Source organism: Schistocerca americana, chromosome 9 (genome assembly GCF_021461395.2).
Source record: "Schistocerca americana isolate TAMUIC-IGC-003095 chromosome 9, iqSchAmer2.1, whole genome shotgun sequence".
Classification (NCBI taxonomy): Eukaryota; Metazoa; Arthropoda; class Insecta; order Orthoptera; family Acrididae; genus Schistocerca; species Schistocerca americana.
This window is the reverse complement of record NC_060127.1, coordinates 23,895,918-23,968,006: the sequence shown is the minus strand read 5'-3', so window position 1 is coordinate 23,968,006 and position 72,089 is coordinate 23,895,918. Positions and strand designations below refer to the sequence as shown.

Genomic DNA, 72,089 nt, shown 5'->3' with positions numbered 1-72,089 from the left:
ATCCGTACCAGGTCGGGTTGACAGAGGAGATAGAAGAGATCCAAAGAAGAGCGGCGCGTTTCGTCACAGGGTTATTTGGTAACCGTGATAGCGTTACGGAGATGTTTAGCAAACTCAAGTGGCAGACTCTGCAAGAGAGGCGCTCTGCATCGCGGTGTAGCTTGCTGCCCAGGTTTCGAGAGGGTGCGTTTCTGGATGAGGTATCGAATATATTGCTTCCCCCTACTTATACCTCCCGAGGACATCACGAATGTAAAGTTTGAGAGATTCGAGCGCGCACGGAGGCTTTCCGGCAGTCGTTCTTCCCGCAAACCATACGCGACTGGAACAGGAAAGGGAGGTAATGACAGTGGCACGTAAAGTGCCCTCCGCCACACACCGTTGTGTGGCTTATGGAGCATAAATGTAGATGTAGATGTAGATGAACAGGCAAGAGGACTAGTGTTCCAATACTTTAAGAGACAATCTTCCGCTGAATCCACGCCAGCACAAGGCGCGGGTCGTTCCGTTGCCAAATGCCAGGAGTAGACAGCTGAAGCCTCTGGTGTTGGTTTGAGGACCGTTCTGAGAATATCCAGCGAAGCTAAGATGGCTATACAAGCCTGCGGCTCAGCTGTTTTCAAATCACCAGGGAAGCAACACAACCGCAAAAAGAAGTGGGCGAGCTAGACGATTTTGCGTAAAACGTTTTGCGGCGCATAGTGTTCAGTATGTATGCAGAAGGCGAGTATCAAACAGCAGAAAAACTATTTTCGCGTATGAAAGGAGCTGAAAATTTTAACGAAAGCAAATGGACCGTGTTGAGGACACTGAAGGACATGGAATTCAGGCATCAGAAAACGAACGATGGTAGGAAATTATTAATGGAACGAAGCGATATTGTAACTGCAAGGACTGTGCTTTTTAGAACAATGCAGGAGATCAGTGAAGCTGGCACATCTCGAATTTATTACTTAGATGAGACTTCCGTTAATCAGAACCATGCAAGGGCTATTTGCTGGAAAATGAGCGATGGGTATGGTGGATTAACAGTTCCTGTTGGTAATGGTAACAGAATTATAATGCTTCATGTCGGATCAGCGGATACTGGCTTTATTCCCCAGCGTAAACTCATTTTTAAGGCTTCTAAAGCTAAGATTCTGCTCTGAAGTAACGTACAGCGTCTTCAAAAGGTACTTAACACAGCAATTATTGCCACATATTCCTGCGTCTTCGGTTTGTCATGGACAATGCGAGCATCCAGTCAGTGCAAGTGAACAAAGCTCCAAATACGAACTCCAAAAGGGCAGACATTATTGCATAGCCGTCATCCAGCGGAATACCTCGTAACTCGTCGCATACCAGAGTAGAATCGCTGGTTCTTCCCAATCAACACAAGCCTGCTTACAAATTTTATGAGATAGACGAAACTGCAAAGCAGTATGGACACCATATCGTTAGGTTACCCCCATACCATTGCCTTTACAATCCATTCGAGCTGGTATGTGCTCAGATGAAAGCATTTATTGCAGAAAAGAACAATACATTCAAAACTGCAGATGTTGATGAACTTGCACATGGGGCAATAGACAGTATCTCTACATCTGCATGAGCAGCATGCGTGAGACGCGCAGAAACACTGCGAGTAGCGAGTCCTACATTTCCCCAAGAAACTGGGAATCTATTGTGCATTCACACTTCAGATTACAACAGGGAAATTAAAAGGCACACTGTTTTGGAACTATTACTCATAAATCTTTCTGAGTCTGATTCATCTTCGTCTGCCAGCCAAGACAATGGAGTGAATTTCTTGCTGTGAAGTACATAAGTACCAATTACTTCGATTTATGGCTTCGTGTGATTGTGCCTGCAGCAGTATAAAAAATTATTAGTAGCTCAAATTTCATCTTTTATCTCGTAACGATGCCGCTTTCTTCATAAAAACTATTGCGTTCAATTAAATACACATACTATAACGCCGTAGCACGTTGCACAATGAAAGAAAATTAGCTTTTAGTAACACATTAAACGATCTCTTTCTGATATCCTTATGGTCACAAATTATTAAAACTTGAAAATGCTTTAAATGTATTAGATCACTGTTGGTGCCTTATGTAATCAATGCAAAAATTCGTTTGATTAACGAAACAAATCCTTATCGTTCAAAAGACGAAACATGAGACATTGACAGTATTTAAAGAAAGAATGAAGCTACATCATGATTACTGACAAAATAATATATCGCCTTGAGATTGAAGCCCTTCCGTCTGTGTTCGCTTTACAGATAAACTGTACTTTTGGAAAGGATCCGCCTTGAGCAAAACATAATTGTTTCTTTTCGTGCTATCACTCAGAGATGTTTCGTTGAGGTTTCAGCATCATCGCTGGGCTTTCATTTGCTTAGTTATACAATAGGAAAAAGATTCGTTAGTGGCATCTTCTCTACACTTTTGCTTGAAGTAAACTTCATTCTTTTGCGACTTCATAAACTGTATAATTCCTTGAACATGCTCAAACAGATCAAAGGAGACTTGAAAGCAGCGATGTTCATGTCAGTTGTTATTTTAAGGGCCTCGTCTCTTAGATCTCCATCAGTACTTGTGTGCTGCCTCTCACGAGCAGCTCTGTATGGTCGGTGTCTCAAGAAAAACTGTTCCAAAGAACTGCTGTTCATGTGATTTATATAAGTTTAGGAGTTTATGGAGGATAATGGGACTTTTTATTTATCCTGTACAGAAAGTCTTTGACGTAGTTTTTCTTTCGTAGTTTGGCGAGTTTCATTTTGTCGCAATTTATTACATGGTTTAAGTCGTTCTCCCATTTATGCAATTCACGGTCAGATTTTACAAGGTAAAACTTGGTTTGCGCTCTGCTTAACATTAAGCGTTAAACACAATGAATATTAATACAGTTTTTTCTCCATTGTTAATACTTACACTACTGTAAAAGCAAATGGTTATTATTTTAGATATTAAATGAGTTGCAGATTTGAGTGTACAGTAACAGCAGACAATTGTTCAAGAGAAACCAGTTCATGATGTTAACTCTGAACCGGTCATGTGACGTACAATTAGTGGAAACCTCTGGACCAATGGGAGCACATTAAAATGGCGGAAACACCTTCCCAATCTCACTCTCCCAACAGGAGCACTGTGAAATGGAGGGAAACCTCCATGGAACAATTAGATCCGATCTCCCCTTCTACCTCCTTATCGCCCTTCATAATTAGCTCAACTGTGTAGACCTCTCCAATCCAAGTCCAGGCATCATGGGGACAGGATCAGGGGTGTGACTGATAATAACTATAGGTAATTGTTGTGTACATAGTTCCGCATAGTCAGCACGTACACAACTTTCCCACTAGAGCGCGCCCCGCTAAGCACAACAGCGCAGGCGCAGCGCTTGTCCGTCTCCGTACTACGAGATGGCGCTGTCTTAGAGACGGACCAAATTCAGCTTCCGCCGATCTGCGTATTAATATGTAACGCAGCCAATGAGATTGCTGCTAACATAGAACCTTTTCTCCTCGCGGATCACACTCGCACAGTGATACCTGAACGCTCGATGTATTATAACGAGTGTACAGACCTCCGATTAGTCAGTCTGCATTAGTCTGTAGTCAAGTTTCAGTCTGCGCCTAACAAGATTATCATATTCCTGTACATAGCCATGAAGATAAATGTATAGACACTTTGCCAAGTATCAGAGATATGTGAGAATAAGATTAACATACCAATACCAAAGGAACTTCAGATTGTCAATTGTAAATAGCATCCAGAATCAAGTAATTTTATGTTTTTACTATTTTAATAAATGTGTATGAAAATTAATCAAGTTCTGTTTAAAGTTGGTCACCGTCAATCTGCTACTCTAAGCGTGCAAGTGGCATTTCTATCATCTGGCCTAACGGCAGAAGATAAACACGCCACGATAAGACCACGAGACACATTGCTGACACTCGCCTACTTCGTTAGAGCGACAAGTCAAATAATCTGATGGTGTGTGTACCGAAGGTCTTACTGTACGCACACCACAGTAATGAATCCAGGCGGAAACAAAGATTGAAAGCCAGGTATCTTGCTCACTAGGCAGATGCACTGGCCACTGGCAACTGCTCCACCCTGGCAGTGCAGTTAATACAACTGCATGTATTTCCCTAGTACACCTCCCTTCGTGATACAATCTCCAGTTCACGCCTCAGGCCATCGTGATGTTAACTTTCGCAACTCGTGTCAGTACTGTCGAGGCTTTCCTACATTGGAACAGCACTTTAGCACTGAATGAAAAGGGGATAATCCTGCCTGTACCACAGTTGCAGGTGATTCATTAATAATACGAAATTATATGTTACAGATAAATATTGTCTCAACTTTATCTATGATAATGAACACTGGCTGAAGCAGTGAATTAAAATTTGTGCTAAGGCCAAGGTCATACAATTTAATATGATTAATATATCACCTACATCTGAGGTACAGGCAGAATTATCCCCATTTCGTTTAATGTTAAGATGCTATTCCAATGTTGTAGATCCTTTGCTATGCTGATAAAATATAGAAGAGGAACATGAAGATGCCCTGAGATGTGAACGGGAGTTTGTATTACAGAGGGGTGATTACAGGATAATCCACGCAGGTGTGTTAGCTGCACTGCCAGGGTGGCACAGTGATTACCGCATCTACTAGTGGGCAGCAGACCTGTGTTCGAGTCCCAGCCTTCATACAGATTTTAAATCATTGCTTCAGCCTGTATTTATCATAGGTAGATTGAGACTTAGTATGATTAATAATTGTAGAGTGGCAAGGTTTGGAAATAATAATAGTACAATTAATAAACTAACCGTTTATTACAAACAATTTCTAATGGCTCTGAGCACTATGCGACTTAACTTCTGAGGTCATCAGTCGCCTAGAACTTAGAACGAATTAAACCTAACTAACCTAAGGACATCACACACATCCATGCCCGAGGCAGGATTCGAACCTGCGACCGTAGCGGTCACGTGGTTCCAGACTGAAGCGCCTTTAACCGCACGGCCACACCGGCCGGCAACAATTTCTCTTTTGCAATGTTCGAGGGTCGTTCAATAAGTAATGCACAACAGTTTTTCCTCAGAACATATTTATTGTTAAAAGTCAGAATTTGGTGACAGTATACATCAACACGTCTTGTCCATATCCTATTTTTCTTTGTAGTCTCCATCACGCTCCATGGCTGTACGCCAATGTTGTGGAAGAGCATGTATTCCCTGCTGGTAAAACCTCCTGTTGGTGTAGCCACCTTTCCACTGCATGACTGACACACTCGTCATCTTCAAAGTGTGTTCCCTGTGGCCTCTCTATCGGTCTCAAAACGCTCCAGCAATTCAGATGAAATGGGCTTTCTTTGAATCTTGTGAAACCCATCGTAAGCACCTCTTTGACTATCCGAGAGTCGCGATCACTGCAGATGCACTTCCAATGCTGACCGACAACTGTAACGCCAATTGTCGTGATGCGAATAATGGCATCCAAACGATTCAGCATGCCTGGAGCAGTGGCTGCGACAGAACGTCCCGAGTGCGCTATATCATGAAGCCCCGTTTCCGCATTTCCTGAGGCAGTAACTTTCTTTTCCCATAGCCCAAGTGTACTCCTATCAACTGCAGCATCGTCATACACTGCACACAAAAGTTTATGGATTTTCACCACGGTTTCTTTTTCTGCACACAAGAATTAAATAACAACACGCTGCCTTTTACGTGATTCGTATGTAGACGCCATTTTGACGCTGTACTACGGCTCTGCCATCTGCCAGAACTGTTCGAAACTTCACCTGCGCACAGAACAAACATCAAATGTGAAGCACCAACAAGGACGTTTGTCAATGTGTATTAACGGCTTTTAAAAAGATGTGTGGCATTACACATTGAGCGACCCTCATATTATTTTCAGTTGATTTTCTTTTTCCAAAGTTATTAGTTATAAACAATGTTTATTACTTATTTACTCATTTCTTATTAACACAGATTTTTTACCAAGCTATTTTCGTATATACAATAAATTTTAGTGTGCGTGCGCACACACACACACACACACACACACACACACACACACACACACACATTATATATATATATATATATATATATATATATATATATATATATATATATATATTACTCCTGGAAATGGAAAAAAGAACACATTGACACCAGTGTGTCAGACCCACCATACTTGCTCCGGACACTGCGAGAGGGCTGTACAAGCAATGATCACACGCACGGCACAGCGGACACACCAGGAACCGCGGTGTTGGCCGTCGAATGGCGCTAGCTGCGCAGCATTTGTGCACCGCCGCCGTCAATGTCAGCCAGTTTGCCGTGGCATACGGAGCTCCATCGGAGTCTTTAACACTGGTAGCATGCCGCGACAGCGTGGACGTGAACCGTATGTGCAGTTGACGGACTTTGAGCGAGGGCGTATAATGGGCATGCGGGAGGCCGGGTGGACGTACCGCCGAATTGCTCAACACGTGGGGCGTGAGGTCTCCACAGTACATCGATGTTGTCGCCAGTGGTCGGCGGAAGGTGCACGTGCCCGTCAACCTGGGACCGGACCGCAGCGACGCACGGATGGACGCCAAGACCGTAGGATCCTACGCAGTGCCGTAGGGGACCGCACCGCCACTTCCCAGCAAATTAGGGACACTGTTGCTCCTGGGGTATTGGCGAGGACCATTCGCAACCGTCTCCATGAAGCTGGGCTACGGTCCCGCACACCGTTAGGCCGTCTTCCGCTCACGCCCCAACATCGTGCAGCCCGCCTCCAGTGGTGTCGCGACAGGCGTGAATGGAGGGACGAATGGAGACGTGTCGTCTTCAGCGATGAGAGTCGCTTCTGCCTTGGTGCCAATGATGGTCGTATGCGTGTTTGGCGCCGTGCAGGTGAGCGCCACAATCAGGACTGCATACGACCGAGGCACACAGGGCCAACATCCGGCATCATGGTGTGGGGAGCGATCTCCTACACTGGCCGTACACCACTGGTGATCGTCGAGGGGACACTGAATAGTGCACGGTACATCCAAACCGTCATCGAACCCATCGTTCTACCATTCCTAGACCGGCAAGGGAACTTGCTGTTCCAACAGGACAATGCACGTCCGCATGTATCCCGTTCCACCCAACGTGCTCTAGAAGGTGTAAGTCAACTACCCTGGCCAGCAAGATCTCCGGATCTGTCCCCCATTGAGCATGTTTGGGACTGGATGAAGCGTCGTCTCACGCGGTCTGCACGTCCAGCACGAACGCTGGTCCAACTGAGGCGCCAGGTGGAAATGGCATGGCAAGCCGTTCCACAGGACTACATCCAGCATCTCTACGATCGTCTCCATGGGAGAATAGCAGCCTGCATTGCTGGGAAAGGTGGATATACACTGTACTAGTGCCGACATTGTGCATGCTCTGTTGCCTGTGTCTATGTGCCTGTGGTTCTGTCAGAGTGATCATGTGATGTATCTGACCCCAGGAATGTGTCAATAAAGTTTCCCCATCCTGGGACAATGAATTCACGGTGTTCTTATTTCAATTTCCAGGAGTGTATATATATATATATATATATATATATATATAGCTTATTTTGAAAGTTTTTTTTCTGAAGTCAATGACTATCAGTTACAAGAACTGTAACACTAAGTTTCCCATGATTTATCTATTTACATTTTTTTTCCTCGTTGATTTCATCACTTTTATATATACAGTATTTACTGTTCCTTCGATATGCACAATATTGACATTTAATGAGTGCTATTCTACACATAATATATACATTGTAAGCAAGGATTAGCACCATGAGATGAAGGTATCTGGCTTCCCCCTCCCCCCCCCCCCCCCCAAACACACACACGCGAAACTATGACAAGTGGTTCAAACAACTACTCCGCATATACTCGCAAATACACACATCCACTATTTACAAATAAACACACGGCCACACATTCAGTCTCTCCAGTGAGTAATGTAAATATATCCCCACAGATGAGCAGTTTGTCATGAGATGTAACAGCTCTCCTTTCATACACAATGCAGTATTTACCTCACGAACACGTGATCAAACGTTTACCTGGTGCACCATACGTGGATCTGCGCAAACACACACGAGGAGGCTCCCCGTGTAATCTCCAAACATGAGAGCCCTTGGTGTCACATGATGCACACCTTAGCCTGCCTCTGCGTGGCACCTGCTTCTGTGCGGTATGTGTAAATCTTTGGCCTGAACCCCACGAAACCCACAGTTTCCGACCAATTTTCCTTGTCTTTCGTCCGGCCAATAACCTTGTTTTGAGGTGTTATTCCAAAAGGATCATCAGCTGCATATCCAGACGTGTCGAATGTTTTGGTATTGTACGTAACTGCTTCATATGCATCGCAGCCTTTCATCCAGCACACAAAACTGTCTGTATCTATATAGAGTAATTTGAGGTCAGTCAAATTTGGCTTCGCAAACTCGTAGTGAAGTACAGATGGAGTTTGGAGATGTCCAGAACACACATACCGATAGAGACAATCTTCGTGAACTGCCCTGAAACCTTGGCAGTCTCCACAGTGAATAGTCCTTTATTGAAGATGGTGGCTCGTTTGAAATTTGCCCTAGCGATGTAATCTCTTTTACCACAATGCCCATCATATTGGTAAATTAATAAACTTAGTGACATTCTTTAACATTTTCCGTCGTTTTTACTAAAACTGAATGGTTCATTAACTTTCAACAGTATTTTTAGAAGTCACATGTTGCGAGAGCCCTCTGTTTGGTGTTTATATCGATGTGCTTCATGAAGCAACAACGTGTGTGCTACCAAGAAGTTCCATTCCCGACGTAGGACATTGCTGGAGGTTCCTGTAGTGGAGGATATAACGCTGCTTATTCGCCAGCATTGTCAAGAACTTCAGGATGGAACCATTTCGCGGGCCAGGACTAGGTGGTGTGACACTGAGCTTGCCCTGCAAATGGGTGGGATATGCCACTTATACCTCCATAAAATATTCCTCATTAGCGTCCTTAGCATCACCATTCATCTTTTCCATCAGTCTGACATTTCCTTCTCAGGCAGCCGTCAGAAACCTTCAAATGTTGCCTGGTGTATCCATAGAGGCTGTGAACATCGAGAGAAAAGGTAAATTTATCATCAGATGGCCTGCACTCCCCCTTACTCATTCGCTGGTTATTCGGCTTGCTGTATCTGTGCATGCACAACCCGAGCCCACCCAAAATCCAGCATTTGAAGATGGGCAGCATGACAACATTAGTCAACAGTTCGATGTTGACACAAGTTTTTCTTAACATTGTGCCCCATGAAAGCTCTAGCATAGTGAAGTAGCAGACAGGGTCCAGAGGGTATATGCTCAGGTATACACTCCAGAAATTCTGATATATAAATGCAGTTATGGCAGTGCCTGTTAGTACACTGCAGAATGCAGTAACGTCTGGTAATGTTACTTCATTGAGTCTTGCATCAATCCACGTATTCGGGTGGAAAGGTCGCTTCTTCATCACAACCTGACACTTTGCATCATTGGGTATGCAGCTCTGGTGATACGCATGCCCTCATAATCCGTCGTCTCAACTAATTTCTGAGGAGATGCGTGTCTCAATCGAAGCGAATCCAGGAAACAGCCAATGAATCTTGGATTGATTTTCCTGAAAAATGAAAGGTACTTCTCAACTGTGTCGGGGATGACACAGACCTTGCCACACTTCAGTCAGAAGTCATCCACATATTGAATGAGAAAGTGGCCATCATACATGCTAAAATTGAGGAAAAAAGACGGGTATGCGCTGTGGCAGTTGGTGCTTCAAGTTGTATTCATTGTGAGCTGTCCTGTGACTTCCCAATTAGATGAAAATGATCACTATGTGCAGTTCCAGCTTCTCCATCGAACGGCAGCCCACAAATATGACAATCAACTGCTTGCTCATACAGGACATAATTCTCTATAGATTTGGTCGTGGGGACATTGTCGCAGTAGGTGCGATCAACTTCCCACAGACGTTTTCCAAGTTCAGGGAGCTTCCATCTTGTGGGATTATTCACAATGTGGTGTTGGAGTCATACAAGCAGACAAGTTGATACACTGCTACATACGTACATGACGTTATGTGAAGATAGTGTCCAAGGCAGTGGAGTCAGCTTCACGGCACACGACAGAAGCTACGAGGCACTTGAAGTCAGCTTAAACTACGATGGGTGGTTGACGTTCTTAAACTTTCAAGAACATTTTATCCTCGAAGGTATCTAAACACATGCCGGTTCCTGGCTAGCGCAATAAATGAGGTGCCTTTCAGGCCAGTCATTCGTGATAAGTGAACTGAGACATCTATAACAAAAATGTCATTTATCTTCGCCTTCACTCATTTGGGCAGAAACTAGGTGTGACATCTTTTTGATCTGCACTTTGTGTTGCTTCTCGCCCACCTGAGAATAGCAACAAATTTACATGAGTGGCACGCTGACTGGCTAACGTTGAAAAATAGAAGGGTCAGTGGTAAGGCAAAGTTCGTTCTAAGACAGTTTATTTGTGCAGTTTCCCTACATCAGAGGCAAGTATGCACTTAGGGCGCACCTATTGTTTTCCTTTGATTGACAGGGAATGACCCCATGGAGATAATCTATTCTTTTGATTGACAGGTCCTTAACCTGTTGTTTTCACTCCCCCTCCCACTCCCCTTCCCATTCCTCCTCCTCCCCAAACCTTCAGGAAACCTTCAACCTAGCCCCTCCCCCTCGCTGATACAGGTACACTTTCAGGTCTGCATTATTCGAATAACCCCTTCTCACTCTTATCAGTTTGATTATATTAATCAATTAATTAACCCCTCCCCTCTGGTAATACACCCCCTCTTCCCCCTCCCCCTTCTCCCCCCTCTCCCACCCCCTCTGCCCCCTCCCTATTTGAAGACTTGAAGATGTGACCACACCTCACTGGCCTGAATAGACACACATTAGTAAAAAATGGCAGCAATATAACCAATCTGTTTTCAGTTAACAGACAAGAGGTAGTACATAAATGGATTCAGGGAATTTATAAACCAAAATGTGATTCCTCTTGATCTGAAACCATTAATGCAAGCTGCGCACAGAGTTCCAGTGTTGACCTCTAAGTGTGATGTAACAAACTCCTTTCATTGGTCCAAACTATTATTATCCTTGTAACTGAAAATGCATACCTTCAATTTGTAATTTTTTGCCCTTGTGTTACCAGCCAACCACAAATAATGTGACAATAGGAAGAATTCACATATGTTAACATTACCCATCTGACACCAAAATGATGTGTGTAAATCCCATACAATCGTTGAGGTGAGCATGTGTCAACTATCGATAACTGTAGTCACAGAGAAGACTCTTTGGTCAGTGGTGAGTGTGCCTGTAGTGAGACTATGTTTGGTTGAGCACTTTGTTCTGAACAGTAGTTGTGTGTGGGCAGGTTTTTCTTCATATTTTGATGCCAGTAATAAAGTGCTTATTATCTGAACTAGCTGCTTTTTTGTTCTGTAATTAGTAGTCCTTCTGAGATGCACCACACTGGTGACCCTGCAGCAAATGTCAGCAGCTGCTGTTAGCAGCTGCTGTTATTAGTCGGTGTACTTTACCTCATCACTCACATTCTGACATTGGAGCTGTCGCCCGACTACAGTCCTAATGAACTGTAGGCACAAGACAGAGATTTCCACTATGCTTTGTTTAGGGTTTCAAACCAGCAGAAACAGTCACCATTTACATGTTAAATACGAAAGTGACGTTTCTATATGTCATGGCATGAATAACAATAACAACTTATGGTCAGGTCCACATGGAATGTTCCTGACACAGCTGCCCAAAGAAATGCAATGGTCATGTCACTGCACTGCACTGCTTGTTGGGACTAGCCAGCTGGGCCACGTCAGAAGATTCTTCAATTCTTCTCCCATCCCATGATTAGCCTTGTGGAGCTTACGTGCCTCAGTTGCCACCACACATCTAAAACATAGTTTCTGTTAATCATTTGTTCAACCAGGGTCTCACAGCCAAACTAATAACAGACCGTTTTGTATGACCAGATGTCAAATGGTAAATCAAGAATTCAACACAAAATTGTACAGCTCATGTACACTGTAAGGTAAGATGACATATAGAGCCACAACGAGATCAATTTTTTACGTCTAAGGCCCACTTTCAACATATTCACCTGGACTTGGATAGGCCCCTCCCAGAATGAAGATGCTTTATGTACATTCTCTCTGCAGTTTACCATATCACCTGCCGGGTTGAAGCCATACCTCATCCTGACATCACAGCAGAAATCGTGGCAAAAGCAAATGAGGAATAATGGATCTCACGTTCTGGCTTCTCTGCCTCCATCACAACTGAGCAAGGTCGTCGATTCAAGTCGTAACTATTTACCAAACTCTGTAAACTCTGGGGTGTCCTTCACTTCAACACTACCTGCATATCACCTCAAAGCGATGGGTTGGTGGAATGCTGACGCCACACACTAAAAACAGTATTCATATGCCATGGTGGAGAGTGGACAAAATCCTTACTGTAGATGCTTTTAGGTACGCTTTCTGTGTGTAAGGAAGCTCTTCACACTTCATTAGCAGAAATTCTATATGATGAACCACTCACCCTACCACTTGACTTCGTCCTGCTGTCAAAAAAATGGTTCAAATGGCTCTGAGCACTATGGGACTCAACTGCTGAGGTCATTAGTCCCCTAGAACTTAGAACTAGTTAAACCTAACTAACCTAAGGACATCACAAACATCCATGCCCGAGGCAGGATTCGAACCTGCGACCGTAGCGGTCTTGCGGTTCCAGACTGCAGCGCCTTTAACCGCACGGCCACTTCGGCCGGCTCCTGCTGTCACAATCGCCAATGAATTCATCTGCAAAGTGAAACAGCTTATCAGAATACGATCTCCACAGGCCCATGACTCAACCAAAATTTTTGTACATCCATTTCTAAAAAACTGTGACTCTCATATTAGAAGATGATACAGTCTGCCTTGCTCTGCAGCCACCAAATTCAGGCCCCCACACAGTGATAAAATGTGGAGCCAACACCTTTGACGTTCTTCTCCAAGGAAAACTCAGCACAGTTACGGTGAATACCTTAAACTTGGATGAGCTCTACAGGATACCAGTGGCACAAACAATAAAGATACAACACAAACTGTAGCAGTTCGCCTACTTTTGTTTTATTCATTTGTTGTCCTCAGCGTTAACTTACTGTGTTGCTACACTGGCTGAAAAATGGGGTTTGTAATTTTGACACTGACTATTGTAAATAATGTAGCCGACATGTGCACAGTTGCGTTTCACAGATGTTTTACTTTCACTTTTCACAAATCCCCCCCCCCCCCCATTATGCATTTTTTTGGCTAGTGCACTATTGTTTAACTTTCCACAAGCCTCATTAATAGTTTTCAGGCGAACATCCACATACTGCTACAACAGTTTTCTGTTGTACATCTACGAACAGTAAAAAGCTAACCACACAGTTCAGTCTTTCAAATAAATAGAACAGTCACTGTCGTTGCTTTAACACTGTCCGTCGACGGGTGTCGTCATCAGATATCATGGGCTGAGAACAAAGCCTACAATATCAAGAAGCGTGCCAGTTTCGTCTTAGTAAAGAAGCACATTCGCTTCACTCGAAGACAACTGGATCTCATATCCAAGGATTTACTTTTCTTGCACTTGGAGTTATCGTCGCTGCTGTCGGCTGCATCCTGGGAATGGGTGGATAGTTCTTGGGCACTATCAGATTGGACGCATAGGAGCGCCGTCATGAAACAGTATTCGAAGTTTCAACGGCTTTATTCTCAACCCGTGATATCTGATGACACCCCTCGACGGACAGTGGTTAACCTCACGAGTAAAGAACTGGACGACGCCACGCTGTCAGTGTTAGAGAAAGGCCTGAATTTTGCCCCTACACCGAGGAATGTGCCTATCGTCGAATTCATCTGCGCCGTTGAACAAGCAGTGTCCATCTTTTCTGAGGACCAAGCTGAAGAGATTAGGAAAGAGGTCTTACATACATTGCACCCCCTGCGGGTCCAGGGTAAGAATAGGCCCGAGGTATTCCTGCCTGTCGTAAGAGGCGACTAAAAGGAGTTTCAACCGTTTCGGCCTTCCATGTGATGGTCCCCCTTGGGGTTTGACCTCCATTTTTCAAAATTCTACAGAAGTACGAGCCTTTTGGGGAAGGACGCCTTACGTGGTGTACGACTGGTCCTCAGTGCACTAAGATCTTGGCACTCAGCATTGTACCGGCGTTGTAACCATACCCACTATTCCTCAAATTGGGCCTAAACGCCTGATGGGTTGTACAAGTTACGCCCTTAGTGCGTCCCCATCTGCACCTACGATCATGAAGGACTTTCTATGGCACCAGAAATCCAGCACGGTAGCCAGCCCGTTGTGGTGGGCTCGTCATGTACCCTCTAGGTTGTAGCCCCCTGACAACACAGGGATCGTACTGCCGATACCTGAGCTGCACCCTCCCCACGTCGGCCAAGGAGTAGATGCCCATCTCCTTGGGGCATCAGGACTCCCGGCAATGGTCATCCTGCCAGGGGACCCTTGCTGAGGCTGGGTGGCGCCCGTGGGGAGAGCCCCTGGTCGGAGTTGGTGGTATCGGGGCGGACGTTTCGCAGATGAAACGTCAACACGTATCAGGTCGCTCTGAGGCCGAGTCTTTCAAAAGGAAAGGTACTGTCTCTGGTTCTGGTTCTCCTGCCCTTTCCCCCTTGGCCACTCCCTGGGAGGAGGGACAGGCCCGCCGGCTTGGGGCGAAGTACTTCCCCCGCTATTTGGTTTGTTCTCGAACCGATGGGGGGACGTTCGCCACCTCCAAGCCCATGTTCTTTGTACAGCACATTGAGGACATCTTCGGGGAAATCGAGGCTCTCAGTAAGATGCGTTCAGGGTCCGTTCTTATCAAGACCACCTCCGCCACACAGTCGGCGGCGCTCCAGGCATGCGACCGCCTAGGGAACATCCCAGTGTCCATTGTCCCGCATCTGGCACTAAATAGGACGCAGGGGGTTATTTTTCATCGGGACCTCCTGCTGCAATCTGATGAGGAGCTCAGGGCCAACCTGGAGCGCCGAGGCGTGCATTTCGTCCGGCGAGTCCAGCGCGGCCCCAAAGACCGTCGCATCGGCACCGGGGCCTTTATCCTCGCCTTCGAGGGGGACGTTCTCCCGGAGAAGGTAAAGGTGATGTGCTACCGGTGCGATGTGCGACCTTACATCCCGCCTCCTATGCACTGTTTTCGGTGTTTGCGCTTTGGGCACATGTCGTCACGGTGTGAGGCTGAGCCCCTTTGTGGTGATTGTGGACGACCTCTTCGTGAGGAACATACATGCACCCCACCACCTCGGTGCGTTAATTGTCCTGGCGTCCACTCGCCTAGATCCTCAGACTGCCCCGCATATCAGATGGAGAAGAAGATACAAGAACTCAAAACTTTGGATCATCTCTCTTATTCTGAGGCCAGGAAGAAGTATGACCGCCTCCATCCTGTGCCATTGACCACTTCGTTTGCCTCAGTTGTGTCCACTCCTTCCGCAGTATCCTCACCCCTATCCTGTCCCCCCTCCGCCTCCTCCCCCCATCCGGGGTCTCTGCCTCCGGCTCCCAAATCCCTCCCTTCCAAATCCTCCTCCCCCGTGGCCCCCGCCCCCTCTGCCCCAGGGGCCACCCTTCCTCCTCCTCCTCCCCCCCCCCCCCGCCGCCTGAGAAGCGATCCTCTTCTCAGGCGTCCATCGGGGAAACGTTCCGGACCCCAGCTTCCGAGGTCCGGCGTTCCAAAACGGACCCCACACGTGAGGACCTACTTCGGGTCCTGCCCACCATCCCTGTGTCTCCTCGGACTTCCAAGAAGGCTTCCAAGAAGGCTTCCAAGAAGAAGTCTCTATCCCCCTCTCCACCCCGGCGCATTTCGTCTGACGCTCCATCCGTGAGTCGCTGCTCCCGGCCGTCCTCAGTTTCGCCGGGACGCTCTGCTGCCAGGCGCTCAGCTGGCCTCTCGTTGGCAAATGATGCTGCCCCTCCTACACAACCAGGGACAGCGGCCACAGCTGGCGATGACTCGATGGAACAGGATCCGCCTCCCGCCAGTTGTAGCGTCGTTCCCTCGAAACCTGGCCCTCCGCGGTTGTCGAGGTGACCAGCTCTTCCCCCGTCTCGTTCCCCCTCTTTTTTGACTAGCGATGGCCTTGTTACATTGGAACATACGAGGTATTTGATCTAATCGGGAGGAATTACAACTGCTCCTCTGCCTGCACTGTCTGCTCGTCCTTGGTCTCCAGGAAACCAAGTTGCGCCCGACTGACCATATTGCCTTTACCCACTATACCTCGGAGCGGTATGACCTCACCCCTGTGAACGGTATCCCAGCTCATGGTGGGGTCATGTTTCTCGTTTGGGACGATGTCTATTAGCATCCCATCCCATTGACCACCCCACTCCAAGCAATAGCTGTCCGTATTACTCTTTCTGCTTTTACTTTTTCAGTTTGTACCATCTACACTCCGTCTTCATCTGCCGTTAGTCAGGCTGACATGATGCACCTGATTGTTCAGCTTCCCCCGCCGTTTTTATTGTTTGGCGGCTTCAATGCCCATCATCCCCTTTGGGGCTCTCCTGCATCCTGTCAAAGGGGCTCACTCTTGGCGGATGTCTTCAACCATCTCAATCTCGTTTGCCTCAATACTGGCGCCTCGACTTTCCTCTCGGACTCTACTCATACCTGCTCCCACTTGGACCTCTCAATCTGTTCTACCACGCTTGCCCATCGGTTCGAGTGGTATGGTCTTTCTGACACCTATTCGAGCGACCACTTCCCCTGTGTCGTTCGTCTCCTGCACCACACCCCATCCCCACGTCCTTCGAGCTGGAACATACCGAAAGCTGACTGGGGACTTTACTCCTCCCTGGCGACCTTTCCGGACCACGATTTCCTCAGTTGTGACAGGTCGAATACCTCACGGCTGTTATCATCAATGCTGCCGAACGTTCCATTCCTCGCACTACCTCTTCTTCACGTCGCGTTTCCGTCCCCTGGTGGAACAAGACTTGTAGAGATGCTATCCTTGCTCGACGACGTGCTTTATGCACCTTTCGCCGCCATCCTACGTTGGCGAATTGTATTGGATACAAACGACTCCGAGCGCAATGCCGTAGAGTCATCAAAGACAGCAAAAAAGCTTGTTGGGCCTCTTTCACCAGCTCCTTTAACATTTTTACTCCCTCTTCTGTCGTATGGGGTGGCCTGCGCCGGCTGTCGGGCATTAAGGCCCACTCCTCGGTACCTGGCCTGACCTCAGGTAATGAGGTCCTCGTTGATCCTGTGGCTGTCTCCAACGCCTTCGGCCGGTTTATCGCGGCGGTTTCAAGCTCCGCCCATTACCACCCTGCCTTCCTTCCCAGGAAAGAGGCAGAAGAGGCTCGGCGACCTTCCCTCCACTCGCTGAATCTGGAAACTTATAATGCCCACTTTACTACGCGGGAACTCGAACGTGCGCTTGCACTGTCCCGGTTTTCTGCTCTGGGGCCAGATGCCATTCACGTTCAGATGCTGGCACACCTTTCTCCGGTGGGCAAAAGCTTCCTTCTTCGTACCTACAATCGCGTCTGGACCGAAGGTCAGGTCCCCATGTGTTGGCGTGACGCCGTCGTTGTTCCTATATCCAAACCCGGGAAGGATAGACACCTTCCTTCTAGTTACCGACCCATTTCTCTTACAAGCTGTCTCTGTAAGGTGATGGAGCGCATGGTTCATGCTCGGTTAGTTTGGATTCTTGAATCTCGACGGCTACTTACAAATGTCCAATGCGGCTTTCGTCGCCGCCGCTCCGCTGTTGACCACCTTGTGACCTTGTCGACATTCATCATGAACAACTTTTTGCGAAGGCGCCAAACGGTAGCCGTGTTCTTCGATTTGGAGAAGGCTTATGATACCTGTTGGAGAGGAGGTATCCTCCTCACTATGCACAGGTGGGGCCTACGCGGTCGCCTGCCCCTTTTTATTGATTCCCTTTTAACGGATCGAAAGTTTAGGGTACGTGTGGGTTCCGTATTGTCCGACGTATTCCTCCAGGAGAACGGAGTGCCTCAGGGCTCCGTCTTGAGCGTAGCCCTTTTTGCCATCGCGATCAATCCAATTATGGATTGCATTCCACCTAATGTCTCAGGCTCTCTCTTTGTCGATGACTTCGCGATCTACTGCAGTGCCCAGAGAACATGCCTCCTGGAGCGCTGCCTTCAGCGTTGTCTAGACAGCCTATACCCATGGAGCGTGGCAAATGGCTTCCGGTTCTCTGAAGAGAAGACGGTTTGTATCAACTTTTGGCGATATAAAGCGTTCCTTCCGCCGCCATCCTTACATCTCGGTCCCGTTGTTCTCCCATTCTTGGAAACAACTAAGCTTCTAGGGCTCACGTTGGACAGGAAAATGTGTTGGTCTCCGCATGTCTCTTATTTGGCGGCCCGTTGTACACGTTCCCTTAATGTCCTCAGAGTTCTTAGTGGTTCATCTTGGGGAGCGGATCGCACTGTCCTGCTTTGCTTGTATCCATCCATAGTCTGATCGAAGCTGGATTATGGGAGCTTCGTCTACTCATCTGCTCGGCCATCTCTCTTACGCTGTCTCAACTCCATCCACCATCGGGGGTTACGTCTTGCGACCGGAGCCTTCTACACTAGTCCTGTAGAGAGTCTTTATGCTGAAGCTGCCGAATTACCGTTGACCTACCGGCGCGACGTACTGCTGTGTCGGTATGCCTGCCGGCTGTTGTCTATGCCCGACCACCCCTCTTACCAGTCCTTCTTCGCCGATTCTCTCGACCGTCAGTACGGGTTGTATGTGTCTGCCCTGCTGCCCCCCGGAGTCCGCTTCCGTCGCCTGCTTCGACAATTGGATTTTGCCCTCCCTACCACCTTCAGAGAGGGTGAGAGCCTGACACCACCTTGGCTCCAGGCTCCGGTTTATGTTTATCTCGACCTCAGCTCACTCCTGAAGGAGGGTACTCCGGCTGCAGTGTATTGCTCATGGTTTGTCGAACTTCGTGCCCGACTTGGCGGTCACACCTTTATTTACACCGATGGCTCCAAAACTGACGATGGTGTCAGCTGTGCCCTTGTCGTCGGGGCCGCCACCTTTAAATATTGGCTCCGCGACCAATGTTCCAGCTTTACGGCCGAGCTTTTTGCTCTCCATCAGGCCGTTCAGTATGCCCGCCGCCACCGTCATTCATCGTATGTACTCTGCTCTGACTCACTCAGTGCTCTTCAGAGCCTTGGAGCTCCCTATCCCGTCTATCCCTTGGTTCAATGGATACAGCAGTCCCTCCATTCTTTCGCTGATAATGGTTCTCCTGTCAGTTTTCTGTGGGTTCCCGGACATGTAGGAGTGCCTGGGAATGAGGCTGCGGATGGTGCAGCGAAGGCTGCAGTCCTCCTGCCTCGGCCAGCCTCCCATTGTGTCCCATCATCTGACGTTCGTGGGGATGTTTGTAAGAGGCTTGTGTCGTTGTGGTGGGATGCTTGGTCATCCCTCCAAGGAAACAAGCTCCGGGCAGTAAAACCGTTCCCAACTGCTTGGACAACCTCCTCCCGACCATCTCGGCGAGAGGAGGTCCTTCTGACCAGGTTGCGGATTGGGCATTGCCGGTTTAGCCACCGCTACCTGCTCTCCGGTGACCCAGCCCCGCAGTGCCCTTGTGGTCAGGCATTAACAGTGCGCCATGTTTTATTGTCGTGTCCCCGCTTTAGTCAATCTCGTGTTGTCCTGTCCCTTCCATCTACTTTACCAGATATTTTAGCTGATGACGCTCGAGCAGCTTCTCGTGTTCTGCGTTTTATAACTTTGACTGGCTTGTCCGAAGACATCTAACTTTTTACTTATTTTATCTGCATCTTTGTCAAGCCTTTCTGGTGTCCCCCCCCCCTCCTCCCCTAGAGTATTACTAGATTCCATGTGCTCTAATAACTGTGACTGGGCGCTTATGACCTCAGTAGTTGAGCGCCCTTAAACCCCACAACAACAAAAAACATACATTGCGGCGGGCGCCACCTCCACGGAGTAAGATCTCCTCTCTCGAAAGGGCAGCAGTCCGGTCAATTAGAGAAGATGAAGATCTGATAATTCTACCAGCGGGCAAAGGCAACGCAATGGTTCTTCTGTCACGGAATGACTATCTGGGAAAGATGGATCACTTACTTGAGGACTCAGCATCCCGAAGATTGCAGGACGACCCAACTGAAAGGATAAAACGGAAAACGCTTTTACCTGACGATGTTTTCAAAAACTTCGTCCTGGTGCTGCTGTTCCTCAGAGATTATACGGTCTGCCCAAGATTCATAAGCAAGGGGTTCCGCTTCGTCCGATCGTGAGTAATTTGGGTGCTCCTACCTACAATCTAGCCAAGTATTTAGCATCTGTTCTTGGCCGTCACGTCGGTAAATGCGAACATCACATTCCCAATTCTATGGCGTTTATTCAGAGATTGAAGTCCTTGTCTCTTAGTCCCTGCGATTTGCTTGTGAGCTTTGATGTCGTGTCGCTTTTTACCCGGGTTCCTCTGGAAGAATCCTTGCAATTAATTGGTGAGAAACTGGATGAGGAAACAACCAGGCTTTGTCGCGACATTCTGACGTCGACGTACTTTTTATTCAATGACAAATATTTTGAACAGACTGACGGAGTGGCTATGGGGAGCCCATTGTCCCCAATAGTCGCCAACCTTTTTATGGAAGATTTGGAGGACATGGCGCTGAAGAAGGCGTCCTTCAAACCAACCTGTTCCTGGAGGTACGTTGACGATACGTTTATGGTGTGGCCTCATGGGAGAGAAGCTCTTGATCGCCTCCTAGACCATTTTAATTCCCTGCATCCTAGCATCAAGTTTACCATGGAGGTGGAAAGTGATGGCAAGCTTCCGTTTCTGGATGTTCTGATGTACAGAATAAATGATGGGACACTGGGACACAGTGTTTATGGAAAGCCTACGCACACGGAGCGTTACCTGCATGCTTCTAGCTGTCATCCATCGTTCCAACGTATGGGGGTCCTGTGGACATTGGTGAGAAGAGCTTATGCCATTTCAGATGGAGAAAGCTTGACACAGGAATTGGACCATCGGAAGTTTGTGTTCAAGCAGAATGGCTATACAGATAAATAGATCCATTGTGCTTTCCAGTTTGGACCTTCGCCTGAACCACCAGAAGATACCTGCAAATCAGTGGCTTTTCTACCTCTTGCTGGGAGCATTTCCTCGAAAATAGGAAGAATTCTAAAAAGATATCATATCAGAAGCATTTTTCGTCCGCCAGCCAAGATTAGAGCGCTTCTTGGCTCAGTTAAGGTTGACTTGGGTTTGAGGAAGTCCGGTGTGTACAAGATCCCTTGCTACTGTGGTCAGACAATCCGGACCATTCAGGACCGATGTGTTGAGCACCAGTGCCACACATAGTTGCGTCAGCCTTAGAAATCTGCAGTGGTGGTGTGGTGTCACCGCCAGACACCACACTAGCTGGGTGGTAGCCTTTAAATCGGCCGCGGTCCATTAGTATACGTCGGACCCGCGTGTCGCCACTGTCAGTGATTGCAGACCGAGCGCCGACACACAGCAGGTCTAGAGAGACGTCCTAGCACTCGCCCCAGTTGTACAGCCGACGTTGCTAGGAATGGTTCACTGACAATTACGCTCTCATTTGCCGAGACGATAGTTAGCATAGCCTTCAGCTACGTCATTTGCTACGACCTAGCAAGGCGCCATTACCAGTTTATATTGAGATTGTAATTATGTACCGTCAAGAGCGATGTACACCAATTATGGATTAAAGTTAAGTATTCCAGCAGCAACGTACCTTATTGGCTATCTTAATTACATTGTCCTGTTCCAGACCTCACGCCAGTTCGCGTGAGCTTTAACGCGTGCCTTTCGGCTTCCTCCAAACCCCGTGAATTGGCACCTGCCAATTCACAACAGGTGGAACACTGTCTTACCGACGGACATAGAATGCTGAATGACGAAACACAAATTGTTGCTCCTGCATCTTGCTATTGGGACTGTGTTTTTAAAAGAATCCATAGAGATTCGATTATCTGGTAATCATATTAATAGAGACAAGGGTTACCTTTTAAGTAAGACTCGGAGCTCGGTGTTATCAGACATTAAAAACAACGGTCTGTTTTTCGATCATTGGAATAATTTTTAATTTTTGATAGCTGTATCTCGATTTCGCATGTTTCCACCACTGGGGCGCTGTATGTTTACTTGCGCTAGAGGGCAGTTACGGCACCTTCTGCGGCCTATATAGGGGCTGCCGCTTGTGCTGAGAAGTCCCCTCTCCCCAGGGCCACCTTTTTCCTCTCCCGTCCTTCTCCCTAAAGCAGATTTTCCTCCTCCCCCCCCCCCCCGCCCCCCCGAGTCCCTGGACCTATCCTTGCCTCTTTGCCTCCCACGTCCCTCCCTAGCTGGCCCTCTCTGGCACACACCCCACCCATCCCCCCTCTCTTCCCCTCCCTCCCTTTTTCCCTTCTCCCTCATCTCCTTGCGCCTGGCAGATCCTCCGTTTTGATCATCATCAGTGTGCCACGCCAGTGTTGTGTTTAGTGCTGTTTCACCTGTGTGTTGAGAGCTGTGATTTTAATTGTGTGCTGGCCGTGTACTTAGTGTTACTGTCGGTGTTTGTTATGTGCTATGCCATCCATTGATACTTTTATGCTCCGGTCATTCTGCGCCTTGTTTCTATTAATTGTCCCAGTGTTTGGTTTTTTTCGTGTGTGCTACTTTTTTATGGTTTTTATCTCAATTTTACAGTCGTCTCCTTTTTGTCTATTGTCTTCCATGATGTTCCTCCTTTTTTGTATCTATGTTCACCATGTTTTCTCCTTTATTATTTTTTAAATTTCTTCTATTGTTTGTTCTCTGCCTTTTGGATGAAGAGCAGTGCATATGCCGCTGCAAGCCCACCCCGATGGGGAATTGAAATACAATAAAGGAAAGAAAAAAAAAACACTGCGAACTCAGTTGTTGCGAGATCGTGTACCAGCACTCTCACCTGAAGATGGTGGCCAGGTGGACTGCTGAAATATTGTGTGAAGATGACGTTATGATCCGGCTGCACACCCGAGAAGAATATTATAATGTAACTCTTTAGAATTGGTTGTGAATAAATAGTTCTATTATTTAAGTTCCAAGCCTCCTCTATTCCTCATGTCAGGGCACCACATGTAGCGGTTCGCCTACTTTTGTGGTGGTGGTGGTGGTGGTTAGTGTTTAACGTCCCGTCGACAACGAGGTCATTAGAGACGGAGCGCAAGCTCGGGTTAGGGAAGGATTGGGAAGGAAATCGGCCGTGCCCTGTCAAAGGATCCATCCCGGCATTTGCCTGAAACGATTTAGGGAAATCACGGAAAACCTAAATCAGGATGGCCGGAGACGGGATTGAACCGTCGTCCTCCCGAATGCGAGTCCAGTGTGCTAACCACTGCGCCACCTCGCTCGGTCTTCCTACTTTTGTTTTTCTTCATTTGTTGTCCTCGGTGTCTATGTACTGTGTTGCTACACTGGCTGAAAAAAACAGGGTTTGTAATTTGGACACTATGTTTTACTTTCACTTTCCACCCCCCCCCCCCCCTCCCTACACACATTTAATATGGCCAATGCAATATTTTTTAACTTTCCACAAGACTCATTAATAGTTTTCAAGTGAACATACACATAATGCTACAATAGTTTACTGTTGTACATCTACGAACAGTAAAAACCTAAGCACACAGTTACAGTTTTTCAAATGAATAGAACAGTCAGTGTCATTGCTTTAACACATGGTCTATTGGTGTAACATTTATTTCACTGTTAAGTTGATGCATTGTTGTCATTCTCACCAACACAGGATTCTTGTCCGCGGACTGACTGTCTTGAGACCAAAAACTGGGCCCATATATATCCTCACAATAATAGGTACTTAAACTTCACATTATTTGAAGTTAAATTTACAGAAATTACAATTAAAACTTAACTCATTAAATTAACTGAATACATAGGAAAATTGGTTCCTTTTAACAGTTTCTTCTGCTACGAGGGTTAAGCCGAATTATTTGTTTAAATCATGAAATTAACATATATATGTAAACAATACTTTTGAGAAAACTGTTAAATATTTTAAGAATACTATTAGTTTTCCCTCCAAATGTTTATAATTAGTACAGAATTTATATTTCTTTATATGCCAACAACAGAATTTAAGTTAAGAAACAATTACTAATTTCACCCTATAATGAAAGATACTAACTAGAAATAGCTGAAATAAATTAGAAAATCATTTGCCTTCATGAAACTAAGCACAAAATTAGATCTGGTGTTATATTCATTGAAAATGATGGTCAACCTTCCTCATTTATGAAAATGCAGATTATATTTGCGTATGCCAATGGTAATTCATTGGAAGTGAAAAAACGAATTGAAGGAAGCAGATGGCAAAACAAGAGGGGAATTAAAAATATCCCAGCACGCTTCACCACAAAATGAAGGCCATTCTCACACCCTTCAAGAGCACACCCGTGCAGTTTCCTCGAACAAAAAACACTTTTGTAGTGAGACACAACATGCAGCAATTTCAGCCAAAAGAGGGAACAATGAATGTTGTTGATGACTCCATTGTCATCAAAGGGCAGCACAGGGAATGGCAGGTAGACTACAGGTTCCTCTCCAGACAATTCACTTGCAGCTACAGACTCCACCACAATGTCAAACGAACCACTATGACGTGACAGTTATCAGCTGGAAGCACCCCTACCATCAGATGCAGCATCTATTTTCACACACACAAATAGAGGTTGAGGCAACAGCAACTGTGACCCTGCAACCTAGACCCTCTCCTGTCCCACCTAACTCCAACCCAGACCAAGAGTTATGCTATGGCTGGCCCCACCAACTCCCTCTACATCTTATACAATAACACCTGTTGTGAAAGAGGGGTGAGGGTAACAACATATACTCTCTTTCATTTTCTCACTGAGAAACATTACAGTCATGCCTCGCATAGTAGCCAGCCACCCATGGCACGGCTAGTCACATGCAGCTGTGCAAAGATTACATCATCCACAGTGACTTCAGTGAACTTGCCCTCTACCCCCCTTCCAGTGCCCTGCACTCCTGGAGGAGAGGAAGGAGCACTGTGGTGACTCCACCATCAACAATCATAGCAAGGGGGAAGGATCTACTTTGGTCAGCAGTGAGTGCACCTGCAGTGATACTATCTCTGGTAGAATCAGTTCTATCTGGACAACAGTTGTGTGTGCACAGCCTCTTCTCTGTGTCACGGTGTTGGTAATTAAGAGTGTATTACCTACACTGGCTTCCTTAGATATTCAGTTAGAAGTATTCCTACTTGGATCTACTAGGTAATAGGTACCTATTATAAAGTGGTAGCGATAGATAGCATATTCTCCAAATTCTTGTTATGCTTAGTATTGAGCAGCAACAAAGAGTTTCATTCTGTGGCTTCAACATCAGTGATATTTCAATGGCTGGTATATTTTTGTTAAAATGTAAAATCTGAATATACGTTCATGTTCCAAACAAATATTTTCAAAATAAAAGATGTTTAAATGACATTGTTTTGTACTAGTCTCATTCTGAAACAATGAATGTCCCATTCAGTAACTTGAAGAAATAATTTTAATATTAAAGCAACAGATGGAATAAAACTAGTTAATTGAGATTGGACTACTGGCTATACCTATCAAAAATAAATAAATAAATAAATAAAATAAAATAAAATAAAATAAAATAAAATAAAGGTCAGAATCTGATTTGGTGTACTTTAATGGCATTTTTATACTATAGTACCACAGATGAATTTTACATCATGTCCATGCTCCATTCCATCACGTGTATCATTTTACTTATTTACACAATACTAAATAACATTTTTATAATTTCATTTTACTGAAATTATGGTTAGGCATATACCATTTTATGATCACATAAAGAGTTTCCTTTTCAGTAAAAACTAAATTTTGGAGTGTGAAAAATCATATGTAAAATGTTACCAATATGTATGTGTCCCATTCTATTACACAGAATGGCCTATGCACTACTTTGAAAACTGTTGTTCTAAGAAATTAACTGTTGGAAACAGATTAAATGCAGCTAAAATCTAGATTAGAAATGAAATCAGGATATCATGGAAAGCTATAAGAAGACCATTTTACATCAATGGAAAAAGATGGTGACAGGGATAATTACATTACAAAATATATTGTAAAATTCTAAGCAGGGTCATCAGAGCACAAAATTTATGTACTTTCAAGATAAAAATAGCTTCTCCCAGCACCTAGATTAAAAACTATTTGAAACATAGTAAACTTTAGACAGGAAAAAGAAATCAAGAAAATGAGGGAATTTCTTTAGAAGTAGATAGTGGACTGATCAAAGGTAGCCCTAAAATCGCTTAACATCCAATAAAAGCATTCCAAAATAAGCTTGACAAAATGACAGGAAACAGTATGTATCAATTCCATGTCAATTGCGTAACAACAGGCACACAGAATTTGAAGCAGTTACTAATAGTGCATAGAAGGTTTGAGTTTTAGTTTTTATGTTTTTGGTATACATAAATAATCTTCCACTTGCAGTTTCAGAAGATATATATTTTAAATTTTTGCAGATGATAAAAGAATAGGGAAAAAAATAGTACCAGTCGCCTTATGGAAAAGGCATCTAATGAAATACTTGAAAACTTCAAGAGATGGTTCATGGCAAATGGATTTTCACTGAATTTTTACAAGACGCAGTAGTACAGTCCTGTACATCTCACAGAACTTGAGAAACTATAGAAATATTTTTGAAATTGTGAAATTCAAGACAAAGTGTTAAGAGTTTTGGACTACAGATAGTTCATATCTTCAACTGCAAAATCAACTGCCTAGAATTAATGAAGTGCCTAGAGCTGACTATGTTTGCATCAAGCATGATTAATACTATAGGCAATTTAAAAAATGACGAAAGTAGTTTGTTCTGTGTATTTCCTCTCACTACTGATTTATGGAGTCATCTGGAAAAACATGATGTACAGAAGGAAAATTTTCAGAATACAGTGCGATGTTGTAAGAATTATGTCTGGTGTTAATTCTAAAACATCCTGCAGAGACTATTTCACAATACATATATTTGTCAATATCCATTGTGATTAACAATATTTCTCTTTTCACAAACAAATAGTGAAAAGCCTGAATATAGCACTAGGGCCAAAAAACCAACTCTACAAATATGTTAAGGGATTAGTATTAGACCAGAAAGGGGGCAGATATGTCGTACTCATGTGAGGAACAGTTTACCAGAGCACATTAAATGTTGTGTAGTGATGTGGTCTGGCTTATGACCAAACTAAAGAACTTCTACTCCACTGGAAGTTATGTGCGCAGAAACTCTTAAATTTAATGTTTCAAGTTAGTTTAGTATTATAAGTAGCACTACAGCACAGTTATGTAATGTCATTTCAATGTATTTCACTTAAATTAGATTAAATACACTTCCCTGACTTCTTTCCACACCCCAGAGACCACTCACTGTGGGATCCATGAAATAGTACTAATGTGATGAAATGGAAAAAAAGTAACAACTCAGATCAGTCAACTCATATAAATACCAGAGTGTAACAGTTTGTGGTGATATCAAATGGAAGAATCACTTAGGCTCACTCATGGGTAAAGCTGGTGGCAGACTCCAAGTTACTGCGAAAATTTAATCTGTCTGCCAAGAAGACTACTCCAAACACTTTCACCCATCTTAGAATATTGCCTAAGTATTTGGGACCCAATTCAAATACTATGAACGGGATATTTAATGCACACAAATATGGGTAGCACAAAGGATCATAGATATGTTTCAGTCATGTGAGACCATAATAGCACTAAAGAAACATGAAGTGGGAGATATTTGAAGATAAAAGCCTACCTACAAAGTTTTGAAAACCAGTGTTAGTGAGGAATCTAAAAACTTGCTAAAACTTTCTATGTGTAAATGTGCACAGAAGCATTTAAAGTCTTTTTTCTAACATTTGATAAATGAGTGGAACAGGGAGGAGTGTTAATATGTGATACAATAGAAAATACCATTTGTCATACGATTCACAGTAATAGGCAGAGTGTGCATGTTGATGTCAATGTAGAAGTTCTTGGGTTATTTAAACTTGCTTCAGTCCATTTAAAATTTTAATATTTGTCCTGTCATACATTCTTCATATTACTCTTACAAAATACTGTAAAAGACCCTCATCGAGAAAGACATGAGAAATAATTTGGTTCTTTTACCTTCAATATGCAATGATTTTTGTCATGCTTACATCCAATCTCAAAAATTGCTGTAGTACGCATACAAAAATATTCACGTGTCTTCCTGACAATAAAATAATATAGGCAAATCTCACACAAAAAGTACTCTGTGTTAAGCACATTGTAACTAGTAGGTAACTATTATAAAATGGTTGCATTAGTACGTTTGGTGTTAATCCCATTTTACAGTATTTGGAAACTGCTGTAGAGATATCATTAAAATTTTTGGCTTTAAAGTGAGATTCAACGCTTCTGCAAATTATCAGTGCAGTGGATTGGGCCTGGCACACACAAATGGTGAGGAGAATGATTGACAACCATTGAAATTGCATTGGACAACAGTATGATGTATATTTTGTTGGATATTCAAAGATGTGTGAACCAAGTACTGCAACTGATTCCTAAAGAACTCTTTAGGAGATTTGCAATAGTTTTATGAATGTTTCTCAAAGTTTATTGCTGCCAATGGAGATTACGTTGAAGGCAAACATGTGCATTTTGATTGTGTCCCCCATTATTTATACATGTGCTGAATATTTCAGCTGGATATTTTTCTAGTTTCATTGCAAGTTGAGTCATCAGACAAACGTGTGTTTCCAAGTCATCATTATAAGTATTTAATGGCAGTTATTTCTTAGATATTTGTACGTTCAACAAATGTGTAGGAAACCATATTACTAGATATTTGTGTGTTAATATTTAAAAATTAATTATAGATGAGCTCTAAAAACTGAATTCCTCAAAGCAAGTGACTCTATTGTTCATTTATTACTTTTTTACAATGTAGATACATGTAAGCATGAATTGCTTATATAAAATAGACGTATTTGATAGAGAATTACATTTTTGGTCTCGTGTAATATTACATCAGCACTTATCAAAATATTTAGACAAAAATTTGCTGTCTTTTAATCTTCATCCAGTCACATTTTCTTTGAAGATTCTTTCTCCATATTTCGGGACACAAAATTTTTCTCTGTCCATGTACTCACTGCATAATAAAGGACACTATCCATCAAGTTTTTGTAATACTTTGTCAATTCTGGCAAATGATTCCTGGAAAAACAACAACAAAATTAAAATGTGCGTAGCACTAATGTTAAATTTAAAGACTTTTGTTTCCTTTCTTTCTCTCTTTATATGACTAAAAGATCAACATATCTGATCACTTTTGTTCATTATTGAACTCAAATTTCATTAGACTTATTTGCTATTATCTTCTATGAATACCTGTATCACCGCTATTCCCTTCTATTGTAGCAAAAAGTATAGTGAATATTATACATTAAGCTTAAAAATATTTCAAGATTTTAAACATGGCTGCAGCAGCAACTGTTAAAATTCTTCACAATAAAGGATGGCAGCCAAAAACAGTTGCAGGATAGAATTTTTTTTTTTTTATTAAATTCTTGACCAAGGTTTCGGTACATATAAATATACCTTCATCAGAAGTACATTTCCTGAATAGAAAGACACATACATTAGAAAAGCCATATCAACGAAAGTGAGAAACAGAAGCTTAAATAACGGTGAAATTGCTAAAGTAATACAGGCACGCAATCTTTAGTACTTACTAAAATTACATCATGCACTGGAGAATAATGAAACAATTATGCCAAAAGGCGTCGTCAGTAATTAAAATATCATCTCCATTTGTACGACATGTGTAATGGGTACAGGATCAAAGCGAACAGTTTAACAATGTTACTTCGCCTATGAACTGTTGAGACACGAGTGTGAAGGCACTAAGGTAGATTGTTTCGCCGAGAGAGGGCACTTGCATGTGCCAGACTCGCGCATATTACAATCCATAAATACATACATAAGCGCATCAAAATTATTAAAGGTTGTGTTAATTCAAACTTTGTCTTAATAAATAAAGCGTATCACGCCAATTAAAGACATTTATGTAAACTATAAATATAGAACCAAATTTATCTGTGTCCTAGTGTCAAACGGATAAAGCTTGCGCTTGGAACATCTAACGAGAGAGGGCACTACTGTAATGCGCGAGAGTCTCACGTAATGTAGGCAGTGAAATACATACTAGCGAAACAACCAAAATGTTCTAATAAAACGAAACCATCTGTCTGTATGAATAAAACATAGTAGTCATTTAACCACACATACACATTGAAATTCATAATTAACAAACATCACAATATGTAGATCCCAACAAGATAGGAAAAGCGCATTTCACCGACATCATCAAGCAAGAAAATAACTCCTAGTCAGCCAGACTATATTACATTAAGGCAATGAGGGGTTTGAAACTGTCTAAAAAATTTTTGTTTCGAAGCTGCACCTGTTCATTAAGAACAAAACCATCTTTTAGAGACAGATGCTTGAAAATCTCTAATTCTTCGAGCAAGTCTAGTTTGTCACCTTTATCAGCTTCATGAAGCAGCTCTATATTAGAGAAAATTATAAAGATTTGTTATCAGAAAAGACCTGACAATTTTTTTTTTTTTTTTTTTTTTTTTTTTTTTTGTGTATTATCCTTGATTCTTTCTTGTTTTCCAGGTCATGAGAGTTTTGTGTTGACCAGATATGAATACTGCATGTGTTGCAATAAAACCATAAAAAACTTGGACTGTGTGCCAGATATTTCCCAGAAAAGCATTATCATCAATAGAAGCTTGTCATACTCATCTCAAAAAGTTCATATAGTTTTCAGAGCCAGCTGGTACATATTTTTCTGATCCATTTTGTGTGGTACATAGGGCATTTTGTTACCTTCAAAAAGGACAAAATAACACAAGCTCAGACCTGCAAGTTCTGATCTGCAGTTGATATATCTTGAATGATTGTCCAGGGATCAGCCCTGCCATACATAACATATCCTCTTTTTTTCTTCATATTACTTTGTTCATAGCATTTTTAATTGCTATGTGGTGTATGACATCAACTCTCCTTTAAACCTTGAAAGCCTACAATTTCAAAACCTTTCTTCATAGATTTGGCTCCTCCTAGCACCTACACTAGATGGTTGCCTGCATTGTCATCATTCAACTACATCTACAAAAAGGAATACATCATGATTCATGGAAAATAAAGGTTAAGTTTTCTGTGCTTGGCACAGTATCTTCCCACAGACTGGCATGTACAATGCTTGTGTAGAAGACAGTAATACAATGCTAGATAAACTTTGATCATCAGGCAGAATTGGCAAAAAGACCAAAGAGTTTTGACATTCTTGCCACTTTCACAGCTGAAATTTGCACTGGATTTTTCATCAAAATTCCTCATTTCAGCAACAGGGCTCTATAAAGCATGTAGAATGAAATAATTAGAAATGTATTTTATAAGATTTAGAAATGATTGTAGTAATTGGGTTGTGTGCAAAAGGGCACATAATTCAGCAATTTCATTTTGTATTATTTCTTTAGATATCATCTCTTCTGTGACTGCTGCAGTGTCTTTATACGAAATCTGTTCAAACAATGATGGAACATTCATAATTTTACGCTAATGGTGAGTTGAAGCAAAATGCAGTTGGCATCCCTGCAATGCCTGTGTTTAATGTGCAGTTGCTAGAAGTTTTATTGGCGTATGTCTGTTATTTTTCAGTGCTGTATTGAGTAGAACATTGTGTTGCACAGCTTGCAAATTTTGAGATGGCAGGGTTAGAGGAGCAATGCATCTACATTAAATTTTGTGTGAAACTCAAGTAAACCTTTACACAGACACACCAAATGATGCAGGAAGCCAATGGTGATGAGTGCTTAAGCCATAATTATTGCTATGAATGGTTCACAAGTTTTAAAAATGGCTAGATGGAAGTTAAAGATGATCCTCAATCAGGACATCCTATGATGACTACCAATGATGTTTCTGTCAGGTATGTCAATGAAATTGTGCATTCCAACTGAAGACTGATTGTCTGAGAGATTGCAGAAGAATGAAACATCTCAGTTGGATCGTGTAATGAAATCCTGATCACCATCTTGGAATGCACCCTCTTACCACCAAGTTTGCCCCAGGGCTCATGAGTCAAAATCAGAATGACCTTCACCTCGCAATCAGTGAAGAGCTTTTGGTTAGCGCAAATGAAAATGAGATGTTCCACTAGAGAATCTTAACCGATAACCTGGTCCTGCAGATTTTTTTTTATTTCCAAAGTTGAAAGCCCCATTGAAAAGATGATTTGCAACAATAGACAAGATAAAAGAAAATTCATAGACGATGCTATGTGCGATCTAGCAAGAGGTGTACCAAGACTGCTTCCAGAAGTGGAAAAGGTATTGCGACTGGTGTATCAATTGTGGAGGAGAGTATTTCAAAGGAGGCCACGTATAATAATTAAAAGGTATGCGCGGAAAAATTTTGTGGACAGAGTTCCAGAGTTTTTTGAACAGACCTCATATATTTACAGAGAACACTGCTTTGTGTAATGTTGTTGCTTTCCTGGCTGTGATATGCAATTACGATTTAACTCCTGCTGTTTCTACCATATCGATTTATTAGTCTGTAGAGAGTTTTTAAGCTGCATAAAGTATTGTCTCCTGTTACATATACATAATATGTTGTATCTGTTTCAATACAGGTCACATAAGCAAGCACATAATTGCATAAACACTGATAGAGGGAACGACACATTTTGTTTGAACATAGATTAAGTTATCAGTGATCACATGATTGGATCATATCTCCTGAGCCACAGGAAGCTTTTGAAAGTCAGGAACAGCAAGGACACTCACTGCACATACGCCTTAAGTTCAAGATAATACATTGTTTCTGTGTATGTACAACTGCTTGTCATTCAAGCACATTCTGCCTTTTGTCATAATGTTAAGGTCTTCTGTAACAATTACTGTGTACGGACATCTGGTTTCCATTTGCCCGAAGTGGGTGTTTTGCATTACAGTACTATCATGGATTAGTAGCATAGACTTCAGCATTCCTGAAAGTAATTGCAGTGTTTGTGATGCATATAGTGCTTTGCAAAATGGAAGTGTTTGCAGAAATGCAAGGCCTCCATTTCATGTATGATGAGAAACTGGTAATACACATGAAGCTTGGCACCTGTACTGCAGTCAGTACAGAAACAGGCATCAACCGCAGCCTTGCATATTTCAATCATTTTACCATATTGGGAGACGGGTCCCTTAGATCCAGTGCATTTTGTGGGCCACCAACAGGGTGCTCAGAGAGTCAGTGTGGAAGAGGAGGCACTTGCACATGTGGAAGAAAAGCCATCAGCAAATATATGTACCACCACTCATCTCATGGATACATCTCAAAATAATGTGTACCATTTGCTATGTGACAACAAGTTACACCCCTATCATGAATAGTGAGTCCAGTGCTTTATGTGTGGAGGATTTATGAGTGAGGTCAGTTTTGTGAATACATTATGAGAAAGAGGCCAATTTTCTATGCAACATGCTGTTCACGTACAGTTCACTAGAGATGGTTTCTTTAATTGTCTTTACTGACCCATCTTTTTCAAGCTTGGGCTGACATTACCTGTAATTGTGTGATCGGACCAGACCACCATGTTTGAATGGAGTGAGGTATAGGGTCTCCACTGAACAAGTTCCTCCACAGCTATTACAGGCTGTACTACTTAATGCGTGTCATCAGGTGTGGATGCAAGTAGAAGGAACATCTGCACTCTTTTCTGTGCAAGTATGTGATAAATTCAATGGCACATACCCTTTGCAGAAGTGGAGATTCAACGGCATGGCAAACTTGCTCTCCTAATATGATGTTTCTCTATTTTCTTTTTACTGGGGGGGGGGGGGGGGGAGGGTTGGCATTTCAAAAGCCTTATTTACAGTAAACCATTCATGGTGAAGAAACACTTCTTGCTACCAGAATGTTTGCAGCATATAATGAGGTATAGCCAAGGTGTAGCATACTTGATAAAGCGTGCCAGAATTTTCTACGAAGATATTATGCTTGTTTCAGTGTGGTGGTTGACATTTTCATTGCCCTCTGTAGTGTACAGCAATGTTGAGCAAACAGTACATTATCTTTACTGAAATAAGGTGTGTGTGCATTGATTCCCCTTGTTTTTCCTACATTGAAAAACCTTTACAGGCTCAGGATTACTTCCGAGATCATGAAATCCTATTACAGAGTTGTTGTCTTTCATTCAACTACTCCATCAGCTCCTCCAGTTTCTATGTAACCTTTTGAATTACCTTGTGTTCTTCATAATTGCTATACACATTCTCTTAGGAAGAATGGAGAAAGAAGTTATTTATTTATAGCTAAATTAATAATAACAAATTTACAAATTCATCAACAGTAAAGAAAGCCAGAATTATATTGCCTTTCTGATTACTAATTTTCAGCTGTCTGATCTGACTTGGTAACATGGACACTGGCAACTGATTGTCAACAAAAGACACTTTCCTGTTTACTGTCAAAATTTTGATGCAACCATAACAAGCATTATTAGGAAGCCAGCCTCTAAGACATATGGTATGGGTTGCAACACAGGCTAGGTGAATATATCACGCTCTTAAAATTTATAAATGGGTAGAGTTTACTTTACTGTGAAATGGAACTTGTATGTGTGTATGTATTCAGATTTTTATTTTTATAAATAGTCCATTTCTCACAGGTGTTGTGCATACTAAGAAAACAGTCAAATCAGTCCTTACCTCATAGCCTTTAGCCATCATACCCTTTATCAAGCAGCCAACAGTCATGGGACCACACTCACAGTAGCCATTGCAGCCAGTAACTGGAACAATGAGAGGTGAGGTGTTACTTAAAATGTCTTTGAACTAAACACGTCTCATGTACAAAATCACACAATGAGAAAAGTACTGAGGAATAAAATGTGTCAAATTGTATGACACAGGATGCGGCAAGCAATTTTCATTGGTCTTTTGATTTGTTTGGCAACTCCCCACATGGGTCTGATACAAGTTAATGCCTTTACTTTTATTTTATTTTTGGACTCCATATTACTTATGGTTTTTTTTTTAAAAAAAAATCCCAGTCAGCCTCTTGCTTGGCCTTTCTTCACAGTTAATGCTCCTTCTAGAATGTTTATAAAGACTTGGTTGTGGTGTAGTATGTATCCAGACCAATCACACCACCATTATTTCATTTTTGTCTTGAATGTTCTTGCCTCATCATATCTTTGAATGACTTGCTGGTTGTTGCTTTCTGTATGCATGTGTTGGTGGTGGTGGTGGTGGTGGTGGTGGTGGTGGTGGGGTTTGGGGGGGGGGGGGAGGGTGGGGGGGGGAGGAATGGGGGTTAAAATTGCTGAGGGAGACCAAGTCAGGTTGAGTGGGATGATATAGGTTGCAGTAGATACGGAAACATGATGAGGCTTGCACAATGTGGATGGGTATGGAGAGCTGCAACAAATTAGCTTTTGGTCAGAGAACAGCAGCAGTGGCAGCAGTGGCGGCAGCAGCAGCAGCAGCAGCAGCAACAACAACAACAACCAAGTATAAAATAAAATTGTACAAACTGGAACTTTGTTAAAGTCATGGCTGTGACTAATGAAAAATCACCTCTGAGTAATAGAATTACAATTTTATGTTACAAGAAATGATGTGTTTGAAACCTTACCTGTTTTGCCACATTCATCTGCCACTGCCAAAGCAGCACTCTTTTCATCAGGCTTGTCCTTAAGGTGTTCACAGTTGTTTATCATTTGTTTGGTGTTAGCAGCATCATACTGTCCATCTGCAGAGAGCTGTTGTGGCAGAGAATGGGTGTGAGTCAAGGAAGACATATGATGCCAGATAGCAATGGTGAGGAAATTTGTTACCATTTATGCAGAAGGGAGAAAACTTGTCAATTTAGTCTTATGTGGTCTAACAGGACGCTGTGGAATGCACATGATGCATCTTCAGCAGTCACACTAGGCATTTCAAATTCAGGGTAATGACATCATGTCTTGTAACACAAACTTATTATCATCTGATCATGGTACACCAAACACACCAAAAATTATATTTTTCCTGAAAATATTCATTTCTTTAACATAAGATTGATGACTAGTGGTGATCTGCTTAAACTATATAGACCATTCTTCATGAACTCTCTCACTGAGTAGTAATATTCCTGTATCAGAGTATCATGTACATTCTCACACAATAGACCTAGCATCATGTTGAGAATGTTTTTATCTTTTAGAATGCTGATACTTCCTATTTCCACATGTAGGGCAGTCTGTGCAAGTAATTTTAATCAACAGACTGGAAGCATAAAGTCATCTTTATTCCTTGTGTTGTGGGAATGTCGAAATATTCTTTTCCATGACCAATAATTCTCATTTACCATATAAAAATATTAGTATCTCACAAGTGAATAGGGAGGGATGTGAAAAGTTCCAGGTTTTTAAATAATTGATGATATGATTAAATTCTGATGTGAAGAACAGATTTCTGACAACTTTTTTCTAGAGTTTCAGTGTAAGCGGTATGTTACTAGGATTTCCCCAACTGATTATTATCTAGAAAAATATGTATAATGTAATTATTAAATATGTCACTCATGCTCATCTTAATTTCTTCTAAATACCAGATAATCTGTTGATATATGCAGACTGAAACCAATACTACACATGAAAAAATGGAAAAAAAGAATAAACTATTTTCATAATTTAGTAGCTTCATAAATCACAATATTGAATAATATTTGTCATAATGAGAGGTCTTCCAGTCCAGTGCAAAAAAATTAAGAAAAGTTACATTGCATTCTATACAGTGTCCCAGGAGAAATGTTCATTTCTGGGAATTCTGTAAATCACCAAATGTAACAATTTTTATGGACTTAAATGAAATACTAAAAGTTTGAAGATGATAAAATATATTTCTCCACAATTCACATTTAAGGTCAGCAACAATGTCTGTACTTACAAATTTCATATCCAGTGTCATACAGCCAATAAAGCACTGAAAGAGAAAATGATGTACATTAGTTACAACAGTTTTCTAAAGTTCATTTCGCAACCATCAGTTACATATCTCTATTGAAGTAAGTGTACAAAATGAAAATTAATGGCCCCAAGGTTTGGAAAGATGACTATGGGTGGGGGTATGGTGTGCTGATCCCATGCCTCCTCCTACCAAATAACTGCTGCTGACAGAGAGTGATATAGTGGCCAGTTAATACCATGTGGTCCTCTTTAAATGTTTCACAATGTTCAGTTTAGTATGAATGGATTACTGATTTGTTTTGTTATTTGTTGCTCTAGCACAAATGGAATGAAACTATAAATGTTCAGAACACATATGTGACAAAAGGGCAACTATTAACTGTAAGCCCATTGTTTTATCACCCGTGCCCTACAAATAGATGAAGACGTTGGCTGCTGTTTTTTCTGTGGTGAAAGATAATGCCTGAAATTTGGTATCCTCGGCACACTCTTGACACTGTCAATCTCGGAATACTGAATTTCCTAAAAATTACTGAGATGAAATGTGTTGTGTGTTACTCCAGCTACTATTCCATGTTCAAAATCTGTTAATTCTCACTGTGTGGCCATAATCACATCAGAAACTGTTTCACATTAATCAACTGAGTAGAAATAACAGCTCAGCCAGTGCACTGCCCTTTTATATCTTATATACATGATACTACTGCCATCTCAAAATGTGCATGCTGCTATCCCATGACATTTGTCACCTTAGCGTACTTACCTTGAATGTTAAAATGTAGTTGAAAATGAAGCAAGTATGGTGCCTTCATATGATAGCATAAGGTCAGTTATTGAATATGACAGAATGAGAACTGTAAACATGATGATGATTTCCAAGTGTAATAAAGGGTAACTGGTACAGCTAAACATAACCTTTCATCATTATATACATTGTAACACAAATCGTTTGGAGAACCCTTTACATCATGCATTTTTTTAATGACCTTCAAAACACATTCAATACAGTAAATGTGAATGAAATCTGTTTACCTTCTCTTCACTGGTGAAGGGTTGTCTGTTAGCCTTGATTCCATCCAAACTATCTGTAACACACAGCAATAATTATTATATTAGTTAATGAACAATTTCTCAATAGTCTATAGTTCATGTTTTATCTTTATTTGATTCAAGTTACCATTGTGCACCGAAAGTTTCAATTCTACAAACAACTGTGAATATAGCAAACTGGAGAAATCAACTGCCTTGTAACACTCCTTACTTAAGTCAGTCTTGCTGAAGCATGCAGATATTTTTTGCATTCAGGCTAATTAAAAATAAAAATATAATTATATCATTTCAAACTCAGTCTTTGCCAAATTAAGTATGGGCGCTTTGTTGTTTAATGTTATTAGGATATAACTGATTTACTCGGATTTTTTTGTTTAGAAGAATTGTGAAATATTCAAAGACAATTTGGTTCTAGGTTCATAAAGATAGTGATTCAACCTTCAAAAAGTGTGCTATGATTCATAATTTTATTTGCTATTTAACATTTTAGAAACTGTTGTCAAAGTAACAAAATATGTTAATGGCTTCACAAATATTCTTGCAGGTCACAAATTATGCTATTCCAAAAGACATGGGCTACATGAGGAAAAAAGAGGTTGTGGAAGGAGCCAGCTAATCATACGTCTTTTGTATAAGCCTGAATTGGAGTCTCATAATTCAGTCTGAACTACATAATATGAGAGTGCTGAGCTTAACTTGAAGAGTGTTAAGTCATTTCTTACTAAGTAGATGTTCAACAACTGTGAAAATATTTTGTTGTTGGCACAGAAGATGTATTCTTGCCCATATCAATTTTAAAATGTGTAGTCACATCAGAAGGATGTGCCTAACAAGTTTCAGTGCAATTCTGCAAATGAGCACATAAATATTTTAAAATTCGAAGTTCAGTTTCTGTCCTTGCCTAGATTTTCTGAAGTTCTAAATCTACAATAGTTTGGAAGAATTACAGGAATCTTCTAATTTTGCACTCCAACATGCAATTGCTCACTATGGAATATGCTTTGCAGTTGTTTTCATTTAATTTTTTCCATAGTAGTGGAGCCACAAACTGAGATGTTTGATCGGCAGCATACAAATGACACAAAAATTATATTCTTAATTAATTGTGCCGCTTCCGCCTTAAAGTGGCCCCGTATCCACCATGATGTGCAAGTCACGGAAGCAGGGCTGTACCGTTGGCATGGCGAGTTAGGTCCCCCCTAGAGCTATTGACAAAGTATCGACATACCGATTTATCGATAGATTTTCCAAACAATACCGAGATATATCGGTGATGTCTATTCCACCGATATATCGATAACGAAGTCGGCAATATGGAGTACGATATTTTTATTTTGTATTATATTTTTTTCGAAAATTCTCTATTTGATGGTACTATTATTTTCATTACATTTTGTAATTTTATTTGCTGTACTACTACATGCTCTTAGCCTATAGTTTTGTAGTACACTTGCCTTGCTTAATCACAACATTCACAGCATTCTTCAGTGAAACAGTTCGGTTTTCTTTTAACCCCACTCATCTCACAAGAGATTTAAGTACAGCTATTTGTCCTAACACCTTGCCGCAGTGGATGCACCAGTTCCCACGAGATCCCCGATGTTAATCGCTGTTGGGCGTGGCCAGCACTTGGATGGATGACCATCCAGCTGCCATGTACTGCTGCCCTTTTTCGGGGTGCACTCAGCCTCGTGATGCCAATTGAGAATAGAATACTATCATAACGGCCGGGAGAGCGGTGTGCTGACTCCACGCCCCTCCTATCCGCATCCTCTTCTGAGGATGACACGGCGGTCGGATGGTCCCAGTAGGCCACTCATGGCCTGAAGACGGAGTGCTTTTTTTTTTATTTGTCCTAACAAATACATTATCATCATCAAGTTCATCAATTAGGTTTGTGTCATTGTTCTATCTTAATTTGGTCCAGGTGGATACTCACAAATATTGAATTGTTGTAACTGATATCAGTGCCTACTCTGTGATATCTGCAAATATCTGCTGCAAGCAACTGAATGTGGTCACATATACATGATATGTCATAGATACTAATGGTACTATCTCACAGCACTGAGGCAACAAAAATGTACACATAATGACTAAACACATAACATGTACCTGATCACTGATTGTTAGCTACGTATGAATAGTGACCTATATTAGCCAAGATATTGTCAATTCTCGCACACATGTGTTTTTTGAGCTAGTTTTTTGGCTACAGAAAGGCAGGGCAACATAAGAATGCACTCAATGTTGCACCAGCATGCAGTCTTTCTGCATTGCATTTCCTAAATCTGTCTTTTGCGTGACCCATCCACCTACCTCTCTCTCTCTCTCTCTCTCTCTCTCTCTCTCTCTCTCTCTCTCTCTCTCTCTCTCTCACACACACACACACACACACACACACACACACACACACACACACACACACACACACTTGGAACTGATGGAACAAATGGAAGATTTCTCAGTTGGCATCATATAAGGGGCTTTCAACAAGTAGCACTATACATTTTTTCTGAAAGCAGCTTGATTTTATTCAGGATTCCAGTGCACCATATTATCTCCTACTCTTTTGGCTACAAAACCCTATTTTTCAATACAACCTCTGTTGAATGCGATGGGACAATGCCACCTTACTGTGAGGACCTGTATGGCCGCATGAGTACCACTCTACTGGCTGACCTCGGAACCAATATCCTGCTACTTCAATAGCCTTCCCATCATCATCCATGTACTGTTTCGCGCAGAGTGCACCCTTCACTGGGCAATTCCACATAGACAGTTCTTAGCTGCTCTATATGGTCTTTTGTAAGGCAGTGAGGAACCAATAGGGAACACACCTTTGAGTACCCCAATTGGTGAACAAGTGTTTCAGCACTACCAACAGAGAGGTACAGCTGAGCAGCAAGGTGTTTGGTTGTGATACATCCAGCACCTTGGCTGAGGATGCCCCTACATTCCAACAACACAGCAGGCATCACAGCTGTGTGCAGCCGGCCAGCACTTGGGAGGCCAGATAGGTACACACAACCTTGTTGAACTGATAACAGATGTTACGCTGAGTGACTCATTGTGCTTTTGTGTACTGACAGGTCTGCATATACAGTCTGCAAGCCCCTACGAATATCTGTGACTAGTTTAGCACCAAAAGAAACTCCATTACAGGCACCATTTTGATGGCTATTTGCAGCACTGACACCTATCGCAACTTCATGAATCTACAGGGTCAGAAGCGGAAATTTTCCATGATGTTCCACAAGAAATTTCACATCTTTTCAATCGAAATTGGCAGAGAAAAAAAATGGATTGCATTACTTACTGAACGCCCCTGTTTAATCACTGACCAGTGTAACTTACCTAGGTTTTCAGATGCCTTGCACTTTTCTACAGCTTGTTTCAGCTTCGCAGGGTCTGCCTGTAACAGAAAATAGAGAGATTATTTGAGCCTTGGCTCAATATTTCAGCAGGGGACCTCAAACGACTTGTTGAGTCCATGCCAAGTTGCTGCAATACGCCGGGCAAAAGGAGGTCCGACATGATATTAGGAGGTGTCCCATGACTTCTGTTACTTCAGTATTTACTAAACACAGTAACATTAAAATTAATCATTTGTGTCTATGTTAACAAATAAAACTGGGCAAGGACATTCTCATTTCTTTCAAGCTTTTTTGCGATTTTGACTCAAGCACACTGGACAATAAATTTGTTACCTGAGGAGAAACCATGTAAATACTGTGTAACATCGCACATCGCCTCTAGGCGTGACAATGGCCTCTTTTCAGTGAGAAAAAGAGCGCACAAATTTCTTCAGGTATGCCACGTTCAGCTGAAACCACACATTGACTGTTAGATCCCAGAAGCTACCAAATTGCATGGTTATCGACTACAATGAATCACCTGCTTGTCCAAATAGTGACAGACTAATACTATGGGATTAACATCAGGTGAGTTAGCGACCAAATCAACGTGCAATAGAGTGTCCACAAAACCAGGAACATATCCGCAAAGTCGTTACAACACAGCTGTTGCCATTTTGGAAACGAATACTCATCATGAGTTTGTAGAGGGAAGGGGGACAGTTGGTGTGGAAAATACCAGCAAAATACCAGTGACCCATCTGAAGCCTGAACTACACCCTCCACAAGTTTAATGTTAAATGCGTCAGTAGGCTGCCAGTGGACTTGATGCACCTCATTTGAAAAGAAAGAATACTGCAACTCATTGAACCGCTCTACACGCCTCCAGCCAGTTGCTGTCCAGTTCCTGTGTTGTTTGGCCAACTGAAGACATGCTGCTGTGGCCAATAGCCTTTTGTTAGATACTCATCTTGAAATGTCCCTTACACTCAGTTCCCTCCGTATTGCTTGGTCTAAAACTGGGTTAGATGGACCTATACCCATTTATAACAGCAATTTCTATCGAGTTTAGAACCGATTATCGTTTACAATGAGTGGTACTCATCTCTGGTCCCTGTCGGTTAGAATCTTTCTACAGTCACTGTTCTCACGCTGTGATACATGGCTACCAGTGGTACACCATTCCTTTTAGTCACGCTGGGCAGTCCACACTGATGCATCAACAAATCAGGCAGCTTCGGTCATGGTATACTGATGGGCACATTCAAACACAATAGCTCATTTCCACCTAGACCCACGTTAACTCCGCTGATCCCATACAATCCACTATCACATACTCATCACTACACCCTCATGCAGGTAGCTTCGTTCATAGTGTAATGGTCGAGCGAGGTGGCACAGTGGTTAGCACACTGGACTCACGTTCAGGAGGACGACGGCCATTCTGATTTAGGTTTTCCGTGATTTCCCTAAATCGCTTCAGGCAAATGCTGGGATGGTTCCTTTGAAAGGGCACGGCCGACTTCCTTCCCCATCCTTCCCTAATCTGATGAGACTGATGACCTCACAGTTTGGTCTCCTCCGCCAAATCAATCCAACCCTCTTAGTGTAGTCATGGGGACATTCAAACACAATAGCTCATTCTATTCTGTCACGTCTCCATCTAGATCCACCTTAACTGACACATACACTTCACTTTCCCACCAGGCAGAACCATACCAAGATAATCTTGCGGCCTTGACAGTATTGGCAAAGTTGCCAATCCTCTCTCCCAACCCCCTCGACCCCATAAGACTAGCTATCAGCAGCTTTCTCTATGCAGCATTAAGAAATCTTACTATTGCTGAAACTGTCTTCACAGGATACTGCAGTCAATGACATTGTCATAAATATCGTTAAAGGTATTCCCATGTTTGGATAGGCATCTCATAGTTCGTATTTTGAGAAATCTTCAAAATATCTAACTCGGGGGACAGTGTCAGTGCCTTTCATCAGATCTTTCACGTGGAACTCGAACATAGCAATTGCGTTCAATTGTTCTGCTGTATCAGTATATCCGCTACATTTGCCACCAAACTCGGCTGCACATTTTAGCATGCCCAATATAGAGCATTCATGTAATATGTTTCCCAAATGGAAATTAAACTCGCGTGAAATGGTATGATTATGTGAGTTCTGTTAGACATTTCAGTTTGGTGACAGAGTAGGCACCACTGTTTATGTTACAACAACTGTAAATGTCACGTTTCGATGGAGGTACCACCATCAGTCACAAATAGGCACGGAAATAATTCAGTGGGGAAAGTTGATAATTTGTATCAGGCCGAGACTCGAACTTGGATTTGCTGCTTTACGCTAGTAGTCACCTTAAGCAGATTCGGCTATGTGAGTACATTTACTGCCTGATCCAAATTCTCAACCTAACACACACTATCAAGCAGTTTCCCTATCCCTTTATCTCATTTTGCTTGCAGTGTTTGCTGCATTCCTGCAAGAGGTTCAGACCCAATTGTGCTTGCACACTGAGAATATCAAAGCAGCCAAGCTTACATATGTCAGAAGGTTGGGCAGAAGGGGGGCAGAATGGACTCCCAGATTTGACGACTGAATTATACGAAAACCAATAAGGATAATTAAAACAGGTTTTTACTTCTGAAAGCTACATTCAATACCATTTTATTTTCATTAGGTTTTGAAAATAATATCATCGAGGTGACGATCTTGGCGAATTATGCACATATTGAGTCTTTCAAAAAAGTTTTCCAAAACTCTTCTCAGTGTATGTTGCGTTATTCCAGTGACATCTGTAATTGCCCTCTGAAGAGCTTCCAAGATCCTTGGTCGAAATTTGTAAACCTCTGCTCTGACATATCCCCAAAGAAAAAAATCACAGGGGCTCCAATCCGGACAGCAGGGGTGCCACGAAACATCCCCTCATAAGAAGATCAGGGGGCTGGGAAACTGTTCGTGATGAATTTGGTGTTAATGATGGTCAGTGAGAGCTGTGGCACCATCCCGTTGAAACCAAAAGACTTCTGTGTCATAGTCTTCACCATTTTGAGGAGTAAAAATTTCTTCACCACCTAACAATACATTAGCCGACAGAGTTCACGGCAACATTTGCACCTCCAGATTAAAAGGAAATAAGGCCCAGCAATGCCTATGGAGGATACAGTGCACCACTTCTGAGCTTTGAGAGGTCTTTGGTGAAGTTCAAGAAGATTTTCAGTCGCTCAGTAGCAAAAATTTTCTTTATTTGCTGAGCCAGATAGTTGAAAATGCACTTCGTGGCTAGATCACAGAATTGCGTTGGGTTGCACAGACGGTTATATTGCACTGCACGCATCTGTATGTTTCACCCAGTCTTCTGGAGTAAGTTCTTGAGCAACCATCAACTTGTAGGTGTGTAAGCGAATGTCAGAGTGTAAAATTCGCCTTACTGTTCCGGACGATATTCCAAAAGTAACAGCATGTTCCCATGCAGTGCAGTGGAGACTGTTCGATGGACATTCACACTGCCACGATGTTTTCAGGTGTCCTCACACTTTCAGGTCCATCAGGTGGTTTTCTAGGAAATGCATATTCTGTCACCCTAACACTAGTAATCCATTTCCTAATGGTTTTAGTATCAGGGACCCCGGCATCGAGATTCAAATCAAACCGCCTACGAAAAGCCCCCTGCGTCGCTAAGACACTACTATTGTTTTTAAAAAACGTTTCTACGACAAATCCTCGATGCTCACCAAACCACGACACGGTGACTACTGAAAACGGCGTCGTTTCCCCCACCTAACACGCCACCACTCCCACTCCGCTACTGCACCTGCGCGCGCTTCGGTGATCGTTTGAAACTAGGCAGTCCATTCTGCCCCACTCTGTACTATGTATGTATTACGGCGGTCGCTCGCGTAAAGCAGTAAATCCGGGTTCGAGCCCCAATCTGGTGCAAGTTTTCAAGTGTCGCCATTTAATTATTTCAGTACCGAATTGGGGTTGACGTAGGTATCTCGCTCGAAATATTTCACTGTCACTAGGTGAAATACGTTTAATCACTCTAGCTCACACAGTTCCTCCTCCTCGAATACAGTTCCGTACAATTATGAAGGTTGCTCCTCGCATACAGTTCCGTAAGGTTATGACGTTTTATACTGCAGCCTCGCTGTGGCACATCGCCGGCGCGCTTCGGTGGTGATGAAACCTACCCAGCGATTATACACACATTTAACCAACAGCAACGCTGACCACCTCCATGCGGTTTATTTGTATAGGCGTCCATACGGGCACGACTGAAGAACCGAACGCCCAGTAGTGTTCAAAACCTGAAACGAGGAAGCTATCGTACCGCGGGCGTAAAATTATCGTAAATGGGTCAAATCTAACCAAAATTGTCGGACATCCACAAAAGATAATGTTATGCATTTGGTGGAACAGCGACAGTGTAGTGTACTATGAATTGCTTCCCTGAGGTATAACAATCACTTCTGACATTTATTGTCAGCAACTCAGACGTATTGCTGACGCAGCATAAGTGATGCTATTCCTAGATAACGCCTGCCCAATTTCTGCTACACTGACAAAAACGCTATACAGGAGTCGAATTGGGAAGTAATTCCACGCCCACCTTCTTCAGCTTATCTTATGTCAGATTTCCACCTATTCCGCTCTCTATCGAACAATCTTCAAGGCACTTCCTTTCTGTATGAAAATGCGCTCGAGACTTGATGATACTGTTGTAAACAGTGAAGCAGAATATATTATTGACAGCTAAAGCCACCATTATATGTATCTGTTGTGTTTATTAAAAACTACGAACTTATGCACCAACCCAACAGTAGAAAAAACAATCCGTTTCTATGCTCACTAGATTCAGATCCATTTTTAAATATTTTACTGCTGTGTCTCTCCTACAAGATATCAACCTGTAGCGAACATCACATTCAGGTCACGTGAGTAGCCGCACTTCAGGTATCTACTGCCACAACAGGCACAAGCCCCTGATGCCAAACACTCATCCACACTCGCCTCATATGTTGGTACACGTTTCGGACAACACAACACTCAGAGTTGTTGCCCACACAGTTTCAGGCAGTTGCCACGAGAGGCGCCTGGTCTGCTACCAGTAGAGTGCGCTTCCACAATGATGGCGCTGTGTTGACAGGCTCTATGTATGTGCGCAGCGACAGTATTTAGACTGGTGTCCAGCCGTGGAAGGGCTGTGTATTGGCAGGTATTCTGCTGCTCGAATCACTCGCCTTCACAAACCTGTATATCTGCATGGCGAAACGGAAGTGAAGCCACGGGAGAACAAAGTCCTCTCTTGGTTGCTGCCATCACGGAGGACCAGGGGATTGAGGCGCTCTAGTTGGCCAGCAATGCAGACTGCAACTAGAAGAAGGAGCAGTACTCTTGGTACATGTCGCCAAGTACAGCAAGGAAGATGTGGTGTGTACGATATCCACGCAAGTGCACGACGCACACGCCTGTAGAAAGACACATGAAAGTATGCCAGGCTCATCTGCATCTACATCTGCATGACTACTCTGCAATTCACATTTAAGTGCTTGGCAGAGGGTTCATCGAACCACAATCATACTATCTCTCTACCATTCCACTCCCGAACAGCGCGCGGGAAAAACGAACACCTAAACCTTTCTGTTCGAGCTCTGATTTCTCTTATTTTATTTTGATGATCATTCCTTCCTATGTAGGTTGCGCTCAACAAAATATTTTCGCATTCGGAAGAGAAGGTTGGTGACTGAAATTTCGTAAATAGATCTCGCCGCGACGAAAAACGTCTTTGCTTTAATGTCTTCCATCCCAACTCGCGTATCGTATCTGCCACACTCTCTCCCCTATTGCGTGATAATACAAAATGAGCTGCCCTTTTTTGCACCCTTTCAATGTCCTCCGTCAATCCCACCTGGTAAGGATCCCACACTGCGCAGCAATATTCTAACAGAGGACGAACGAGTGTAGTGTAAGCTGTCTCTCTAGTGGAGTGGCTGCATCTTCTAAGTGTCCTGCCAATGAAACGCAACCTTTGGCTCGCCTTCCCCACAATATTATCTATGTGGTCTTTCCAACTGAAGTTGTTCGTAATTTTAACACCCAGGTACTTAGTTGAATTGACAGCGTTGAGAATTGTACTATTTATCGAGTAATCGAATTCCAACGGATTTCTTTTGGAACTCATGTGGATCACCTCACAACAGTTACTGAAACACGAGTCCGTGCCTAGATAACGCAAGGGAAACACGAAAAGAAAGTATGAACTAACCTGTACAAATGCCTAATGACTGCGCTACAATCTACCTGAATTTACGATTACAGTAACTAAAACTCGAAATTACACCTTCTATACGAAACTCACACGGAATTTAAGTAAGACTCTACGAAGTAAACACAGAAAAGAAGCTATATACGTATCTTTCTGCGCTGTCGATGTGCACCAACTGGTAGCTCAGGCCACACTGTGTGAACTTCAGAATCGTCCACTTGCCGAACTTTCGCAGCTGCAGCTAGCTAGCTGGAGGCGCGAAAAGAAGAAAAGATGAAGAAGAAGACCTGCACACAACGCTGCCAGTCAAGATGAGGTGGCTGCCAGTGGCACCAAACAGAAGAGGCAGCTGGCACTGCTCTCCATGAGCGCCCCCCCCCCCCCCCCCGCCCTCTGCACTCAAGAGGCAGAAGGTGGAAGAGGGTCGTGTGTCATGGTGAGGACTTGGACACAGTCTCTGGTGGCATGCGCTCCGAATTGCATTTTTCTGTATGGATCTTGTTCTTGACACTCGCAAGTAATGCGATAGTTATAACCTTCTGAAAAAGATGCAGCTGGTTGATTACTACTTCGTTATAGATTTCACTAAGTCGGTCTACAGTACTCAGATGTCTGACATGACCTTGCTAGGTGCTACAAGGAACAAACCTGAAAACACCTAGGCCAGTTGAAAAGATCTTGTGCGAAGGAGTGGAATCGGCCTCGGTAATGCCTTCCAAACGTACACTGATGAGCCATGGCGTTATGGCCACCTGCTAATGACATGTTGATAGACCTGTGTACAGAAGTAAAGAAGCGATTCTACTTGGCATGGAACTGACAAGCTCTCGGTAAGTTTACAGAGGTACGTGGCACCAGATGTGTACGCACACGTCACGCAACTCTCGCAAATGACGAACTGGTGGTTGGCGGGACCGAGCTAGCGACCGGACATCAACAGAGTTCACGATCACGCTCCCCAAACCACTGTCACACAATTCTGGTCTTGTGTTATCCTGCTTGAAGACGCCGTCGGCGTCGGCGAAGAGATCGAGCGTCAAGTGATGCTGATGAAATTCGTCATAAATAATCCATCACAATTTAAAGAAGAACAGTAAGGTCCATGCCTACGACACTAGAGGGAAAAATGATCTTTATTACCTGCTATTAAAGCTGTCAGTGGCACAGAAGGGAGTCCAATATGCAACAACAAAAATTATTGACCATTTTCCCGATACTATAAAATGTCTGACAGGCAGCAAAACAAGTTTTAAGTCCAATTTAAAATCGTTCCTCCTTTCTCCTGGTAAAAATGGAAATGAGCGTTTGGTGTCATTGACCGGGAAGACCCTTGCGGGTCTGATGCGGCTGCCTTGATGCAGATCGTATTACATTCGATGCCACATTGGGCGACCTGCGCTCCGGATGGGGATGAAACGATGATGAAGACAGCACAAAACCCAGTCTCCGAGCGGAGAAAATCCCCGATCCAGTCGGGAATCGAACCCGGGCCCGTGGGACGGCGATCCGTCACGCTGACCACCTTTTTTTTCGGTACAGTTCGTTGCGTTTGGTCTGGGCAGACGTCAAAAGACATCCGTTCAAGATAATCGTTCATTCCTTGACTCAGTTTTTTTATTACAGTGAACACGCAGCCCTCTGACAGAACACACTGAGCTACCGTGCCGCCGCCACTCAGCTATCGGGGCGTGCCTTGTCTCCTGGTCAACTTCTTCTATTCCGCAGACGAATTTCTGTTTAAAATATGATATCCATTAAAAACATACTTGTTTTTAAGTGTAGCTGCATGAGTAGGACTAAAATAGTGCATTCATTAATGTTAGCACTAATCATGGTTACGTATCCTATAAAGTAACTCATTCCATATCAGTCCGATAAAAGAATCGTTCAAATGATCAATGGCGTGACTAACTAACTAACTAACAAATGCATGTGGGGCAGTTTGAATGAAGCCATGTGTTTTTGAAAGATGGCGTGATTCACAGCGAATAAGGGCTGAAGGGTGTGTCAGGACGCTTGTTAACAACATGCAACACTGCCCGTAGCGTCTGCTTCTACGTACTCCGTACAGCAGTCCTACCATGGTTCCTGGTATAATAGTCGATGCCACTTCACGCACAGAATCCACATCCGCCACGGCGCACTGGGTTCTACAGATGATCTGGATGGTGTCGAGGCCAGGAAAAGGCACATGAAACAGAAAGACCGTGTAAGTTTTGCTGTACGGGAGGGAAGCAGTGGAACTCGCATCATCCAAATCTACATCTGCAGTTTGTAAACTGCATCTCATTTTACAGCGGCTGGCGTAGGCTACATGGCACAACACTACAATTAGTCAGCCTTCCCCCTCCATTTGCTCTTACCAATCAGACTGGCGCAGTGGGAACACGCAGGATTTAGATTCAGGGAGACAGCAGTGCGACTCCCCGTGCGGCCATACGGACTTCCTAACTCGCCGCAGCTATATGCTAGGCTGGCTTCTTTGAAAAATACGCGACCCATCCATGTGTCGACAAGACGATAAAGACGACATTGCAGTCCCCGAGTTGTTCATGTCCGAAGGAACATTCTATCGTGCTTCTGCGATAGCATATCCATCCGTCGACTTCAGGCAAGTGACTTTCAATAAAAATGTCTCCCTCGTACGGGAATGTACGAATAATGGAAGTACGAGTACAGGTTGTAGACGCGTGGTTGACCACATATGGAGGTACGGGTCTGGCTATGAAGCGCCCTCGGATAGCCTATTGCAAAGGCGATCATTCGCGATAAAAGGAGGACACGGGTTCGAGTCCCGGAGCGGCACAAATTTTCATTGTCGTCATTCCAATACACAACTGATGGTTGTCCATGTTCGCAACTGCAAATACAGATCACGTAGAGGTTAAATAATCCTACGACTCTTTTGTTCCATTTGCGAACTGTGCTCTACAAGATACACTGACTGTACGCGTTTGCGACAGTCAGAATATTTTCAGTTTCAATGTGCTCGTGGTGGAATTGACTGTAGTATCAGATACGAAGTGGCTTCAAAAATTGAGTTACGTTTTTTGATACGTGAAATTCAGCACTCTCAGATTAATTGCCCAAACCTGTTAGATCCAACCGTAAAAAATTCTCGAATAAATCAACTTTGAAGTTTTCCGGCAATCTTTAACACGCTAATGCAAGGTCGATTTTTTCTCAACAGGCTGTGTGGATGTCTAGTAAGAATGCTCCCCTGCCATATGGGGAGTTTAGGGTCGATTTCCGGCTGATTCAAATTTTTTAACAATATTGTATCTCTTGCTAACAAATCCATGATATTTAAAATATGTAAAGATGAAAAAAGTCAGTAGCGCTCGAGTCTGGTAATCGCTGGTTCGAGTCTCGTTTCAGTCATTATTTGTTCGTTTTTTTCCGTTCAGTTCTCACACCTACATCATTTAAATATGAAAATTCATCAAATATATGCTAATTAACAGTGTCTAATTGCTACTTTCATAGAAAAAGCACGTTTTCTTGTTTTTAGTTACATATTGCACACAAAAATCCGATTTTCGTTGTAAATATAAACTCTTAATTACTGATCGTTTATAAAAGGTTGTTTGCGCTAAAAGAAACATCACAATATAAATTCTTTTTCATCCTTAATTATTGTGGCCCTCAGTGAAATTTTCATGGAACATGCACCTTTGTTTGAAATTTTCACATACGAATCGAATCCACGCCAGACACATGGTAGGCGAGCACTCTATCAAAAATGGTTCAAGTGGCTCTGAGCACAATGGGACTTAACATCTGAGGTCATCAGTCCCCTAGAACTTAGAACTACTTAAACCTAACTAACCTAAGGACAGCACACACATCCATGCCCGAGGCAGGATTCGAACCTGCGACCGTAGCGGTCGTTCGGTTCCAGACTGAAGCGCCTAAAACCGCACGGCCACACGGCCGGCACTCTATCACACAGCCACACTGTAATATAGAGCGGTTGTTGTTGTACCACTGAGATTCAATATTAAAGCACCGTGATCGGAAAACAATGAAGCTCCCTATGCTTTCAAGCAAATTTGGTTCTAAAAGGTAATATCTCAGTTTAACAGTGGTAGGTCCATCTTTAAAAAGTTAATAGACATACATGAAATATACAGGTCAGACACGGCAGAACATTTAGTTTAAAGAGGCATCTAACCATTAAAAGAAAATTCACCCTTACTGATGAGTCGACAGAAGTGCCTACACAGTGTGGTTGAGGGGACCGTAATGCACGCTATAAGCTCACGAAGGATGGAGTGAGGTCTGTAACAGGATACGTAATGAATGCTATAAAGGAAAGTGCGTAGCTTCTGGAATACTTAACTTTAATCCATCATTTGTATACATCGTTCTTGACGATACAAGGGAGACTCTGTAGATACATGCAATGTTACTAATGGCGCCTTGCTAGGTCGTAGCCATTGACTTAGCTGAAGGCTATTCTAACTATCCGCTCTGCAAATGAGCGAGGCTTCGTCAGTGTGCATCGCTAGCTACGTCGTCCGTATAACTGGGGCGAGTGCTAGTCCGTCTCTCTAGACCTGCCGTGTGGCGGCGCTCGGTCTGCTATCACTGCAAGTGGCGACACGCGGGTCCGACATGTACTAAATGGACCGCGGCCGATTTAAAGCTACCACCTAGCAAGTGTGGTGTCTGGCGGTGACACCACACTTACGAAAGATGCTTTTTATTTCCATTAACGGGCATTCAAGTGGCAAAACCTCAACAAGCTAACAATGAATGAATGAAAGGTACAACTATGTCCAAGTCAGATCTTGGTAGCAATGTTAGGACCGTGTAATGAATGTTTCCTATGGTGAAGAAAGCAGCATATTAGCAAGTGCTAATGAAAAGTGAACTCGGAAGAACATAGACCGTTCACAGATCCCACAAATCAAACAACTAGTAGCAGTCATCAGTTGTCAAAACGGCTAACTCCGAAAAGTTAACAAATACCGCGCCACCTGAACTATTTCACGGAAAACCATTACTGGCCGAATCTCTCCAAAGTTGCTGTACTCAACTGCATGTGAACGGCAGTTAACAGCGTACTTGCCTCATCTTCACGTGTGCGGCCCGCGAGGATGCCAGCAAGACCGTTGTTCGTAGACGCAGAAGGCAGAGTCTCTCAACAGAAATTCTGACTTCTCCCTCCAGTTTTGGAAAAACTCCCAAGTTAGCCACCAGTGACGGTAATGATTCCGAGAGCTGTCCAGCCCCTAGCCAAGTTTTGCTGGGATCGCAAACACCGCCTCATTGAAATTTCAAAGTTTCGACAGAGCGCCAGCAAGAGTTTTTGCTCATTTTGTGGATGGGGATCAGTGATGTTAATAAAATATCGATATATCGATATTTTTCCAAAATTAACATATATATCGGCGATATTCCCCCCTCCCCCAATATATATATATATATATATATATATATATATATATTCACAACATTCGGTACATATTTGAAGTTGCTATCTTGAAACTGTAAATTTACTTTCACTGTGTGAGGGAGCCTTACTGCTTTTTCAGCTTTCATCACGTCCAGTCTTTCTCTTTGACTGTGTGAAGCATGTATATGTGGCACAAAAGGCGAAGTCCGATTACACTAGGGGGCGGGGAGGGGGGGGGGGGTGAATGGAATAAGATTATTTCCAATGCATGCAATATGTAATTAGAAACAAGAACACGTGTATTATTCATAAAAATGATGATGAATTTTATAATTGTTAGATGTAGGTATTTCAAATTGAACGGAAAAAAAATGACTTAGGCGAGCCATGAACTGCACTAGATTATCAACCTACTACGCTACCGATTCCTCTACACATCTAACGTGTGCGTGTGTCTAAGCTGTATCAAGTACAGTCCCTGGGGAAACCTCAAAGCCGATGTCTTCTGCAAATTTCTCCTACTTTACAACATTGAGAACAACCTATTTCTCGGCACTTTTCAATCGTGCTCAACATGCGTGTTTTACTACGGAACATCAGGGAGTCGCAGCCATTTTCATATTGCGTATTAACAGCGCGAAAATCAGACTATAACAGTACAGAGATTGGGACTGCAGACGATTTTTGAAGTAAAAACTACATACCTAAGGCGTGATTAAGAAAGACGTTGATGGCTGTTAATACATTAGAATAGCTCAAAGTTTCATTTAACATAACTTACTAAAAATATATCTAATGCATAAATAGGACCTACTTCCAAGAGCACAACAACATCAGTGTACGTGTGCTATGGTATCTGACCAATCGTCGCGTTTGTCTTTGTTTAAATTAGGTTCATTCTTATCATGAACAGAGTGTACGCTGCTGTGCAGAATAAACGGAAAAATACAGCTTCTCACAACTCGAAGTGAACGGCTACTTCACTTCCTACCTTGACAGTAAGGGATATGTGGAAATACACCTGACCATTAAAATTGCTACACCAAGAAGAAATGCAGATGATAAACGAGTATTCATTAGACAAATATATTATACTAGAACTGACATGTGATTACATTTTCACGCAATTTGGGTGCATAGATCCTGAGAAATCAGTACCCAGAACGACGACCTCTGGCCGTAATAATGGCCTTGATACACCTGGGGATTGAGTCAAGCAGAGCTTGGATGGCGTGTACAGGTACAGCTGCCCATGCAGCTTCAACACGATACCACAGTTCATCAAGACTAGTGACTGGCGTATTGTGACGAGCCAGTTGCTCAGCCACCATTGACCAGACGTTTTCAATTGGTGAGAGATCTGGAGAATGTGCTGGCAAGGGCAGCAGTCGAACGTTTTCTGTCTCCAGAAAGTCCCGTACAGGGCTTGCAACATGCGGTCGTGCATTATCCTGCTGAAATGTAGGGTTTCGCTGGGATCGAATGAAGGGTAAAGCCACGGGTCGTAACACATCTGAAATGTAGCGTCGACTGTTCAAAGTGCCGTCAATGCGAACAAGAGGTGACCGAGACGTGTAACCAATGACACCCCATACCATCACGCCAGGTGATACGCCAGTATGGCGATGACGAATACACGCTTCCAATGCGCGTTCACCGCGATGTCGCCAAACACGGATGCGACCATCTTGATGCTGTAAACAGAACCTGGATTCATCCGCAAAATGACATTTTGTCATTCGTGCACCCAGGTTCGTCGTTGAGTATACCATCGCAGGCGCTCCTGTCTTTGATGCAGTGTCAAGGGTAACCGCAGCCACGGTCTCCGAGCTGGTAGTCGATGCTGCTGCAAACGTCGTCGAACTGTTCGTGCAGATGTTTGTTGTCTTGCAAACGTCCCCATCTGTTGACTCAGGAATCGAGACGTGGGTGCACGATCCGTTACAGCCATGCGGATAAGATGCCTGTCATCTCAACTGCTAGTGATACGAGGCCGTTGGGATCCAGCACGGCATTCCGTATTATCCTCCTGAACCCACCTATTCCATATTCTGCTAACAGTCATTGGATCTCGACGAACGCGAGCAGCAATGTCGCGATACGATAAACCGCAATCGCGATACGCTACAATCCGACCCTTATCAAAGTCGGAAACGTGATGGTACGCATTTCTCCTCCTTGCACGAGGCATCACAGCAACGTTTCACCAGGCGGCGCCGGTCAACTGCTGTTCGTGTATGAGAAATCGGTTGCAAACTTTCCTCATGTCAGCACGTTGTAGGTGTGGCCACCGGCGCCAACCTTGTGTGAATGCTCTGAAAAGCTAATCATTTGCATATCGCAGCATCTTCTTTCTGTCGGTTAAATTTCGCCTCTGTGGCACATCATCTTCGTGGTGTAGCAATTTTAATGGCCAGTAGTGTACATTTGCATTTTGCAACTTGTTTTTGTGGTCTTCAGTTCGAAGACTGGTTAGATGTAGCTTTCCGTGCAACTCTACCCTGTGTGAGCCTCTTCATCTCCGAGTACCTACTGCAACCTACACCCTTCTCAGTCTGCATAGTATATTCATCTCTTGGTCTCCCGATTCCCCCCCCCCCCCCACCCCAACTTCCCACCAATACTAAATTTGTGATTCCTTGATGTCTCAGAACATGTCCTATCAACCGATCCCTTCTTCTGTTAAAGTTGTGCCACAAAGTCTCCTCAATTCTATTCAGAACTTCCTCATTACTTACGTGATCGACCCACGCAACCTTCAGCATTCTTCTGTAGCGTTACATTTTGAAAGCTAGCTTCTATTCGCATTTTGTTCTATCTGTTTAACGTCCATGTTTCACTTCCATACATGGCACACTCCATACAATTACCTTCAGAAAAGACTTCCTGACAGTTAAATCCATATTCCATGTTACGTGATCTACTCACCTATCTTCAGCATTCTTTTGTAGCGCAACATTTCCAAAGCTTCTATTCTCTTCTTATCTAAACTGTTTATCGTCCATGTTTCACTTCTATACATGGCTACATTCCATACAAATTCCTTCAGAAAAGACTTCCTAAAAGTTAAATCTATGTTCCATGTTAACAAATTCCGCTTCTTCAAAAATGCTTTCCTTGCCATTGGTTCAAAAAATGGTTCAAATGGCTCTGAGCACTATGCGACTTAACTTCTGAGGTCATCAGTCGCCTAGAACTTAGAACTATTTGAACCTAACTAACCTAAGGACATCACACACATCCATGCCCGAGGCAGGATTCCAACCTGCGACCGTAGCGGTCGCTCGGTTCCAGACTGTAGCGCCTAGAACCGCTCGGTCACACCGGCCGGCTCCTTGCCATTGACAGTCTGCAGTTTATATCCTCTCTACGTCGGCTGTCACTGATTATTTTGTTGCCCAAATAGCAAAACTCATCTTCTGCTTTAAATGTCTTGTTTCCTAATCTGATTTCCTTAGCACCACGTGATTTAATACTTCTACATTCCATTATCCTCGTTTTGCTTTTGTTGATGTTCATCTTATATCCTCCTTCCAACACATTTTCCACGCCGTTCAACTGCTCTTCCAGGTCCTTTTCTGTCTGAGAGAAATTCAATGTTATCGGCAAACCTCAAAGTTCCTATTTCTCCTCCATGAACTGTAATTCCTACTCCAAATCTCTCTTTGGTTTCTTGCACTGCTTGTTCAGTATACATATTGAATAATATCGATGATATGCCATAATGCTGTCTCACTCCCTTTTCAACCATTGCTTTCTTTTCATGTCCCTCGACGCTTAAAAACTGCTACCTGGTTTCTGTATAAATTGTAAATAGCCTTTCGCTCGCTGTGTTTTACCCCCGCTACCCTCAGAATTCCAAAGACAATCAACTCTGTCAAAACTTTCTCTAGGCCTACAAATGCGACATACAGTACGTAGGTTTGCCTTTCTTTAACCTATCTTCTAACGTAGGTCGTAGGGTTAGTATAACCTCGTGTGTGCATACATTTCTCCGGAATCCAAACCGATCTTCCCCGAGATCGGCTTCTATAAATTTTTCCATTCTTCTGTAATGGAAATGCCATGTGGCTAGGGCCTCCCGTCGGGGACGCCGTTCGCCTCGTGCAAGTCTTTCGAGTTGACCTCACTTCGGCGAATTGCGTGTCGATGGGGATGAAATGATGATGATAAGGACAACACACCACCCAGTCCCTGAGCGGAGAAACTCTCCGACCCAGCCGGGAATCGAACCCGGGCCGTTAGGTATGACATTCCGTCGCGCTGACCACTCAGCTGCCAGGGGCGGCCATTCTTCTGTAAAGAATTAGTGTTAGTATTTTGCAACCATGACTTATTAAACAAATAATTCGGCAATTTTCATATCTGTCCGCAATTGCTTTCTTAGGAATTGGAATTACTACATTAATCTTGAAGTGTGAGGGTATTTCGCCTGTCTCATACATCTTCCACACCAGGTGGAAGAGTTTTGTCCTGGTTGGCTCTCCCAAGGCTATCAGTAGTTATCACGGAATATCGTCCACTCCCGGGGCTTTGTTTCGACTTAGATGTTTCAGAGCTCTGTCACATTCTTCTCACAGTATCGTATCTCCCACGTCATCTTCACCTGCGTCCACTTCCGTTTCTATAATATTGCTTTCAACTTCATCTGCCTTATAGAGATCCCCTATACACTCCTTCCACCTTTCTGCTTTCCCTTCTTTGCTTAGGACTGGTTGACCATCTGAGCTCTTGATATTCATATAGCTACTTCTATTTAACCCAAAGACCTCTTTAATTTTCCTGTAGGTGATATGTACCTTTCCCCTAGAGAAATGTGCTTCTAAATCCTTATATTCGTCCTCTAGCCATTCCTGCTTAGCAATTTTGCACTTCCTGTCAATCTCATTTTAAACACGTTTCTATTCCCTTTGATGCGTTTTTAAATTTTCTCCTTTCATCAAATAAATTCAGTATTCCTTGTATTCTATCTAGGATTTCGTCTTTTCACCTGCCTGATCCTCTGCTGCCTTCATTATTTCATCTCTTAAAGCTACCCATTCGTCTTCTACTGTATTCTTTGCCCCCGTTCTAATCAAACGTTGCCTAATGCTCCCTCCGAAACTCTCAACAACCCCTGATTCTTTCAACTTATCCAGGTGCCATCTCCTTAATTTCCTCCCTTTCTCCAATTTCTTTAGTTTTAATCTCAGCGACACAGATAGCCGTACCGTAGGTAGAACCAGAACAGACGTGTATCTATTGAGAGACGAGCCTTTTCAGTAGCTGCTGCGGCAACGGTCTGGACGATTGATTGATATGGCCTTGTAACATCAACCAAAACAGCTTTGCTGCGCTAGTACTGCGAATGACTGAAAGCAAGGGGAAACAACAGCCGTAATTTTTCTCGAGGACATGCAGCTCCACTGTATGGTTAAATGATGATTGCGTCATCTTGGGTAAAACATTCTTTAAGTAATATAGTCACCCACTTGGATCTATGGCCGCACAAATGTTCACGATGAACAGCGGAGTGGCAGTCCCAGTACTCTGACCGACGACATCGTTGATCAAGCGAACCAAAAAGTTGGAAATGGTTCAAATGGCTCTGAGCACTACGGGACTAAACATCTATGGTCATCAGTCCCCTAGAACTTAGAACTAACCTAAGGACATCACACAACACCCAGTCATCACGAGGCAGAGAAAATCCCTGACCCCGCCGGGAATCGAACCCGGGAACCCGGGCGCGGAAAGCGAGAACGCTACCGCACGACCACGAGCTGCGGACCAAAAAGTTCGAAACGATGTCTAGTGACGATTAGTTGTCTGGCTAATGAATTCCAAAATGTTTCTGGAACCTCAATTTGCATGGCTCTCACCGAACAGCTTGCATATCACAAACTACACGCGAGGTGGGTTCCAAAAATGTTTACTGATCAGTCCAAAGAGCAAAGAATGCGTAGTACACCACAGTTTTTGGAGCGATACAGACAAGATGGAGATGATTCGTTTTCCACAGTGTTATGGGCGGTGAGAAGTGAATATCGTGTACAAACGCAGAATCGGAACAACAGTTAATGTAGCAGCGCCATTAAAGTTCGCCCAAACGAAAAAAGGTTAAGCAATCTCCGATCTAGAATCGAGAAATGATGGCTACTTTTTTTGGGGACGAAAAGGGCGAAGGGCTTGAAAGGGGTGCAGTAGGTGAGAAAGGAGAAAGATAGAACTGCAGCCTATCCCCGATGTTATTCAATATTCACACTGAGCAAGCAGTAAAGGAAACGGAAGAAAAATCTGCAGGAATTAAAGTTCAGGAGAAAGAAATAAAAACTTTGAGGTACGACAGTGACATTGTAATTCCGTCAGAGACAGAAAAGAACTTGGAAGAGCAGTTGAACGGAATGGACAGTGTCTTGAAAGGAGGATATAAGATGAACACCAACAGAAGTAAAACAAGGATAATGGAATGTAGTCGAACTAAATTTGGTGAAGCTGAAGGAATTATATTGGGAAACGAGACACTTAAAGCCGACCGCTGTGGCACGAGCAGTTCTAGGCGCTTCAGTCTGGCACCGCACTACTGCTGCGGTCGCAGGTTCGAATCCTGCCTCGGGCATGGATGTGTGTGATGTCCTTAGGTCAGTTAGGTTTAAGTAGTTCTAAGTCTAGGGCACTGAAGACCCCAGATGTTAAGTCCCATAGTGCTTAGAGCCATCTGAGACACTTAAAGTAAGAGACGACTTTTGTGATTTGGGCAGCAAAATAACGATGCCTGCAGTAGAGGGTATACAAAATGTGGACTGGCAATGCCGAGTAAAGCATTTCTGAAGAAGTGAAGTTTGTCAAGATCGAATATAGATGTGTTTGGAATTATTTTTATGAGGATACTTGTTTGGAGTATAGCCCTGTATGGAAGTGAAATGTAGTGCTGCAGAAGAATGCTGAAGATTAGATTGGTAGATGAAGTAAGTAATGGGGAAGTATGAACAGACTTGGCAGGGAAAGAAATTTGTGCCATAACTTAACTAAAAGAAGGGACTGGTTGATAGGACGCATTCTAAGATATCAAGGGATCATCAATTCAGTACTGGATAGAAGTGTGCTGGGTAAAAAAATTGTAGAGGGAGGCCAAGACATAAATATAGTAAGCAGATTCAGAAGGCTGTAGCTTGCTGTAGTTGTTCAGAGATAAAGCGGCTTTCACAGGACAGGGCAGCATGTGGAGCGCCACCAAACCAGTCAGTGCTCGAAGATCAAACCAGCAATGAGGCTAGAGGAGCTGCTTTGCGGTATTTGTCTCATGGGTAGTGATTAATTTTTTCCAGTGTGCTTTTTCTAACAAACATGTCGGCCTATGTACAGCCAGTTGTTTTGTTCTTGTTATTAAGATGCGGTTGCGATGTGCAGTTTCCTGCCGCAAGAGCCGTGTGTTGCTTCACCACTGTGTGCACAAAACTGAGTTTATGTTTACCTTTGCGACGGCGAAGAGAGCGACAGCTGCGAATACGAAAGCGAAGTAGCTCTTCATGTCGACAAATCGCTGACGATCGATACTCGCTGGTCGGCCACCAAGTGTCGCCACAGGCCAGGTCACCGCCATATTTGTACCCCGCCGAGGCTCCGGGCCTTGTTATTCTTCCGGCGCGCATGACTGTCACACGCTTCCGTTAAAACCCAGACCCTGTTATTAGCGCTTCTGACGTGTGAAAAACGGACGAAAGCGCTAGCAGAAAAAGAATGGTCATGACTGGCGGAAACGAGCGTGAAAAATCACTTGTTAAGTTGCAGGTGGCCGTTAAAAAAATGCAGACGCATTTCCTGTGCCACGTTCGGCGACTTTGTGTTTCAGAGTCTGGCCGGGATTTAGTCTGGAACAATTATGGCCAAACCGTGTACACGAGATGCTGCACTGCTTTTTAATCACGAAGAATTTCCGATCAGTTCGCCATCTTCTTGTGTGACTCACACATATTAATACACAAAGGAACTAAAGACTTTAGCTACCAGTGGGCATTTATTGTTATGGATGGAACAAGTTGAAAATTTGCGCCAGAATGGGATTCGAACCTGGGTCTCCTGATGAGGTAGAAGGGTGAGTCAAATGAAAACCTTAAATTTGTAATAACAAATCGAAATTTCGCGCCGTTATCCTGTAAGTTGTTAAGCGTGCTACAAACAACGTGCAGAATGGCCTGTAGGTTGTGTGAATGGCTCTGAGCACTATGGGACTTAGCATCTATGGTCATCAGTCCCCTAGAACTTAGAACTACTTAAACGTAACTAACCTAAGGACATCACACAACATCCAGTCATCACGAGGCAGAGAAAATCCCTGACCCCGCCGGGAATCGAACCCGGGAACCCGGGCGTGGGAAGCGAGAACGCTACCGCACCACCACGAGCTGCGGACTGGCCTGTAGGTGGTAGCATAGAGCAGATGCACACATACCTTCGCAGTATCAGTATAAAGATGGCCGCCCCAATTGCAACAGGGAAGAACAGCGTTCTCTTATTCGGTTTCTGCGTAGTGAAGGTGTGAAACCTATTGATATTCATCGACGAATGAAGGTTCAGTACGGTGATGCATATTTGTCACAGCAGTAAGTCTACGAATGGAGTACGCAAATGGTGTGACTTCAGTGGAAGATGCTCCTCGTCCAGGTCAGGCACAACGAGTTGTGACTCCACAGAACATTGCAGTAGTTGAAGCTATAGTGAAGGAAAACCGCCGAGCGACACTGAATGACACTGCAGCATGTTTACAGATTAGACATGGGCCAGCACACCACATTGTGCATGATGTGCTCCAGTTCCCCAAAGTGTCTGCAAGGTGGGTGCCACGGCAGCTGACTCCTGAAATGAGAGAACGACGTGTTGACGCTTTTGAAGAACTTCTTCGGCGCTTTGAACGAGACGGTGATGGCTTCCTTGCAAGAATCGTTACTGGGGACGAAACCTGGGTTCACTTCCACCAACGGGAAATGAAGAGAGCGAGCAAGGAATGGCGCCATTCCTCATCACCAAAACCAAAGAAGTTTCGAACCATCAGCAGGGAAGATTATGCTGACTCTCTTTTGGGACGAAAAAGGCGTCATTTTGGAGCATTACATGCCTAGAGGCACCACTGTCACATCATACACAGGTCTCCTAAAATATCACCTGCGGCCTGCAATCAAATCACAGCGACGAGGATTTCTGTCAGCAGGTGTCCTTTTGCAACATGACAATGCAAGGCCACACACTGCCCGTACAACAGTTTTAACAATCACAGACCTGCATTTTGAGTGTCTTCCTCATCCACCATACCCACCAGACCTTGCCCCAAGTGATTTCCATATGTCTGGACCACTCAAAGACGCAATGAGAGGAAAGAAGTTCCGTTCTGATGAAGAGGTACACCACGCAGTGCATGAGTGGTTGTGCGGACTACCAAAAGAATTTTTTTCTAAAGGAATTTATGCACTTTGTAAGCGCTAGAGGACTTGCATTGAGCGTGGGGGAGATTACGTTGAAAAGCGATACAGCTCTGTACCACTTCTGCACAATAAATAATATTTTTAAAAAATTTAAGGTTTTCATTTGACTCACCCTCGTAGATGCGCTGATCAGTACGCCATCCGGACACAGTGGCCACCACAAGCGCATGGACCACCGCAGCATCGGTATAAATAAATGTCGTGTGGCTAGGGCCTCCCGTCGGGTAGACCGTTCGCCTGGTGCAAGTCTCTCTATTTGACGCCACTTCGGCGACTTGCGCGTCGATGGGGATGAAATGATGATGATTAGGACAACACAACACCCAGTCCCTGAGCGGAGAACATCTCCGACCCAGCCGAGAATCGAACCTTAGGATTGACAGTCTGTCGAGCTGACTAAGCTACCGGTGGGGGGAGGGGGGGGGGGGGCGGACTGCAGCATCGGTGAGATACGACGACTAATGAGGATAGTGAGCAGGGGCATTACGTCAGTAGTCTGTGGTCTAGTTGAGAATTTGGGTCTGACACGAGTGGTGGTAGGGTAGTCCCTGCACTTACGATGACCACTGTGTGTGGATGGTGCATGGTCAGCAAATCTGCCTAATAAGCAGAAAATCCGGGTTCGAATCCCAGTGTGGCACGAACTTTCAACTTGTCCCATTGATACAAGTCAACGCCCACCAGAAGATAAAGTCCTCAGTTCTCTTGTGTCTTGATTCATAGTAGCTGTAGGAACGGACGTGTCCGCCTTTTCAAACGGAAAGGGGGTTGTGTGAAATGTGAAACAAATATTGAATAAGGACTTGATGTTTCTTCCTTACAGGCGACGTGGAACCTGATGGGAAATGCTGATGCTAACACGTAAAGGCTAAAGGATGTGCTCAATGCATTGTGCAGCACGTTGTCAAGTTGGTGTTATCCCATACGTCCCGGAAGGTGAGCACAAGCATCAATAAACTACTCTGTGAGGTGTGAACAGACGCTTGAATATTTCCACACAGATACAAATGTAATGAATCTAAATCTGGAGAACGTGGCGTCCATTCCGCCAGACTTCTAAAACCTATTCATCCTCAAGGAACCTGGATATCCACTTATGCCTAACCAAACAGTCCTTAATGAGCAGGGACACCCTCGAGATGAAATAAAGTTGGAAACGTCCTATTTTCAGACAGCAGCACATCTTCGTCTAACAACTGCAGGTAACGGGCTGCTGTTAGTGTACCCTGAATGAAGAAAGGATCCAACAAAACGAGAATCCCATATTCCACACCACATCTTACTTGCTAGGAGCCAGTTATACTCGATGGTTCCATCCGCTGAGGATATGTGATTTTGCTCATTGACTCTCCGTTCATGTATACATCCACTTTATCCATAAACAGTATGTCACAGTGGAAGCAACAGGTTTCGTCTCCAGCTCCCATGTCGCCTAAACTGCAAACTAAACCTGACGATGTGGATCGTCCTCAGTGAGGGTTATTTGGAAAGTAAGGAACAATTGGTCGCGAAATGGAAACCGATGAAGTTTTGCACAGGGGTGTTGGGCAGTGTCTCTAGTATGTCCTTCAATGGCCTTGCGTCGTTCTTTTTAGTTCTGAGCACACTGGGAGCACAAAAAGATACCTAGAACAATAGTGGCTCCCGCCAAGTACGAGGTCCTGGTGAGAAATTTCGCCTGAAGCTATGCAGCCAACATTACATAACTGTCGTGCATTTTCTTTTTCAAGACAATTCTAGCCACATTCTGAAGGGGCAATGAAGATGCTGCTGCATCGTTTTCAATTGGATTACCCACAATACAGCCTGTAATTGTCTCGCTCTGAGTTTCATCTCTGCTCACATCAACCGTTGGCTATGAAGACAACATTTTGGCACAGACAACGAGCTGTAGGCCAGCGTAGAGAATTAGCGGGAAGCACTGGCGGCTGCCTTGTACAACGATGGTATTGGAAAGATGGTACAACACTACGACAAACGTATAAGTCGCATCGGCGACTATGGAGATAAGTAGCTGGAAGTTGTAACTAACTGTTGCAAATAAAACAGTTTTGATTTTCACTGTGATATCCATTTCGCGACCTATCGTTCCTTACTTTCCGAATAGCCCTCGTAACATTACCATTTTGTAGGAGTGCATTTTATGTGGAGCCAAAATTCTCATTATTGATGTATGGCTGATCCCAGTTGTGTGTGACATCCACTCTAGAAAAGGAGTACCCAAAGTTTCTGGGCTTGGAATCTACTACATGTAATTTGGTCCATTTAGAGAGCATCTGACTTAAAAATTCATAAAGGTTTAAGTACAAAAAAATGTCGTAGCCAAAATTAACCATTTTAATTACGAAAAGTACATACAACGTAATTTCCTCTCAATCAAAAGATCTAGACTGATGACCACTCGATTTTCAAGATATTAGACAAGTGTAAAAAAATGCGACCATTCTTACCGTATTTGAGGGAAGTGTTTCATACTTAATTTCTGTAACTGTGCTTTCAAAAGATCAAGTTTTGCACGAAACGCTTTATAGAAAACATAAGAATTACGACGTTTGGTTCTTTGCCTTGAAGTGCTTTGTTTAATCCATTTAGTTACCTATCATATCAGTTACAAATACCAGGTCGAACAACCGGCTCAAATCATATAGTTGTGATTTATCTTCCTCTCTTTCACACACAAAAAATTTTGTCGCTCGCAGAAGTTCTCTACATCTCTTTAGAACCATACGTTTACTCAGCTGTCGAAGTTCGGTGTGCAGTAGCAGGTCTCCGTGCTGCCATGTTTTCCTGTGTTTCGCTGCACTGTTGACTACCTGTTAAACAAATTATGTAGCTTTGCATTTGCTATGCAAATATTAGCAGGTGCAACAGACATGAATACAAGGAAAATTGCATACCACAGCTACTTTCAATCAGTTGTAGGGTATGGTATTATTTTTTGGGGAAATTCAAGCAATATATTGCGCATACTAAAGTTACAGAAAAGAATAATAAGGAACATGTGTACTGCCCATCGAAGGACATCATGTCGCCCACTATTTGAAAAACAACAGTTATTAACAGTTCCCTCCTTATACATCTATGATATTATCATCTTTCTACATAGCAATTTACAGTTATCCGAGAAAAACTGTTTCAATCACGCATATAACACGAGAAACAAAGACAATTTTATGCTTGCCACTCATCGCTTAAACCTATACGCGCAGTCTCCTCAGTATATGGCAATGAAAATTCATAACAAGCTAAAAGGAAAGAATGTTCTGAGTATGAACATAGAGACACTGAAAACAAAGCTATATGATATACTTGTCAAACGCTGCTACTACACTGTTGAGGAGTTCATGAAGGATGAACTGAACATTTGAGCAGGATAAATCTACATATAGTCTTGTGTGTAAATGTAGCTGTCCTTCACAAAAGGGAGGAAAGAAAAATAAAAGTTTATATTAATGTTAAAATTCTTTATACCAATTAGGCCTAAGTTGTGTTATCCATTTTTTGACGTGTCTCCTGTACACTAATCATATGATTAGAAATTGTATGTTATGAGACGAATAAAACACTATTCACTATTCACTATTCACACATTTTTCACGAGCACACGCAGGAGGAAAGGCTGTTACTTGGCGCGAAAGTTAAAGGCGGTGAAAAAAGATGCAGACGAAAGAAGTGGAGACAGTCTGGTCAAATTTACCGCCTACGAATACCATGCGAAACACTCATTGTCAACAAACTGATATTTTACAAGAACAGCTCAGTTAAACAAATTTCGGACAAAGGTTTTGGATGATTGACTTACAAAGGCAAGGCGATCGATCGGTCGATTGCGATCGACGGGTGGGGCACCCCTGCTCTAGACTCTTAACTGAGCGGCGCCGGAACACCGGTTGATGGTGCTTCATCTGCATTCCTGACCATTTGGCGTCATTCACTGCGCCGACCGTTTCCAACAGTAACACGCAAAAGAAAAACCGCGGAAGCGTAAGCCGTTAAGTGCACTTTTACCGATATTTCGTAACCCAATTTTATTGATTTCTAACATATGTTGATCTAACGTCTGCCGCTGGAGTTTGACAAACATCTCCAAGACGTTTCCATGCTTACTAAACCAAATCTATATCGAAATGCTATGCTCTCTTTCGAGTCTTCTCGATTTACTTACTGAATCAGTCCTACCTGGTATCAAACAACAGGCGTTTCAACCTTTTTTTTTCAGAATACGTAATATTTATTTACGTTCAGGGTCAAACACCAATCCCTGCACCAGGAGACATTACTGGGCAAGTCTTCCCGCATTTTGCCACAGTTCTCTAGCATTCTGACGTTTTTGTATATTGCATCATTATCCGCGAAAAGCCACATGGAAATCCCGTCATCATCCACTGTCCCTATTGCTCTCTCTCTGTAGTTCCACCAGTGCTTGCCCCGGTGTTCACAACTCGACTCCTCCAAAGACTTTCATCACAACGTCAAAAGCGCCCTACAGACGATCTGGTTGGGTCGTCAAAGCGAAATCTGAAAAGGCATCTAGAAGTTCTCCTGCTCATCGACTTTTGGGTTCTGTGGAGAACACTTTCGCACGAAGGCCATGCCTTCCATTTTATTGGAAGAGAAGGGAACCAGAACGGCGGTGATAGCACTGCTAGATGCATCTAGCAAAGAAAAATAAGCATGCGTGCTAAAAGATGATTATGGAATTGTAGCCAGATTAGTCACCTGAGGTTACTGAAAGTCGTTGATGGTTACAATGTCTGTGATACAGTGTATGCATCTTCAAAATACAATGTCTTGCAGACAGCTGTAATAGTCAGAGACAGTGTCTGTCCTTTCAGAGATGCATGTATTTGTCAAGGATATTGTACTGTGAAGATACAGCCCCTCATTGGCTAAAATGGCGACAGAGTGGTTGTCCCTCCTGCAGGTATCATGAATTATACGAGCATAAGAATTGTGACTACTGACATATGGAAGTCTGGATCAATCGTGGGAGCGTGCTCAGATAGTCAAAGTGGATATGGATGTTTTGTTTAGCCGGCCGTTGTGGCCGAACGGTTCTAGGCGCTTCAGTCTGGAACCACGCGGCTGCTACGGTCGCAGGTTCGAATCCTGCCTCGGGCATGGATGTGTGTGATGTCCTTAGGTTAGTTAGGTTTACTTACTTCTAAGTCTAGGGGCTGATGACCTCAGATATTAAGTCCCATAGTGCTTAGAGCCACTTGAACCATTTTTGATGTCTTGTTTACATCCTTGCCACCGAACTCTAGCTCAGAGTTGTTTGTGTCATAAACTGAAGGTGGAGGGGGACAAAGGAAAGTTAAGAGATAAGTGATATCAGCTGCATCGGGACATGACGCGGAATCAGCGGCGACGAGTGAAAATGTGTGGCAGACTGGGATTCGAAGACGGGATCGCCTGCTTACCAGGCAGCTGCGTTAGCCAATGTGCCACCCAGGACACAAGAGTTTATCGCCACCACGTGGACTATCTCGGTACCTCACGGCTGATTCACATTCCCACTGAGCGCCACCTATCTGCAGACCCTGTCCATTTCCTGCATGTCCAAAAGAAGAGACACCAGGCATTTATACAATTGTTTGTGTCATTCAGCTTTTTTAGAAGGGAATGACTTATTTCTGCTGGAAATCAGCACTGAAGATCAGCTTTTCGACTAAATATTCATGGTCGAAGGCACTTGATCAGTTTACCAGAGATGAAGTGTAGGTTGATTCTAACAAACTTGGTGGCATCCAACTGTCTTCAGTGAGCAGTGTGCTGTATGTGAAACGGATTAATTTTGAAGTATGTGATAGAATTCTACGAGCAACTGCAAGTGGTTTTAAACTCCGTCACGCAGATGGGCACATTGGTAAAGTAATTGTGGAACATGCAGGACTTGGACTACAGATGATTTGTGCATTTGAACTCACTTTCGAGGTCCCTTTGGAGATGGCAGTATCTGCATTCTTCTCACATGGAAAGGTGATTAGCCATAAAGCTGAAAAGTGAGCTCAATTTACCATGTACCCTGTTCTCAAAAGTGTGAGACAGTTCCACATCAAGCTGACCAACCATGTCCTACTTAGATAGAGTGTAGCAGATATAAGTGACTGGTGACTGAGAATGATGCATTGAACAACATCACATTTACGTCGTTATCAGACTAATTGTGGCCATTGCAAGTTGTATGTTTTTAGGATGAATACTACCTCCATGTAGATGTGGCAAGAGTCGTTAATGCTTATTTCCTTTTGGGCAGCCGGTCTGGTGCTGAAGTGTGGTCAGATGGATGTAAAGCAGTTAGTCTATACTGGCAGGCGTAGCCCACTTTGTGATGCAATACGAGTGTTCAGAAAACAGCAGGTTGTAAAGTATTTGACATGTTTGTGGGAAGAATTATGCAGAGAAAAACAGCCAACACTTATTCAGATGTGTGCATATGTTAAGGTACCACATATAAAAATATCTGCACTTATACCCATTACCAGCCAAAGATGTGCTCAGGTTGTGGCCAAGAAGGGCATGTATGTTCCTTCTGTATGTAATCCAGGATCACATAGCTACTGTCTGGGGACGAGCAAGTCTCGACCACTGCAACGCCACTCCTGCTGATGTTTGCCGAGATTCTCCAGAACGACCTCCAGCCACAGTCCATGCTGACTTCTACTACGTATTGCTATCTCCAGTAGCACCTGACCGTGCTGCAGACAGGATGATGCATTTGCCTTTGCCACCTCCTACACTGCCTTGTGCACATCTCATGCTGTGGTGAGCAACCTCTGGTGGAGGGCATGGACCTTTACTCTATGATCGTGCCTATTGATGTTTTTGTGCCTTACCATCATGACTCCTAGGCATCTTCAGACACTGAAGCCACATGTGTAACCAATGATCCCTGAAGAGAAGATGGAAGCATTGGATCACCTTATCTGACAACTAGCGAACACCATCTCAAAACGATGAGGATCCCACTGGTCAAGACCATCTCTCGAAGGATGATTCTGTGGCCGAACCACAAGCTAGCCCACCAGCTGTGGTGAGTCCACTGTCGCACGTACCAGGTGCTGCATTCTTGGATGTTGGACAACAGATGGGCCAACGACACTCCTCCACCATAGACATAACACCACCTTCAGACTAGCCATTCACTGTATCCACACAGCAACGAATGCTGCTGCTCCAAACCATGGCTGCTAATAGACAGAGGTAGTGGATGGGGATGTGCCGCCTGCTGGGGCGACACTTTTGTACATTGATGGTCTTCCTCCCTCAATGAGTGTCCCGGTAGTGACAATTCCGCGACAAGGTCATAGAATTAGCTCAATCAATGTCAACACCATTGGCATGCATGTCACAATTGCTCCCTGAAGTATTGCAGGCATCGGACCTCGATGTTGCCCTCGCACAAGAAGTTCGCCCACAGACGTTTCCAGCTGTCTACAGCCATACTGTGCATCTAACCCCATGTGCTGACAGTGGCAGTGGGATGGCTAAACTCCTAAAAGAAGACATATTGCTTGACAAGTGACTTATCTAGCACTGGCCAGGGGTCTTCCTGTTTTCTGTGGTGTCTGAATCATCAATGTCTACACTTCCTCGGTCATGGCCAAATAACAGGAATGCTTGCAATTCTTTCCAGAAGAGGTTGCCCCCTTGTTTGTGGGCTGTTACGACATGGTGACATCAGTTGTGTGTTGTCTAAGAAGGACAAACATCCTCATTTTATGAAATGCCAGGAACTGGAGCTGTTAGTGCACAAACTGAACCTTCCCAATACTTGGGGCTGTGAGCATGGTGATCAGCCATTCAGCGAGTCGTCTTGACTATGTCTATATTTCTCAAGGCCTGGCAACTGCCACACTTCACAATGAATCGTGCCTTCTCTACTGCCTACATTTGCACTGTTTCCCTCGAGTGGCAGATGGTGTAGCACAGTCAAAGCACATGGAAAATAAATGTTGCACATCTGCAGGATGCGGAATGCAGGCAGCTCATAGAGATGAGTTGGAAAATCTGTGTGAGACACCTTCCAGCATATTCTTTTACACTCTGGTGGTAGGTCGAGTATGCCGAGACTTCACATTGATCCATGATAAATTATGACTGTGACAAAATGCAATGGCATCAGTATAACATGGAATGTTATTTCACAATACTCTATAAACTCTTACGCCATGCCCCCTCTATTCAACGACAAGCTGAAATTGAATGGATGGTACTCCTGGTGGCAGCTTTGTGAATCTAACGAAGCCTGGGTTTATCGTCGTTGCTAGATGTCTTCTGGCAGCGAGTATGGCTCTACTGCCGTTACTGTACAAGCTCACATGTTTGGGGATCACCTTCATTCGTGATATACAGCCTCAATTAACTATAGACACCGCCTTCAATTTCCCTGCTTGAATGTTCGTTCCAGCCTCCTGTGACTACAGGACATGATACAATTGATCGATTTTGTCAACAATCATATGGCGTCACGATTACGCCCTTTGGCACAAACTTCTCCAACTGCAGGCAATGGCGTGCAGACTGCTGGCGACATTTGGTTATTATGTGAGAACAGGTCTTATCACTAAAGTCCACTATGACACACTGACTCTTCCTCAGTGAGACAGCAAACTTGGTCTTGTCAACGTCCATGCAAAAGTGGCTGCCCGTTATTCAAGTACGATGATTAAATCATTGACCTGGCACTGGATCGGATTAATGGGAACCCTGATTGATGAACCGGCTCCTTCTTCCCGAGTGCCACCCATGGCAGCAGCACATATGTTTAACTTGCCCTCATAATCCAAACTTTCTTCATCAAACACAGTTACGTCCTAGCATATGGTGTTTAGCGCTGAATGATAGAGACCATGCCCAGAATGTGATGGAAACCTGGTGTCCTACAGTCGACACAAACCCTCATGCCATCTGGTGTCTTGTCGTTAATGGAAAATACATGACACAACTTCGACTAAATACCATTATCATGACAGTTTCCCCACTTTGACCTCAGTGTAACACTTCTGACACAGAAGAACATTGAGTGGTGTGTGGATCTTCTGCAAAGGTGTGGCAGCTGATTCGGAAAATGGTCGCCTTTCTTCTACATACGGCTCCCCATGCCGTTGCACGGAAACCATATCTGTTCCCATATGAAACCTATTCCACATATACACAACAAACATAGCGAATTGGATAAATTACTTGTTCCATGAAGAATATAAGAGCGTTCTCGACTTTTGCAAGAATGTTTTACCCATATCAAGCATATTCCGAGATACCGGCAGTAAATTAGCAGTTTTTTGGATATTGTCTTTTTAGCTCTCCTCCTGCGCCCGCTCTCCCGCC

General features: G+C 43.4%; 1 protein-coding gene across 1 annotated transcript; it reads right to left on the bottom strand.

Moving 5' to 3' along the window:
- Nucleotides 1-29,092: 29,092 nt before the first annotated feature.
- LOC124551031 lies at nucleotides 29,093-60,901 on the bottom strand. The gene is made up of 7 exons (XM_047125883.1): nucleotides 60,752-60,901; nucleotides 41,622-41,679; nucleotides 38,247-38,299; nucleotides 37,195-37,230; nucleotides 35,900-36,026; nucleotides 34,972-35,054; nucleotides 29,093-29,413 (listed from the first exon to the last, which is right to left on the bottom strand). Exons 1-7 carry the CDS (start codon nucleotides 60,878-60,880, stop codon nucleotides 29,366-29,368), a joined length of 534 nt encoding a protein of 177 aa, XP_046981839.1. The 5' UTR covers nucleotides 60,881-60,901; the 3' UTR covers nucleotides 29,093-29,365.
- Nucleotides 60,902-72,089: the final 11,188 nt, after the last annotated feature.

Bases quoted from the DNA above. Each gene is read 5' to 3' on its own strand.
- LOC124551031 (XM_047125883.1), bottom strand. From the start codon at position 60,880: ATGGCGGTGACCTGGCCTGTGGCGACACTTGGTGGCCGACCAGCGAGT. The intron at 37,231-38,246 runs GTAAACAGATTT...TTTCTCTTTCAG, and splicing joins CCTTCACCAGTGAAGAGAAG to TGCTTTATTGGCTGTATGAC. The intron at 36,027-37,194 runs GTAAGTACAGAC...CTGCCACAACAG, and splicing joins TGACACTGGATATGAAATTT to CTCTCTGCAGATGGACAGTA.